The sequence below is a fragment of the Patella vulgata genome, chromosome 1 (assembly GCF_932274485.2).
Source record: "Patella vulgata chromosome 1, xgPatVulg1.2, whole genome shotgun sequence".
Lineage (NCBI taxonomy): Eukaryota > Metazoa > Mollusca > Gastropoda > Patellidae > Patella > Patella vulgata.
Genome location: NC_065879.2, coordinates 3287659 through 3357989, shown reverse-complemented (window position 1 = coordinate 3357989; position 70331 = coordinate 3287659). Strand labels below are relative to the sequence as shown.

Here is a 70331-nt window from a genome sequence, read left to right as displayed (position 1 = left end):
CAACTGAAATATTTTTCAATCCTATGCAAAAACTGTTGATGTTTATAGATGATAATATTGTATAAAATCCAAGTAGGTAAATAGATTTTAATATATTATATTGTATATTATGTTTTGTAAAAACCAAAGTTTATTATTGTATATGTTACCTAAGAGTAAGGCCAGAATAATATTGAATGGGTATCATCATGTAGTTGGATAACTAGGATTAGACCAATGTCTAAAAAAATTCCACTACACCATTAATTTCACTGATAATTTTGCACTCGGTAAACCTCAGTAGATTCCGGTACCCTACATATAGCCTCGGCTGTATGACAGTAAGTGATATGTACCTGCACCTATACAATTGCGATGCGGTACCGGTTTACTTATTAGGAAATCTTGCTGCTTTTAGAAAGAAGTTCTTACAATTGCGTTGTTCGAAGAGAGTGTAGAATTTTCAGTGCAAACTTGTACCTTGTCTAAAGAAAATCAGATAAACTTGAAAGAAAAACAGCTTCAGACTTTGAAATCCTTGTATGATAAAACATTCTTCACAGGCATCGTCATGGGCAAAGCCATTGGTATTCCGGAAACTTGAAAGTAGTTCCAATGACGAACCTCGTCATACAACCGAGGTTAGATGTAGGGTACTGGAATCTGCTGAGGTTTGCTGAGTGATAATTGTGGTCTTACTCGATTTGTTTACGTTATTTTTTGTCTGTATGTGACAAGAGCAAAAATGAAGAAAAAGATCAAAATAATAGAATAATGAACAAAAAAATCTCAAATCTTGAATACAAACTAAAATATTACCTTTCTATAATTTCCTGCTGTTGCGCCAACAAATAACCAAATTAAACTGTAATGTGGCTAGGATTTTCTAACAGTAAATTGATTCAAATGATAACTTAGACCAGTGGTTCTCGACCTTTTTTTTGCCAATGGCACAACTTGGAACACATGTAAAAAATAGCAGCACACCTTGCTAAATATATATGAGAAATATTTGAATTTTGCAAAATAAAAACATGCATAGATGGCATACAACCGTAGACACAGACTAGTCATAGATACATAGAATGACTCAAACTAAATAAAGAAAAACACAGCTATGAACTTATCAGTAGACACCAGTGAATACTCATTTGGGATCACATCGTTTTTCGCATTTTCTTACGGTGCCGTTCAAAATTTTGCGACACACTTAGGAAGATCTCGCTGCACACCTGGTTGAGAATCACTGACTTAGACTGAAATTCAGGTGCACACATGTATTTATTTGGTCATTGTATGAAGTGGCATCTTCAATCGATGGCAAGAAATAGCCTAAAAAAGTTTCGAAGATTAGAAATACGAATTGAACCTGATTAAAATACAGATGTCACGTCATCCATTGATGTTGGCATACCATTATTTCAAATAATGGTACGGGAAATGTGCCAAGCGTACATTATTTATACTAGTTGCAATATTGGACCCTCGTGACATATTCCATTGGAATGCACGTGCTGGATAGTGCCTGTATTTTAAGTTGTTTAATCGTCTTGTGCAAGACATTGTGTAATATATAGATATAGCACTTGTACAATATCAATATATTACTTTTATGTCTCGCACTTGACCATTAAAGGTTACCGGAAAAGGTTCAAAATTTTAAAAAATAATACAAGTAATTATGTCAACATATCACGAACACGAACCTGAATGTCAATATCGCCATTCTCCGCGGGTAGTCATAATTTTCCGTAAATAAACAATCTGTGACATCATTTTAGTCCTTCGGCTCATATTCTAGTCTATATTTCTATCTGCAGAAGGACTATAATGACGTCACGGATTGCTTATTGACGGAAAGTTCTGACAACCCACGGAGAATGGCGGAAATTACTAATGTTGAAATTTACCTGTTGCAGGTAATATTGACATTTGAGTTCGGGTTATACTTATGGAAAGGATATGTTGACATAATTACTTGCATTATTTAAAAAAAAATTGATGCTTTTCCGGTGACCTTTAAACCCGATTTAAAGTCTAGTATTAGCTAGGGTAATAATGAACAAAACACTATATCATACTTCAGCTCAGCATTATATTTTAAGTTATTTGACTTGCTTTTAGTTTCTTGATATTTTAATTTATATATACATACATACTATTATACGGCAAAGTGCAATCTCTCTTTTTAGTCGATCTTTCATGTAAATATTGTAATATATTATAAAATTATTGCCGATGTATTATGTCACAGTTCTAATATATGTTAGACATCTTATTATTTCAAATTTATGTTGTTAAAATTAATTTTAAATGTTTTTTTGTCTTACAGATAAATATTTCATTATATACGATAAGAAATGTTTTTTAAAATAAGCATGAAAATGATATCTTTGGACTATACTCAATCTGATTCAAATACAGATCTATATTTCGTTTCATTTTTTATACTTTCGATGGCCTCTACTACATGAACATCTGACCAGTTGTTTTTGGAGGTCGTGTCAGAGGTCATACTTGCGGCCTGTGATGCCATGAATTCAAACATTTGATTAACCAATCAGCGTTGCTGTTTCTAGTGGGTTACCCACAGTTGCGTGCACCTCATGCCAAAAACTCATCATAACAGTCTGTTGCATTGGCTAATCTCTAATATCATCCAGAACGCATGTTATATAACAACTCTTCCAGATCCTAGTGTAGTAAAGACAAGTAAAACGAAATTTTGAACTATAACAAATGAAATGAAATAGGATCTGTGTTTTAATCAGATTGGACTATACTCGACTTGTTATTCGTGGTAATTGTTTGCTGCAATTAAAATGCAAGTGTCCAAAGTTATTTAAAATCAATGAGATTTTTTGCTTTCATATTGTGTCTTCCTGCTACTGCTTACAATTCAGGTGTTATGTTTCTCTCGATTCCCCAGTTGTACGTTACAAGGAGTAGTGTCGCCTGTCCAATCAGGTCCAATAATGCACCATAAATAAATCACACTTTATAATACACAGTGAATACTCTAACCTTATGGGTTTTCTCCGGGTTTTCCGGTTTCCTCCTCTAACTGCTAAAGACCCCTACGCACCATTGAATTATTGAAATAAAATTGAACCATATGTTATTCCCGAAATGACCCACTGCTAAAGACCCCTACACGCAAGTGAATTATTGAAATAAAATTGAACCATATGTTAGTCCCAAAATCACCTAGTTTGTGTCCAGTGGAGGTTAAACCTCTCCCTCTCTCTCTCTCTCCCTGTCTCTCTCTCCCTGTCTCTCTCTCCCTCTCTCTGTCTCTCTCTCTCTCTCTTGTTCTTTATTAGTTGTTTCAGGTAGTACAGTCCTTCACCTTTAAGGTGCACTTTCGCTCCTGCTCCTTAAGATGCACCATAGTATGGAAGTTGTGCAAGCTGTTGCACTAAAGAACATAAGTCTCATAATATATTAAAAGATTCATGATGATTGATTATTGCTTTATCTGGTTAGTGTCAATAAAAATTACTTTATATCTGTAAGGCTAGTTACTGGTATTAAACAATACCAATCTCTAATACGTTTATAATTCACAAGAAAAAAAGCAAAAATAGGTTGTCTATAAATATATTTTTAAAAATAATGTACACTGTTAAAATTAATAATTCACTACAATGTCATTAGTGAAATATACAAAACCAGATTGTTCATAAATATTTAAAAAAAAATAATGTACTGTTCTGTTTTATTTAAATTATGCAAATCAATCAATTCCAAACATTTGAGAGCTCATTTCCTATACATTTTATTAATTAACTACAAGGCCATTAGTGAAAAAAAAGAAGCAAAACCAGGTTGTCCATAAATATTTTAAAAAATTATGTACAGTACTGTTCTCTTTATCATTGACTACAAGGCAATAGTTGGGGGTTAGATGAATCATAAGGTCTGTCATTGAGTCAACTGGCGTGGTTTCGATTCCTTGGTTGTACATGACAAGGAGTAGGGTTGCCTGTTGAACCTCATGGGTTTTCTCCGGGTGCTATGGTTTCCTCCCACTGCTAAAGACCCCTACGCCCAAGACAATTATTGAAATATAAAATTGAACCATGCGTTAGTCCCAAAATGACCTAGTCTCTCTCTATTAAGATTGATCAATGCTAGTTATATCAAGTTTACATTAATTTATATTTATTTCACACCACAATGTACAGTTGTTTGAATTCATAAAAATTTCAATTCGATTTTACTTATAAATCAGATTGTAAAATACATTTTTGATTTTATAGTATTTTTGGATCATCTAGGTTAAGGTGATTTTAAACATAGTATTTAAACGAATTCTCACCCAAATATTTAAAGTAACATCATATATATTTATAGAGGAAAATATATAATAAAACTAATTTAATATTAATTTACTTGTTTGTTTTTTTTAACTGCCAATCTACAGTTCAGAAATGGCATCTGTCATAAAATTTGACCTGTGGGGGGGGGGGGGGATGGCCGAATGGTTAGCATGTGCGCATTGTATCATAAGGTCTGTCATTGAGTGTGGTTTTGATTCCACGGTTGTATGTGACAAGGAGTAGGGTTTTCTCCGGGTCCTCCGGTTTCCTCCCACTGCTAAAAGACCCCTATGCGCAAGCGAAGTATTGAAATAAAATTGAACCATTAGTCCCGAAATGACCTAGTTTGTGTGGAGTGGATGTTAAACCCCATTTCTCTCTCTCTCTCTGTTTCTGTAAGACTTACCTATATGAAATGGTAATCCAGTGAATAATATATGAGCTTTAAAGAGCTTGTCAAAATAAAAAAAAAAGCCAAGGAATGAAATTGTAGATTATGTTTAATAAAAACGTTGACACTGAGCCAGCTTATTAATATTGGAATGTTGAACAAAAAAGTAAATTTGTATCCCTGTTGAAATGTGGTTGTATTATGTTGTTACCTCTGTCCATCCTTACATCGTCCACAAATTCTTGTGAACACTCTACAGACTACATTTAATTATTTATCATGTTTACAATAGTCATACGAAGAAGTCTATTGAATTACTGTGATTGCTGATAATAACTTCGGGAGTTATTGCCCTTGGTCAATTTAATCATCCGGCAGCCTATATTTCAGAACTGTCTGACATGGTTACTGATATCATTAGCCTAATGGCAACCTATGAATGATTGGTAAAGAAGGTCGTATTCTTAAATCACAGATCCCAACAAGATGCAAATGAAAATAAAATGTAATGGGGTTTAACGTTCTACTGTTTTGCTCCGAACTGGCTCATGAAGACGGGCACACGCCATAGCCTACTGTGTACTATGAGGGAAATTTTGTCCGGACAGCGGCACTACGGCCTACTCTTATATCAAATTCCAACTGTCAAGGGATCTTTTACGTGCACACCAATTTGTACACAGGACCTCGTTTTTTTTCGTCCCATCCAAACAACTAGACAGCTGTCCTTGTCAGGCCCTCCGTCCTGCATCACTGAAAATCTGCCAACAAGATGCATTTAGTGACATCACACAGGTTACTCCTTTTTAACACTACAGTTTAAAATCAAAATAACTTTTGAAAATGTTATTGTACTTCTAAAATAAAGGTAGTGAGCAGGGTGGTTAACAAATAATTTTTCATCCTACAATGAGGTGCGGTGCTTTTGCTTTTTTTAAAGGGGGAAAAATCGAGAGAAAATATGTTTTAAAAATATATAACGTTTTATAGTCTGTGAAATCTTTAACATATGGCCTCGTAATTGGCCTTTATTGGGAGATCTGACCTTTAAAATATATTTAATTAGACCCCAATATACCCAGTGACATTTGATTGTGAACGTCTTCTGCTACTTCCTGTGTGCCAGTGTAGCATGCGCAGTTTGGTCTTGAAAGGCTTGACAAATCAGGTTCTTGCTCGACTTAACTTGACGTTGAGAAGACAGGAGATATTCTAAGAGTAAAAGACGAATAAAACAGGATAGACAGAGCGCCAAAATGACGCAGGGACGAGTACAATCAACGATGCACACTGCACCGCTAGTTACGTGCATGAAAACCTTATTAATGGTTTTTAATTTCATATTTTGGGTAAGTTGATTTGACAATATGTTATCGCTTCGTACGCCGTTTCCACGGCAAACCTCTCCAATGTATGATGCCACGGGCCATTTCAATAGACAACTTTATTGATCGAAAAGCTTTAATTTATAATGCTGTCATGCTTTTCAAACAATCCCGTTATACTTCCATTGTCATGCAATAGATGTTCGTGTTATTTTCAACAAATTTTGAAAATACATAGATATATTTATTGTACAAAGTTTGCTGTTTTACAATGTTTAACTTCTCTTCAGAATGTAACAGCCTCTATCATAGTGACAAAAAAAACCCAAACATAGAATTCTGATATTGGTCCAAAAATTATTGCGTCTTAGAATAATTGCCACATTTGAATGACAGAATTTATTGTGCGATATCTTTAAAAAAAAAAAAGGTTATTTGAAGGTTAATGTATATTATTTTTCTCCAATCGGACAGATTATGAATGAAAATTATTAAAAAGATATATGAGCTATGTAGTCTAGCTAATATTTGTATTTTATAAGGTGGTCTGAGTCATATACTTTATAATTTGGAGATTTAAATTTAATCCAAAACTCAGCACTAGAAAATTCTAAAACTGTTATAAACCATAAAACTTTGTGTTATCTCCCCGATTCCAGCTTTAAATCTATTTTTCATAAATAAAAAACTCTTGAGTGAAAGAAAACCATCCGTTGATAGACAAATTTCACAAATTTTGTGGTAATATTTTATTATGAAATTGATTTTAAACAATCAATTTGGTGGTAAAGGTTTTAGAATAGATTTGTGCTCAGTTTGGGAGTAAATGACCCAGACTGAGGAAAGGGTTAAGAATAATAAGGTTTCGTGCTAAGTTTTGATGTAAATTAAACATACATTATGCAAGAGCTACTGAAATTATTAATTAGACATTAAACATACATTACCATATGCAAGAGCTAAATCTCCCTATTGCAGGTCTTTCTTTAGGCTTAAAATGTTATCTAATTTATTAATTAGACATTAATTAACTTATCCAGACCACAACCATCTCTTGATGTCATCACTAGCCTGCGATATTTACTGGATAAGGATACGATCTGCTGCTCTATGCTCAGTCATGATTAAATCATGAAATGGATAATCGAGACTATGTATTTTGTCGTATCGACTTAAAGGAGCTAAATCGCTAACATTTGGGACCTACAAATTGACAAAAGTGGGTCGCAACGCATATAATACTGTAATATGAATGTATATAAACTAATTTACATTCAATGGTTTCCGTTTTTACTACAATTTCAAATCAATTATGTTCGGCGAAATAAGCCAGCAGTCTCAAGCGAGTGCAAATTTCTAGCGTCTGGTTATTCCAGTCTTACATACGCCGTTTGATTTGGTGCAATGTGTCTAGCCTCGTCCCTCGAGTCTCTTGATACAACTGGGGCTGAAACGCATTATGGTACACGATTCGTGTACCAATGGTAAAATGTTTATTTTGTCTTAAATATTGGATATCAAAAGCCCATCTTTTTCCGGTAAGATCACAACATGAATGTTGATTTAATTTGACAAATAAATCGTGTTTTCAATGTTGAAAATTTTGGATGATATTGAGTTAGAGACTTAGCTACTTTAAGTAATGATAATCAAGGCTAAGCCCTAAATTCAATCACTAAATTCTCGGTTCAGAATGGATCAATTTGACTTAAATTTTCAGCAAATTCCCTTTACATTATCTAGTTTTTAACTATTATTATTATAGTGAGAACTGCCAGCTCTTTATCTAATCTCCCATAATGTATCTTTAATATTAAGATCTCTTATTCTGTAAAATAAATTCACACATAGTAAGACTTTGTTTATAGTACAGTTAGAACATTGTGTATTATAAAGTATACATTGTATATCACTGTAAGTTACATGTATTAAGGAATACACTTTAACTATAGTCTGGTGTCTATTGGAATTTATAATTAACAACTGGAAACATTGTGTATTCTAAGATGTGGTTTATATGTGTATTCACAGTCAGTTTATATACAAGATATTGGTATGTGTATTCACTATGAGAGAGAGAGAGAGAGAGAGAGAGTTTATATACAAGATATTGGTAAGATATTGGTATGTGTATTCACTGTGAGAGAGAGAGAGAGAGAGAGTTTATATACAAGATACTGGTATGTGTATTCACTGTGAGAGAGAGAGAAATGGGGTTTAATGTCCATGCCACACAAACTAGGTCATTTCGGCACTGACATATGCTTCCATTTTATTTCAATAATTCGCTTGCGTGTAGGGTTCTTTAACAGTGGAATGAAACTGGAGAACCCGGAGAAAACCCACGAGGTTTGAGTATTCACTGTGTATTATGAAGTGTGATTTATTTATGGTACATTATTGGACCTGGTGTAATATACTAGGGATCTGTATAAGGTGTCTGCAGCTGCTACCTTCTCATAGTTATAAGCTAATCGGGGGATCACGTGGCTAAGTGGGTAAGACGCTGGCTCGCTAGCCTGGAGGTCGGGTGTTCGATCCCTGCATTGGCCAAGAAAGTTCATCCAGATTTTCCGGCGTGGTTTCCCCTTGTCAGTGATGCAGGACGGGGGGCCTGACAAGGACAGCTATCTAGTCATTCGGATGGGACGAAAAAAACGAGGTCCCGTGTACACATTGGCGTGCACGTAAAAGATCCCTTGGCAGTTGGAATTCGATATAAGAGTAGGTCTGTCATTGAGTCAACTGGCGTGGTTTCGATTCCCTAGTTGTACGCGACAAGGAGTAGGGTCACCTGTCCAACCTTGTGAGTTTTCTCCGGGTCCTCCGCTTTCCTCGCACTCCTAAGGACCCCTACGTGCAAGCGAATTTGTGAAATAAGGTTGAACCTTATTTTAGTCCCAAAATGACTTAGTTCGTGTCGAGTGGACGTTTTAAACTCTCTCTCTCTCTCTCTCTCTCTCTCTCTGTCTCTCTCTTATAGTGATATTGATTAGAATACTATCTGTTAGATAATGTATGTATTGAACTATGTATGTGTTAGTCCCGAAATGACCTAGTTCGTGTCGCGTGAAGGTTAAACATCTCTCTCTCTCTCTGTCTCTCATAGTGGTGATATCGATTAGAATACTATCTGTTAGATAATATCAATTGTTTTGTAAATATGAGAAATAGAACAGATATAAAGTGGTATATAACAGGTGTATGTGATATATTGATTAATATATCAACAGTTACAACTATAATATACTGTGACTTATCACTGCTTCTACACATTATAATAACATATAACAGGTCCCGGATCCATTCACTTGACTTGATATTTGTTTATTTGGTGCAATGTTTATTGTTCTGTCTTGTCCGAAGGTTTATCTTGTAGATTTTTGATGTGCGTGTGGGGGGGTTGGATGGCCAAATAGTTAGCACGTGCACGCTGTATCATAAACCCCGTCATTGAGTCAACTGGCGTGGTTTCGAATCCCCGGTTGTACGTGACAAGGAGTACGGTTGCCTGTCCAACCTCGTGGGTTTTCTCCGGGTCCTCGGGTTTCCTCCCACTGCTAAAGACCCCTACGCGCAAGCGATTTATTGAAATAAAATAGTCCCGAAATGACCTAGTTTGTGTCAAGTGGATATTAAAACCCATTTCTCTGTCTCTCTCTCTCTCTCTCTCTCTCTCTCTCTCTCTCTCTCTCTGTTTTGCGTGTAGTGCGGTCCTCCTGCACTTACTGATACAGTACAACAACTGGTTAGAAATAATCTCTTGGAGGCATTTAGTAACTGGATAGAGCAATACATAAAAACACATACTTATGGAAAAACAGCTACTTATTTATTTGGGTAAGGTTTTGAAGAGTATTCTCCCTCATTAGCTTGGTAACGTTGAGAGAATACTCTTCGAAACCTCGCCCAAATAAATAAGTAGGTTTTTTTTCTATAAGTAAGTGATTTTGTGTATAACTTGTTAGCAATGTGGCAATATTAAAGAGGATATTGTGATATGTTATTCATGAATTTATTAAAAAAAAAATTGATTTGGTTTATTCTGAGTGAACTTATGAAAGGCTATGTGTATCAGGTTTCAGACATCGGATGCAATTTGAATCTTAATCCTAAAAAGATTTCTTTTTTACAGAAGAATAAAAAAGATTCGTAACTCTATTGTCAGACCTTTTATCGCCAGTCACCATGAATGATGTCATGCATTTTTTTAAACTTTCAGCTGGGTCAGCCTTATTAGCGTTTAATGAAAATCTTAGCGAGCATTGTCTAACCCACTCAATATCTAAGCCATATAGTGTTGATTATGGTCTTATGTAAATAATTTATATACCATTTGGAGCCAGAAAACTACCGTTAGACTTAGTTCTTGCATAAAGTTAGTGTGTGCGCACTGTATCATAAGGTCCGTCATTGAGTCAACTGCCGTGATATCAGTTCCCCTGTTGTACATGACAAGGAGTGGGGGTCACATGACCAAACTCATGGGTCTTCTCTGGGTCCTCCGGTTTCCTCCCAATGCGAAAGTGAATTTTTGTGTCAAGTGAATGTTAAACCCCATCTCTCTCTCTCTGTCTCTCTCTCTCTGTCCTGATGAGCTCTTGTTGATTGAATTTATATCTATACCTACCTAGATACTAACCAATTATTTGGAATGGATTATCACATCTTTTGATCATAATAATTGTGTGTCCTCCAATCTATTGTGTAAGTGTGAAAATTTACCTATTGCCCAAGAGAACTATGGATATCTCTCAGTGTATTGAATTAAGTATTGAATAACCCTGATTTTGTGAAGATAAAATACTTCAAGGTTTTGGTCTTCTCCTGACTTAAGTATTGGACCATTCCGGATCTTTTGATAGGTATTTAACATAGGGCTACCACAGAGAGTTAGAAACATTAGGCAAATTGTGACCCTTTTAGTGGGGGTAATTTAGCCAGTAGAATTTAATGTTTTCACTCCCTCTGTAAATTGTTGGAAGGAAGTTGGAAGAACGCTCCAGGATTCAATGGCATTAATTAAAGCAATGATAATGAAGTGAAAATGAAGTGAAAATGAAATGAAATGAAATGAAATGAAATGGGGTTTAACGTCCTACTGTCCTGCATATGCCATGCAGTGTGCTATGAGGGAAATTTGACCCGAACAGCACACAGCGGTGATATGGACTACTCTTATATCAAATTCCAACTACCATTAAGGGATCTTTTACGTGCACCTTGGTGTTTCGTCCCATCCGAAAGACTAGACAGCTGTCCTTGTCAGACCCTCCGACCTGCACCACTGACAAAGGGGAAACCACGTCAGAAAATCCCGATGAACTTTCTCGCCAATGCAGGGATCGAACACGCGACCTCCAGGCTAGCGAGCCAGCATTTTTTTAAAAATATGATCGCTTGAATTTCATTGGACACAGAGATCATACATCTGTGAGGCAAGTCTACTAATTATTATAATAAATTAATTCATTTGATAGTGCAAAGTATTTCACAATTTATAAACACACAGTTTAAAGAGTGTGATCTAGCCGTTCTTAACCGTCAATGGGTTGCTTAATAAAATTATGTTTATGTCTATTTGTCATCAGATATGTTAAACCCCTTTTCATTTCTTTTCCTATTGATCAATAATAAGTTGATGTGGTGATTTTCCTTTATTTTGTATCATAAGCCATATGAGTCATCAGGGTCGTAACCAGTGAAGGAGAACTAGACTCAATAGAATAAGTATTATCTGTTGTCTATATGTATTTATTACCCAGGAGAAATTCTATTGTAATGTCATTTGTATACCTGTAAAATCATATAGGTATTCAGTTGTTTTTATAGTATATGTAATCTATCATTGTAATTTGTACTGATATGCTGTGAACTTGGCAATATGATGAATGAGTTTCACAGTAAAGAATTGTCTTCAACAAGAAAAATATTATTTCATTAATTAATCATTTATATTTTTTATTCAGTGTAATGTATTACAAATTTTCTAGTTTAAACAAACATTATGCAAGAGCTAAATCTGACTATTGCAGGTCTTTCTTTAGGCCTAAAATGTTATCTAAATTATTAATTAGACATTAATTAACTGATCCAGGCCTTAATCAACTCTCGATGGCATCAGATTTCTCCGATATTAATTAGATTAGAATGGTTCAGCGATACTTTGATTTAATCAAATATAGAGGACCGAGACTTAGCTTCGATCAACCAGTACGGTGGTTGAAATTATTGCACAGGTCTTGTCAAACCTTCAAAGGCTAATATCTTCGCTTGCAATAGAGTAATTTGAATGAAATTTTCAAATTATTCATTTTACATTATCTATTTTCAAACTATTACAACAAGAATGACTTGCTCTTTATCTAAATCTTACATAATGTATCTTTAATCATTTATATTTGTTATTTAGTGTAATGTATTACAAACTTTCTAGTTTAAAGAGGCATGATATATTTAAATAAATCTTAATTCATTTGAAAAGGATTTCATATTCAAATTATCCTGAGACTTCTTAAGTTATGATTCCCCAATCCCCAACTATACAACCTCGTGGGATTTCTCCGGGTCCTCTGGTTTCATCCCACTGCTAAAGACACCTACGCGCAAGCGAATTATTGAAATAAAAAAGTTGGACCAGGTATCAATTTTCAATAAATTCTGAAAATGAAAACAGGCATATGCCATACAGTGCGCTATGAGGGAACTTTTGCCTGGACAGTGGCGCGGCAACTTACTCTTATATCAAATTCCAACTGCCAAGGGATCTTTTGCGTGTAGGCCAATGTGTACACAGGACCTCGGTTTTAGTTTCATCCCACTGTTCTGCACCACTGACAAGGGGGAACACACAGGAAAATTCAAATGAACTTTCTTGTCCAATACCTCCAGGCTAGCGAGCCTATGTCTTACTAACTGAGCCACCAGGTAACTGGTATTGTTTTATCATTAATTACAGGTAACTGGTATTGTATTATTATTAATTACAGGTAACTGGTATTGTTTTATCATTAATTACAGGTAACTGGTATTGTATTATTATTAATTACAGGTAACTGGTATCGTATTATTAGCTGTTGGTATTAAAACTAAGATAGATTGGTATAAATATCTAGAATTATCCAGTGTATACCATCCTGAAACACCCTATGTACTTATTGGTGTCGGAGCTGTTATTGTTCTGATTGGATCACTGGGATGCTGCTGTACGGTCAAAGGTCATTCATTTCTACTTTTCATGGTAAGTCTGATGTGTTTCATAGAGCAATGTCGAATATATGAAATATGCTGTTTTGAATGGCCAAGATGCTAATACATATAAGAGGGGCCAGCAAGATGCTCATTAATAAGAGGGCCCAGCAAGATGCTAATACATATAAGAGGGGCCAGCAAGATGCTAATTAATAAGAGGGCCAGCAAGATGCTAATTAATAAGAGGGCCAGCAAGATGCTAATTAATAAGAGGGGCCAGCAAGATGGTCGAGAGCGAGACATTAAGTAATATATTGAAACAACGTGAGAGACATCAGTCCCAAGCTGTTGTTTCAATATATTATGCAATGTCTTAAGCTTGAGACCATTAAACAACTTAAAATACAGACACTCACACTTGCTTTGGAATGAAATTACGTCATGCAGGTCCAGAATTTCAACTAGTATAATAAATATACGCTTGGCACATTGCCGTACCATTATTTGAAATAATGGTACACCAACATCAAAGAATGACGTCACATCTGTGTTTTAAAATGATTTAATGAACCAGGCTAACGGAGACAGATATACACCATGCATTGTGCCATTATGAGAACACCAGACACCAGAGTATACACAGGATTTTGTTGGTTTTTTTGTCCATCCGGACAACTAGATGCTCTACTTGCATCACTTACATGGGGAAACCAAACTGGAGAAGCCTGAGGAACTTTCTGGGCCAATGTCAGGATCGAACCCAGGCCCGAGTTCACAAAGCATTCTCATATTTAAGTTAAGAATTTACTCAACTTTCAGTCACTGTTTATGAGAAATATCTTTGATTCAGAAACACAAAACTTTGCACATAGTTTCTTATTGATGTATTTGATAAATGTACATTAAAACAACAAAAGTTTGATAAAGGGCTATATTTTAGTTAAAATAAGACAAACAATTTTTAGTAACTTCTTAAATCTGAGATAGCTTTGTTAATTTGGGTCCTGTACCTTTAAGTTTGTGAGTCAGCCCTATACTCATTGAGTCACTGTGGCTCCCTAAGTTTGTGAGTCAGCCCTATACTCATTGAGTCACTGTGGCTCCATAATTGAAATCTAATGTATAGAAATAAAGAGACAGATGTTTATATGTTTGTAGAACAATATTCGCTTCATTCCATTTTTATTAGATAAAAGTAATATAATTTTATCCGCATGTATAATTAATTATCATTCATGTGGAAATCGCATGTTATGAATGCTTTGGAGGAGTATCATCGTTGTTGGTTGTTGTTTTACAGTACTGTGGTTTCCTGGCATTGATATTTATTGTGGAACTTAGTGCTGGTATTGCTCTCCTTATTTACAGAACTAAGGTATATTATGTTGTAGTTATATATCCATTTGTTAAAACATATTATATACAACACTATATACTGGGTAGTTTCACAATTATAACATTATACTGGGAATATTTACAATTAGAACTTTACACAGGGTAGATTTACAAATTATAACATATAGGGTAGATTTACAATTAGAACATTTGGCAGGGTAGTTTTACAATTAGAACTTTACACAGGGTAGATTTACAAATTATAACATATAGGGTAGATTTACAATTAGAACATTTGGCAGGGTAGTTTTACAATTAGAACTTTACACAGGGTAGATTTACAAATTATAACATATAGGGTAGATTTACAATTAGAACATTTGGCAGGGTAGTTTTACAATTAGAACTTTACACGGGGTACTTTCATAATTGGAACATTACACAGGGTAGTTTTATTACAATTAGAACAATGCACAGGGTAGTTTCATAATGAGAACATTACACAGGGTAGTTTTACAAAAAACATAATTAATATTGAAAAAGCTTTAAAGAAAAATGTCTCTGGACCAAGTATTGATGAAAATATGACCAGAAGTTAGAATTCTGTAGAAATTTAAACTTGAATACTACTGTCTTAGTTTGTTTCTTCTAAGGCAGAGCATAACTTAGGGTAAACTCAAAATGATCAGGTATTAAACCAACAATTTTATTTATTAAAGCTTGAGGAAGGATTTAGAGAAGGTCTAAACAATGCTATCAATATCTATGGTGATAAAGGCAAGGAAGAATATACAAACTCCTTTGATGACATGCAGAAAACGGTATGTTTATTTCTTCAAATTCAAACCATCTATTTGACTTGTGCAGGTTTCATGCTGTGGATACATGTAATCCATTCCAATAGCTCTACCAGCAACAATCTGGAAAATTTCCTCATTATAGGGCCTATATGAGTTCTTGCTGATAGAGCAAGACTGCCCAAGGTGAAAAACTGGATGTGTCTGTAATTGACATGTTTTGTAATTGAATTTGTTGGAAGTTAAGAGCTAAATATTTTGTGAGAATAATTGGGTATTTGCAATCTGATTAAAATACAGATCTATATTTCATTTCGTTTTTTTTATACTTTTGATGGCCTACGCTACATAAAGATCTGACCGGTTTTACGAGTGGCTTTTGACCCTATGATGTCAGACATTGATTAATCAATCAGTGTTGGTGTTTCTAGCGAGTATACCCACAGTTCTGTTCATCGCATGCCAAGAACTCGCCGTAACAATCTGTTTCATTGGCAAATTCCTTACATCATCCAGAACACCGGTTATATAACAACTCTTCCAGATCCTAGTGTAGTAAAGACAAGTAAAACAAAATTTTGAACTATAAAAAACGAAACGAAATAGGATCTGTATTTTAATCAGATTGGGTGTATTTGTGAAACCACATGAGGGTTTCCTAAACTGTTGTTTTGTTCTGAATATCTGTATTTTAATGGTTTTGTTCTAAATATGTGTATTTTAATGGTAAAATTATATTTTATTTCTTTAATACAGCTTCATTGCTGTGGTATTAATAGCTATACAGACTGGTATAATACTAAATGGGAGAAGACCCAGTCTGTTCCGAATAGTGTCCCCAAATCATGTTGTAAAGTTGTTGATGACAATTGTAAACACACCAATCTACCTGCCAACGCAACTAATCTAGATATCGACACACAGGTATGAACATTATAATATTTCTATCTTCACAACTAATGGGGTTTCACATAGTACTTTTTCTGTATAAACCAGGGGGGGTGGATGGTTGAATGGTTAGCATGTGAACGCTGTATCATAAGGTCTGTCATTGAGTCAACTTTCGTGGTTTCGATTCCCCGGTTGTACGTGACAAGGAGTAGGGTCGCCTGTCCAACCTCGTGGGATTTCTCCGGGTCCTCCAGTGTCCTCCCACTGCTAAAGACCCCTACGAGCAAGCGAATTATTGAAATAAAATATAACCATATATTAGCCCCGAAATGACCTAGTTTGTGTCGAGTGGAAATTAAACCCCATTTCTCTCTCTCTCTCTCTCTGTGGACTACTCTTATATCAAATTCCAACTGCCAAGTGATCTTTTTCGTGCATGCAACAGGACCTTGGTTTTTCGTCCCATCCGAACAGCTAGACAGCTGTCTGGTCTGAAAACAAGTACTAGCACCACATCTGACTTGTTTAAGGTATGGAATCCTGATTATCTTTTTTTTCATTTATATCCGTTAATTCAATCAATAATATAAAAATGGCAAACTTTAACTGTGCTGTTCATTTATTCCTCAAAATCTTATTTACTGGGGATCTGGACAAACCATAATCAAATAGACAATGATCTTGAGACGGTACTGAATTTAATGTCTTGAATGATTAATTTAATAAGTGATTCCTTCAGTGGTTCTGTGATTAGTATATGATAGCTATATTAGATTACAGATGGCTGAATCTATTTGTTAAGGCCAGCTCAATTTTTTTCAAGGTCACTGAGATGTAAATAAGGTTAGGGCACGTGATTGTTGGCGAGATTGTAGGTTAGGGTTAGGGTAAGCATTGGGACTAGATCCAGTGTTAGGGTTTTGGTTGGGATTAGCTCTAGCCCTATTTACGTCTTGTGACCCTTGACGAAAAATTGAGCTGGCCTTATCATTTAGCACTAACCATTACATACATTTCAAGGAAAATCTTATTATATTATGAACACTGTTGCTATAGAGATAACATGGCGGAGGATTTTGGGTGTGGACTAACTGGTTATCTTTGCAGGCATTGGTCAAAATGAAATGGGGTTTAATGTCCTACTGTTTTGCTCCGAACTGGGCTAATGAAGATGGGCATACGCCATAGTGTGCCATGATGGAAATTTTGCCCGGGCAGTGGCACTATGGCCTACTCTTATATCAAATTCCAACTGCCAAGGGATCTTTTATGTGCATGCCACATTAGTTAAATTCAAATCTTGTAGTACTGAAACAAAAGGTGACATAAATTTAATAGGCCCAGGGGTGTAATCTTGGAACTTTAATTCCCAGTTTTAATGACTTGTTCAAAATGATATGACATGATATGTTTTATTACAGGGTTGTCACAAGTTGGTAGTTGATTTTATTAATGGTAATCTAGGACCTATTGGTGGTGTTGCCCTTGGAATATCATTCTTCCAGGTAAAACCTTTAATTCTTTCTTCAAGCAGGTGATCGACAGATATCGCGTCTACCTCTGCTTTTAATTAAAGTAGAAGAATTGTTATTAATTCACAAACAACTCGTGTATAATTATAGCATTGAGTAAAATAAACCATAACATCTATGGATTACTGTATCCGATAATAGCCCCCATCCCCCCTCCCACATGTCTAAGAGGAGTTGGTTGGCCGAATGGTGAGCACGTGCGCGTTGTATAATAAGGTCTGTCATCTGTCATGAGTCAACTGGCGTAACAAGGAGTAGGGTCACCTGTCCAACGTCGTGGGTTTTCTCTGGGTCCTCCGGTTTCCTCCCACTGCTAAAGACCCCTACAGGCAAGCGAAATAAAATTGGACCATATGTTAGTCCCAAAATTACCTAGTTTGTGTCGCATGGTCGTTAATCCCTCGCTCTCTCTCTTTAATCACAAGTAGTAGTTACTTGAAATGGCTTTTGGTCACAGTAAGCTACATTATTGAAAGAGGAACAACTCTGACCCTATTCATAGATGTTATAGTAGATCTTTTGTTATTTATAATGGTGTAAATAATTGTATTTCTATCATGGATGAAAAAGAAGAGCACTCAAAGTTTTTTTTATTTCCGGCCTGTTGCTTACTATTATGAAATTTAAAATGTCTGTCATCTGTGGTGTTATAATGTTTAAATTTTTGATGTAATTAATCTATCTACTTATAGATTTTGGGTGCCATCTTGGCTTGCTTCTTGGCTAAATCTATCAACAAGGCTAAGTATGAACAAGTTGCCTAGAGACTATAATACCTATCAACATCCTTCAAAAAAAACGATAAAGGTCACAAAAGGTCAAATATCAAAACCATACAATATTGCATTTCCTAAATATTTTTGTCTTTTTTAATCATGTCTACAAAAAAACCTTTATGAATTGAATCGAAGTTTTGTCCATTTTGGATTTAAAAATTAATTGAATAAATGTCTCAATGATTTAATATTTAAATTCACTGATTTATTTTTGAGTGGTTAAAATATAGTTCCACAAGAAGAATTAATTTGAATTTTAATTCTAATTTTGGATTTAAAAATTATTAAAATGAATATCTCAATGATTTAATATTTAAATTCACAGATATATTTTTGAGTGATTAAAAGAGAAAGTCCCTTGAGGAATTCTGGTTCTAACAATTTATGCTCAATGTACATGTATATATTGATATACCACATTATACCAATATTACGCTCTCTAGATCTCAATTTACGTATTACTATAACCGTGACATATTAAATAGAAAATGTTTTCTTGTCGTCTGGACATCATGTATTTTGTCAACTTATTTGGACAATTTTTTATTCATGTCAAAATTTATTATTGGAAATCTTTAATGTTTTCTCAATTTGTTTAAATTTATTACCTGCTCGTGTTAGTTGTTTCAATGTTAGTAATCAAAAATTTACGGAACACAATTCTATGGAACATAATTATTGTTCATTTCTGATACCATTTGCTTGATAAAGATTAAAGAATCCTAGATGAAATATTCCTCATTTATAAACATTAAAGGAGCTAAATCGATAATATTTGGGACCTAGAAATTGACACAAATGGGTTGCAAGTTGCAACGCATATAATAATGTAATATGAATGTATATAAACTGATTTACATTCAATCGTTTCGGTTTTTACTATAATTTCAAATCAGTAATGTTCAACAATATACGCCTGAAGTCTCAATCGAATGGCAATCTCTAGCGTCTGTTTATTCCAGTCTGTACTGATTGTATTTAAATAAGAATATGTGCCACAGTTTGACATGACTTGTAGAATATGTCTAGTCTTATTCTTCGAGTCCTTTGTTCCAAATGGCACTGAAATGCATTATGGTACACGATTCGTGTACCAATAGGTCAAATGTTTATTTTATCTTAAATATTGGATATCAGAAGCCTGTCTTTTCCTGGTAAGATCACAACATCAATGTTTATTTAAATTGACAAATAATTTGTGTTTTCAATGTGATAGTGAGTTAAAGACTTAGTAACTTTAATTGTATTCCATAGAATTGTATTAGGTGTATTACCTGATATTACCTGGTGAATTGACTACCATGAGTAGAATTCGTACCTATATTTATTATTATATAAGATATAAATGGGTTTTTTTCTTATTTGAACGTAATTTAAGAATTTATTATTGATCTGTTTAAGAATATGTATATTTTGCCACAGGTTGACATTCCCACCCCCTCACCTATGATGTATATTATTAATGTAAAGAATTTTGTTTCATTGTTATATATACCTATTGACTATATATATACAAAATGATTAAGACACTTCAAAAAGACTAATAATAATGTAGTTATTGATTCATATATTTTCAATAACATACATTACATACAAGAATGTTGAAATAGGACATATTACATACAAACATGTTGAGATAGGACAGATTACATACAAACATGTTGAAATAGGACAGATTACAAACAAGCATGTTGAAATAGGACAGATTACAGACAAACATGTTAAAATAGGACAGTTTAAATACAATCATGATGAAATAGAACAAATTACACACAAACATGTTGAAATAGGACAGATTAAATACAATCATGTTGAAATAGGACAGATTACATAATAGGATCACAGATTTGGAATAGGGTAAGTGGAATTAAATCCTCAAATATTTCAAGCATGCAACATAAATTTTGAAAATTTAAATATTCTTTCAGTGAGTGTCTTAGTCATTTTAATGCAATAATCACAAAACTTGTTTTTGCTTTTGTGTGTCTAAAAGTTGTGAAATGAACACCTATTTACAAGTTGTTTTAAAACTGCCTATTGTTTTGGTGAATTGTTTATAATTATTCTGATTGTCTTTCACTCCTTGCAATCTTATTGATATTATATATGCATAGTTTAGTCAAACACAGTGGTTCTCAACCTATTTGTGCCAACGGCACGGCACACCTTGGAACACATGAAAAAATAACGGCACACCTGGCTAAATATATATGACAAATATTTGAATTTTGCAAAATAAACACATAATAAGTCAGACAGCATACACCTGTAGACAAAGACTAGTCATAGACACATAGAATAACTCAAACTAAAAGAAATACACAGCTATGAACTTATCAGTAGACACCAGTGAATACTCAACTGGAGTCAAGTGGGTTTTCGCATTTTCTTACTGTCTCGTTCAAAATTTCATGGCACACTTGGGAAGGTCTCTCAGCACACTGGTTAGGATCACATGGTTTTTTGCGTTTTCTGAGTGTGCCGTTCAGAATTTCGTGGCACACTGAGGAAGATGTTGCGGCACACTGGTTGAGAATCGTTGGTCAAGCATATGGTGTGGCATATTAAAGTAACTGTTTATTGATATATATATATATATATATCCTATTATTGTAAATAAAGGTGTACATGATATATAAAAGTTGAAAAGAAGTTTACGCTTATATGTCGACTACAAATTTAAATTATTAAGGTATTAAATGATGTGACTGAAAGTACATTTTTGCTGTTAAAGATTATAAAATCGTAAATTTCTTCTAATTGTATTGAACTCATCTTAGGTTGATCTGAAATGGTATTTTATTGTGAAGCTATAAAGTAGTACGTTGATATCTAATTTTAATAAAAATTTCAGAACGTAGTTATATACAGGGCTTTCTTTTCAGTTGGATTTTCCAATCTTGACTGACTGACACTAAAATTGACCACCTGGAGAAATACCTGTCATAGAATTGAAATTTTAACTTTAAAACACAATCGATACAATTAAATGTATAACTCTTGTGTTTAGAAACACATGAAAATATATTTATAGTTTGGGTTAATGCTAAAATTAAAATGGTCACATTCTATTTTTCTAATTGGAAGTAATATGTCAGAAATTGACAGACTGGCAAACTACATGTATTGAATTGAAAGCCTCGATATGACCTCTTTAAAGTTGAATAAAAGATATAATTATATGATATGTTGCTATGTAAGTACCTGTCATGGGTCTGCTGATGAACATTTTATGTTATAGATCTTATTAATCCAGTTCAACACTATATTTAGCTAATTGTGATTGTAACTAGAACTGCGATGCAGTTATGACGGGTGTCACGGGTGTGAAACCTTAATAATAATTTGAACTAATTAACTCGTGTTGTTTAATCAAACAGGGTAGATTATTAAATGACTGCTCCCGGGTCCTTAACTGTAGATTGAATTAAAAAGAAGGGTTAAAAGATAAGGGTTTGATTGAATATTTTAATGTGTTCATCTATGTAATATTTGATGTTATTAATGGAGTAGATTAGATTTTACTTATCATAATATTATTACTTAAATATATAATATACTATTCACTCTTGCTCCAACCTCGTCTGTTTTCTCCGGGTCCTCCGTTATCCTCCAACTGCTAAAGACCCCTACAAGCCAGCAAATTATTGAAATAAAGTTGAACCATATGTTAGTGCCGAAATGACCTAGTTTGTGTCAAGTCGACGTTAAACCCCATTTCTCTCGCTCTCTCTATTCACTCTTGCATTACAAAATGTTTTATGCTTAACTCGAACTTTCAATAGAAAATGAACCTCAGATTGAATCCATATCAGAAAGATTGTAGCAATAGATAAATTTGGATTCAGTTGTCGTTTTACTTCAATAGTAAACTAATCAAGATATGTGAACTCAAGGAAGGTGACCCTTGAGTGAACTTGATGTGAAATAATCTTTACACCAACTGTATGTCTTACACCATTGTGATTGTGTATAAATTAACTTATCTATATAAAACACACAGCAGACCATGTCTAGATGTCTAGTCATAACCTTGAGCTTTTGTTGTCTGTGACTTTCTCATACAAATTTAAGCTGTTTAAAGGGACGCTCAGTGAAGAAAAGTATTAAATAAAAGTGAATATCTCAGCTGTTTAAAGAGACACTACATGTAAGTGAAGAAAAATATAGAATGTTCCCAAAAATACTAGTTGCGTATTAAAACAAGATAGCTAATGTATATTAGGCCCATCTGTCATAATATTTTATTAGCATGAAGGAAAGGAAGTAGAGAAATTTTTTATCTCTGAAATTTAAACAAGGCCTAATAAAACTAAAATATATTATAACCTTTATTCTTTAATTATTATATTTCTTCCTTTTCATTGTTAAATGGAGCACATTAGTTTAATATAAAAAAAAAACACCTTTGCACTTTAAACAAGAAATTTGCCATTTTGTATATTTGTTGAATGGTCTCTTTACATATTAATGTATCTATAACATTATTCTCTTGCCTATTATATTTAATATAGTTTAAGCTATTTATTGGTGATAAAATCATTTAATCTTTTATTTCACTGTTATTACATACTATTTACATTTTTCTTTTTAGCTGAATAAATATTTATGCTTTATTTGATGTTTTTTTTTGTTGTAATTAAAGATACATTATGGGAGATTATATAAAGAGCTGGCAGTTCTCAAGATAATAGTTAAAAACTAGATAATGTAAAGGGAATTTGCTGAAAATTTCAGTCAAATTGATCCACTCTGAACCAAGAATTTAGCGATTGAATTTTAGGCCTAGCCTCAATCATCATTACTTAAGCCGGTACGATAGAATACATAGTCTCGATTATCCATTTTTTGATTTAATCATCCATGAGCGTTGAGCAGCAGATCGGATTATAATCCAGTAAATATCGCAGGGTAGCGATGACATTGAGAGTTGATCATGTTCTGGATAAGTTAATTAATGTCTAATTAATAATTTAGATAACATTTCAGACCTAAAGAAAGACCTGCAATTGGCAGATTTAGCTCTTGCATAATGTATGTTTGGTATTTTGGTATTTAAATATTTAGACGTGCTGTGAAAAAGATCATCTTAGAGTGATAGAAATAGGAATCATAGTTTTAAAATTGATGTGAATGGGGTTTAAGTCCACTGTTGTCCACGAGGACTTCATGATACAACCAAATAAATTCAAAGGAAATATTGTAGCAGAGAGGGAAAGAGAAATGGGGTTTAACGTCCCCTCAACACAAACTAGGTCATTTCGGGACTAACATATGGGTTAATTTTATTTCAATAATTCGCTTGCGCATAGGGGTCTTTAGCAGTGGGAGGAAACCGGAGTACCCGGAGAAAACCAACAAGGTTGGACAGACGACCCTACTCCTTGTCCCGTAGAACCGGGGATTCGAAACCATGCCAGTTGACTCAATGACAGGCTTTATGATCCAGCGCGCACGTGCTAACCATTTTGCCATCCACCCCCCCATAGGGTAGCAGAGAGAATCTTCGGTAATTACTAAAGACTGGAACTATCCTGAAACTATTTATTACTGGAAAACATTAAAAATCATATACGGAGAACAGCACGTCCAACAAGCAGAGTAACTGTCCTGGAAACGAGATGAAACCTAGAATCTCATGAATGAATGTACAATTTGGTGGGGACATCTCACTGTGCCCCCTGCTATTGTTCTCATGGGGGGATTAATCAAGCAAGGGGATTATCGAATACAATGGTGTTAAAAGTATAGTCTGTTTTTTTAAACTACTAGGTTTAAACTAATTAACAACTTTATTCACAATAAATTTCATAAAAGTAACAACAAATACATGTATCAAACATAAATCATAACCCCACTAAATGTGATATGGCGTCAGTATATTCAATTGCACTTTTTACTACATTTAACAGTTTGATTTTTAGATCATTAATAGATTCTTCTACTCTTTTATATTTTCGTCTTTTAGGGGGCAATCGTCCCCCGTTATCCAATTGAACTATTGTATTTTCAGTAAAAGTCTGCAGGTGCTATTGGGTTTCGTATAATTAACTAAATTTTGACCTCCTTGGGAATTAGGAATAAACCCTATGCGAACTTGAGCCATTTTAAAAGATATAATGTAATTGGGGGTGACAACTATCCTTAAAAAATGATAGTGAGTTTCTAATCATATATTTGATTGATTTATGAGTACTGTCTGAATGAAAGGTAGGTGAATAATATTTAAGATACTCGTTAACCGATGACACGTGAACTTAACTTATATATTTTAATCATTAAAATAATTAAATTTTAACTAGGTGAACAGTACTAATAAGAATACAGTCTATAATCCTTTGTTTACTTAAATTTTCACACCACTACCCTATAACACCAGTTGATTGGGGGGCACAGTGAGATTAAATCAATTCGGTATTTATAATAAAATGGTATCTTAAGAATTAACAATGTACACCAAGGTTACTAATAACAATTAAAGAGGAAAGATTAAAATATAAAGGACATGACAATAAAATAAAACACTAAGATTGTAATTAAACTCATTAATGCGTCAGCTGTCAACTGTATGTCATTAGATTAGTAACTTAACGTCTAATTAAAATGAGGGATTAACAGAAATATAAGAATAATAGAAATATTTAATTGAATAGATGAATAATGAACGAATAAATTATTGCAAGAATGAAATAGAACAGTTTATTAATTTATCACCATTATGATATGAAGCAGTGCCAATATCACAGTAGGTGTCAACTGTTTGATTCCGTACACAGTTTGATTCGGTCCATTGTGTATGGAACACAAGGGATAAAAGCATGAGTCATCTACATGTATTAGGTTACTGTTTTCATATGAAGAGTCCAGGGGAAGAACGATCTAAGTCACATTTTTGTCTTTTCGCATAAAAGGCAAAACAGACTTTTAGACGAGAACGCTTGACGCGAACAGAACAACCGAGTGGGTTTAATAACAACTTCAAAATGATGTTTAATACGAATCATAATTACCAGTACAACAACTGACTTCCACTTTTCAGCCAAATTAAGGTCAAATAAAGGGTATGATGGACGTATTTGTCCGGGAGACCATTTCAGAAGGGCCTTGGTTCGATGTGACTCTGATCGTTTTTACCTGAAATTGATTGTTCCACAGAAAGCTTATATACGATTTGCTACCAGAAGGCACCATTAACTGGGGTTTGTTGTAAAGTTGATTTAGATCGTTCTTCCCCGGGGCTTTTCATATGGAATTTGGTGGGCTAGATGGCCGAATGGTTAGCATGTGCAAGCTGTATCATAAGGTCTGCCATTGAGTCAACTGGGATGGTTTTGATTCAACGGTTGTACGTGACAAGGAATATGGTCGCCTGTCCAACCTCATGGGTCTTCTCCAGTTTCCTCCCAGTACTAAAGACTCCTATACACAAGCAAATTATTGAAATAAAATTGAACCATATGTTAGCCCCGAAATGACCAAGTTTGTGTCGAGTGGAAGTTAAACCCTATTTCTCTCTCATATGGAATTCATTTATACATCAAATCATTGTTCTGACCACATCGGATGATGTACTATAACAAGTTATCAGAGTTAATATTGCATTAACATTTTGAATATCGATGAATATTATTTGCATAAAAAACATGTAAATTGTAAATAATTATGACATAATATCAGAAAGAAATGAAAACTACATAAACGGTTGATAATATATACATTAAGAAAGGTTTTAAGACAGGAGAAAATTATTAAGTTTTATGTACAAAATCAAAACAACAATTACACAATAAGAATTCATGAAGCATGTCACATGGACTATATATTAATATGAAAATGAAACAATCAAGTGGGGGATGCAGGATAATTGGTTTGGTGGGGATGGAGTGTCCTTCTTGGATAAAACAACAAAATAATAAGGGAATTTTTTATACTGTCATTTAGGGTCCCCACCTCTCCCTCTCCACCTAGATTTGCCACTGAAACGAAATGAAATGAAAGGAAATTGGGTTTAACGTCCTGTTGTTCTGCACCTAAACTGGGCTAAAGAAGATGGGCATTCGCCATACAGTGTGCTATGAGGGAAATTTTGCCCAGGCAGCGGCACTATCACCTACTCTCATATCCAATTCTAAATGCCAAGGGATCATTTACGTGCACACCAATGTATACACGGGACCACAGTTTTTCGTCTCATCCAAACGACTAGACAGCTGTCCTTGTCGACCATCCGTCCTGCACCACTGACAAGTGGAAACCACGTCGGAACATCCTGACGACTGAAACAATCTATTAATTCAGTAATGACTTTTATAAATACAGAACTACAACGGTAATAGTCAGAGCAGAACAATAAGAAGTTAAACCCCATTCCATTTCATTTCACAACCCCAATAGTGAATGGGGAATATTCAAGCTTTAAGTAAATTTGTCTAATATAGTCAATATTAGAGAGAGAACCTCATCAATGTCAGTCTATACATTAAGTAAAAAGAACAATAGAAACAACTAGTCATGTTATTAACGGTACATATTGATACATTACATACTATCTATACTGATATTGTCATCAATGATTAATAATTCATTGGTCTTCTGTAGACATGATTCAATACAGATTATAAAATACATCAGGGATGTTGATCAATCCTACCATAAACATCAACAATGTTAATCTTAATGTCATCTTTATCAATTCCAATAGATTCATCCTTATTTCCATTTTTCAGAAAAATGTGCTCAAATTGATTTTTTAATTTTAATTAAACATACATTATACAAGAGCTAAATCTGTCTATTGCAGGTCTTTCTAATTATTAATTAGACATTAATTAACTTATCCAGACCATAATCAACTCTCGATGTCATCGCTAGCCTGCGATATTAACTGGATTTGAATCAGATCTGCTGATCAATGCTCATTGATGATTAAATCATCAAAATGGTTCATCAAGACTATGTTTTCATGTATTCTATCGTACCGGCTTTAGTAATGATGATCGAGGCTAGGCCTAAAATTCAGTCGCTAAATTCTTGGTTCAGTATGGATCAATTTGACTGAAATTTTCAGTTTTTAACTATTATAGTGAGAACTACCAGCTCTTTATCTAATCTCCCATAATTATCAAAAAGGTGTACGTACATGTAGAAGTTTGTTATATATTACAAGGATAAAAACCGTTCGCAAATCTCAACTTTATGTTTTTAAACACAGTGGATAATTATTCATCTGTTTTGTTTGAGATATGAGTATTTAATTGTTATAATTCACTGTGTTTGAATCCTGATAGCTTTAATAACTTACAATACACACATTATACCCTCCACATAATCAATAATCGCATTGTTGTAATTCTTTTTGATATGTTTCATAGAAGATAACACAGAAATCTATGTGTGTGTGTTGGTTGCATACCATGGGAATTAAAGGGAATATAATTTTATTCAGCCCACTGTCTGGGCTAAGTTGGGCTTTTGGATTTGTAGAAATTGGATATCCAAATGACTATATTTGACCTTGATATTCAAATGTTATGATTAGACTTTTTTGGGGGGTGTGCGAATCAGAAATAAATCTTCAAGGAACATCTATACAGTCCCTCACCCTCTTTGGTTTGTATATTCACATTGGTACAGACTACCAAAATGTGGTAAGAATACCGGTAGGTACCAGTATTGTGAAGTCAATCAAATAAATAGACCTGTTAATGTTGCTACCTGGGCAAAATTCTCCTAACTTGCATTGCACATGTAACCACACAGAAATAAAATAACAATACGTTTGTCTCAGAATAACCAAAGTATTTTGTTGATATGACATTAAACCATATTCTTAAATGTCAAAGATACATTATGTAAGATTAGATAAAGAACTGGCAGTTCTCACTATAATAGTTAAAAACTAGATAATGTAAAGGGAATATGCTGAAAATGTCAGTTAAATTGCTTCACTCTGAACCGAGATATAATCGTTTGAATTTTCGGCCTAGCCTCAATCACCAGTACTAAAGTCGGTATGATAAAAAACATAGTCTTGATTATCCATTTTTGGATTTAATCATCAATGAGCGTTGAGCATCAGATCGGATTCAAATCCAGAGAAAATCTGACACAGAGTATGGCATCGAGAGTTAATTAAGGTCTTTTCATGTTAATAAATGTTTAATTAATAGTTTATATAACATTTCAGGCCCAAAGAAAGACATGCAATAGGCAGATTTAGCTCTTGTATTAATGCATGTTTAAGAAAAGTTATCTCCCCTTAGTCTTCAGGAGCCATTTCTTATTTTTTACATATGACAATATAACTACTGTTATCTTATTGATGTTAATGACAGGTCATCTTGTATAAAAGAGGCATATTCAGACTTTATGAATGCGGGGGCTTTACTCCAAATGTAACACATGATGGATACAAGATAATTTAATTGAACCGATCTATAATCATTGATTATTGATATTCATGGAAATTCTTTATCTGTAGCAATAAATTCCCAAGTAATAATTCTTCTTGTATCATTGCCATGATAGCAATAAGGTAAAAAGTAGTTAAAAAAGAAATATGTTTAATGTGTTCTGTGGCCTTTCATTGTCCATTTTTTTTGTAAGACGCTGAGGTTGCATTTTTCGGACAAACCATTTTTTTTAAAGGCTTAATTAATATCCTAAATTGTACTCAAGAGAGAGAGAGAGAGAGAGAGAGATGTGGTTTAATCTCCACTCGGGACTAACATGGTTCAATTTTATTTCAATAATTTGGTTGCATGTAGGGGTCTATAGCAGTGGTAAGAAACCAGAGGACCCAGTAAAAACGCACAAGGTTCCACAGACGACCCTACTCCTTCTCATGTACAACTGGGGAATCAAAACCTCGCCAAATTGAAAACTCGCGCTAGTTGACTCAGTGACAGACCTTATGATTCAGTGCGCACACGTTAACCATTTGGCCATCCTACCCCCTCCCCCTAATTATGATAAGGAAACCAAAATATCTCGGCTTGGATTCAACTAAATTAAATATAGGTTTTATCCAACACTTACAGGTGGAACTGGCTTGTTTATATGGTCTGATTAGGATGTGAAATGTTGCAAAGTGTGACCCATCACATCGAAATGGGTAATAAACAGCAATTTGGCCATACTGAGTTATGGACATAATCACATTCCTTGAGTTCCAAGCTTCCATTCTGGTACCATTCCCAGCTCCATATCGTGTTCGTTGGCCAAGATGTCGCTAAATACGACCAGGCCTAATTAAGAGAATTCCAATATCAGATTTTGAGAAAAATCAAGGATAAAAATGAGTTATTGAGAAATAAAATTTCCTACAAATTAAGGATTTCTATTCACAAGCAGATCTGTATCAAACAGATATCTTAAGATTTTTATAATGAGTGCTAGCACAATTCAGCGATTTATTGTGGTTTCGATGTGGTCATTATAAATACTATATAAAATTAAAACATGTTTGATTGATGATATTTTTTTTAGACATTCTACACTCACAATATTGTATTTACACGGATTAAAAATCCTCAAATGTCTATCATCAGCTTTAAGTACTGTGCGTTACTGATAATTAACAAGATAATCAATGTTTAGTAAAATGTCATGAATATAAAATTGAACTGATACCAGAAGCAGCAGGCCATATTGTTGTCTGCATGTGTCCTGTCTGGTTTGTCATGTTATGACTCACTTCACTGAATTCAGACATGCCTGATTAACCAGCCAGACGTAACACGTCTGATGAATAATTAGAATTTATCTTATCATTATATTATTAGAACAATGGAAGAGTATTTACTCTAAATATTAGGATGAGATGATATGAAATGGTGCTCTGCTTTTCTGCTGTTGAGAGAGAGAGAGAGAGAGAGAGAGAAAGGTTTATAAGGTCCCACTGTTCTGCCTCGGATTGGGCTAATGAAGACCGAGAGAGAGAGAGAGAGAGAGAGAGAGAAATGGGGTTTAACGTCCACTCGACATAAACTAGGTCATTTCAGGACTAACATATGGTTCTAATTTTATTTCAATAATTCGCTTGTGCGTAGGGGTCTTTAGCAGTGGGAGGAAACCGGAGGACCCGGAGAAAACCCACGAGGTTGGATAGGCGACCCTACTCCTTGTCACGTACAACCAGGGATTCGAAACCACGCCAGTCGACTCAATGACAGACTTTATGATACAGCGCGCGCACGCTAACCATTCAGCCATCCAACCCCCCACCGAGAGAGAGAGAGATCGAAGAGTGAAGAGAGAGATAGATAGAGAGAGAGAGATGTGGAATTGAAATTTCATCGATCTATAGCCCGCTATGCAATATAACTTATAAGGCCGCGGCCATATGTGATGTACCCGCGGCCATGGGGGGATTTGGTTGTCCACGAAAATTTATTGATAGACCTGTTTTAAATCCAAGCTGGGACATAATCTGAGAGAAACAGAGAGAAATGTGGCTTAACGTCCACTCGACACAAACTAGGTCATTTCGGGACTAACATACGGTTCAATTATATTTCAATAATTCACTTGCGCGTAGGGGTCTTTAGCAGTGGAAGCAAACCGGAGGACCCAGAGAAAACCCACAAGGTTGGACAAGCGACCTTACTTCTTGTCACATACAAATGGAGAATTGAAACCAATATACCACTTCACTTGTCTCAATGACAGATCTTGAGATTTCACATGTTCTAAATAAAATAGAATGTCAGGATAGAAGTTCCTGCAAGGAAAATGATAAGAGAATAGGAAATGCTATACGGGAATACATAGATTTAAGAGATTGTTCACCATCTGAATATATAAACTTAAATTAAATAATTAATCAACTCTGTATTAATTGGGAACTTGTATATACATGTATTTATTTATCCTACTGAGTGTACAAATAAAATTTATTATGATTATACCACTAGACCCTCCCCACACTGGGCTAATAAAGATAGGCAGTGTTCTATGAGGGGAAATTTTGCCCTGCCAGCAGCACTCCGATCTACTTTCCAATTCCAACGGGGAGTCACAGTGGCTAGGTGGTTAAGACGCTGGCTCGCTAGCCTGGAGGTTGGGTGTTCTATCCCTGCATTGGCCGAGAACATTCATCGGGATTTTCCGACGTAGTTTCCCCTTGTCATTGGCGCAGGACTGTGGGCCTGACAAGGACAGCTGTCTAGTCCTTCGGATGACATGAAAAAACGAGGCCCCGTGTATACATTGGAATGCACGTAAAAGATCCCTTGGCTGTTGGAATTCGATATAAGAATAGGCGATAGTGCCTGGGCAAAATTTCCCTCATAGCACACTGTATGGCATATGCTTGTCTTCATTAGCACAGTATAGGAGCAGAACAGTAGGACGTTAAACCCTATTTCATTTCATTTCATTTCAATTCCAACAATAAAATTTTTGGATGATTTGATAAATGGAATTTTAATGTCAACTGACAAATAGAATACCCTCCCCCCCCCCCAAATGACCAAACTTATAATTAGCTGTGTATGATATGATTTTTATTTTTATTTGGTTATGAAATTTTGAAGATTAGATAAATGAAATGTAAATGTTACTATAAATAGAACAATCCAGATGATTTAACCGTTTATGATATGAGTTTTATTTTTATTTACCTATAATATTGGCAAGATTAGATAAATAAAATTTAAATGTTAACTGACAAAAAGAAGGAAAAAAAATTGAATGATAATTTTTATTTACCTATAATATTGGCAAGATTTATAGATAAATGAGATTTAAATGTGAACTGACAAAAAGAAGGAAAAAAAAATTAAACTAATGATTAGCCATGCATGATATAATTTTTATTTTGAAAACACAAGATGATGGAAGAGTAGTAGTTTAGTTGTACTTAAAGAGAGAGGATTCACTCGACACAAACTAGGTCATTTCGGGACTAACACATGGTTCAATTTTTTTATTTCTCTAATTTAGGGGTCTTTAGCAGTGGGAGGAAACCGGAGAGGGAGAGAGAAATGGAGTTTAACAGCCACTGGACACAAACTAGGTCATTTCGGGACTAACACGTGGTTCAATTTTATTTCAATAATTCACTTGCATGCTGGGGTCTTTATCAGTGGGAGGAAACCGGAGAACCCGGAGAAGACCCACAAGGTTGGTAGATGTACTTAAAGTGGCCATATTGTTATGTATGTGCATGAAGTTAAAACATACTTATTATATAAACAATATTATGATCTTCTACAGGCTCACTGAATCTTTAACCTCGTGGGTTTTCTCCGGGTCCTCCCACTGATAAAGACCCCTACGTGCATGCGAAATACTGCAATAAAGTTGAACCATGTGTTAGTCCCGAAATGACCTAATTTGTGTCAGTGGTACGATTAAAACTGGTAACTGAATTATGGTCGCTTTAAACTTGTTTTTTCCCTGAATATTATCAACAGGAAAAAAGATGAATACAAAAGAAAATGATCTAAATATGATCAAAGTTGTGGAATTCTATGATAAAATCACTTCAAGAGGGTTGTATCTTTTCTTCAGTACAGCTATAGTTACTCTTAATATCGGACGGGGAGAGATCGGCCGAATAGTTAGCGTGTGTGCGTTGTATCATAAGGTCTGTAATTGAGTCAACAGCCGTGGTTTCGATTCCCCAGTTGTACGTGACAAGGAGTAGGGTTGTCTGTTCAAGCTCGTGGGTTTTCTCCGGTTTCCTCCCACTGCTAAAGACCCCTACACACAAGCGAATTATTTAAATAAAATTGAACCATATATTAGTCCTGAAATGACCTAGTTTGTGTCCAGTGGCTGTTAAACCCCATTTCTCTCTCCCTCTCCGGTTTCCTCCCACTGCTAAAGACCCCTACATTATAGAAATAAAAAAATTGAACCATGTGTTAGTCCCGAAATGACCTAGTTTGTGTCGAGTGAATCCTCTCTCTTTAAGTACAACTAAACTACTACTCTTCCATCATCTTGTGTTTTCAAAATAAAAATTATATCATGCATGGCTAATCATTAGTTTAATTTTTTTTCCTTCTTTCTCTCTCTCTCTCTCTTATTTGGATGACTCTTGTTAATTCAAGTCAAAGGCCATTTTATCCTTTAAAGTGGAAGAACCATAAATATTTATATTTCCCTTGTTCATTATTTGTTGTTGAAGCTGTCCATATATTTACTTAGTTTTTATATACTCGCGAGATATATAGTCATCTTCTCATTATAGTCACCATGTCAAGTAGGACACAACTCGTTTATACATCAAAGCTCATCAGTTATTTTAATAGTTCATCAGCCTACGACATGAGTTAGTCTAGACAAGTTTTCTCACAGTGTGTTGCAACAAGAATAAAAATAGAAAGGAAATGAATGGATTTCACTTTCAATGTCTTGACATCACAGAAGGCTTTTATTTTCAATTTAAGACTTATATGGTATTTGTTATATTTTTACGTCATGTGCAATTCTGCTCATCTTTGGTTAAGGGATCTCCTATATACAATCAGGCAGTAGGCACAGGGGTTGGGCTGGCCTAAATAAGCATCTCCAAATAATCTGACATTTTGGGGGGCTTCACCCCACCAGAATTACTTTGGGTGCTTAAACATTCTCATCTACCTTTCTCATGACCCACAGATGAGACGAAAAACTGAAGACCGGTTCATACATTGGCGGGCAAAATTTCCCTCATAGCACACTGTATGGCGTGTGCCCGTCTTCATTAGCCCAGCATAGGAGCAGAACAGTAGGACGTTAAACCCCATTTCATTTAATTTCATTTTGGTTTAACGTCCACTCAACACAGACTAGGTCATTTCGGGACTAACATTGTTTTTATTCTATTTTAATAACTTGCTTGCGCGTAGGGGTCTTTAGCAGTGGGAGGAAACCGGAAGTGACTATAACACTATTTCGTAGTAACTATAACACTATTTATCAGTGACTATAACACTATTTATCAGTGTTACTATTTATCAGTGACTATAACACTATTTATCAGTGACTATAACACTATTTATCAGTGACTATAACACTATTTATCAGTGACTATAACACTATTTATCAGTGACTATAACACTATTTATTAGAAGAATTGTACACATTTATATACACTAAATACTATAATCATATACAATCTATTATACATTAATATAAACATACAAATTATTACTAATTATCTTATATTATTGACGTAAGACCAAATAAAAAAATAGAAGGGAAATAGTACACAATTTGTATTAAAAAAGTTGATTACATGACAGAAAGAAGTCGAGTGGGGGTGGGGCAGAATTAAAATGGGGTTAATAATGGGAGTTAGGGGGGAGGGGACAGTGAGTAACAATTAACAAATTAATAATGTACAAGTCAGTTTTGAGTCATGTATTCACATTTTAAAATTTGAGATGCTCGAACGAAAATGTAAGATGAATTGTGAATCGTCGTAAGCTTGCTTAACACCTTAAAGTAAGAGACAATTTACACCGGTGTCAAACTTAACGCGGCTAAGCTTGTTGGAAAATTCAAAGACAATCTAAGAGAATGTAAATCTACATAAATGATCATAAAAAAACTACAGAAAAACATCGATATTTACATGTCTCTATTTCTAAGAGTATCCAAAGAATGGTTATTTTTGGCACAATGCTGCAAGAATGTTAGAAATGTGTCCATTATCACCTTCTATGTACATGCACACAAGCAAATTTTAAAATAAAAAGAGTTGAATAAAGTACAATGGAATATATGTATGACATTGAGAAATAAATTGTTATTTATTTCATATAAAATTAATAACCATGTGTATGACATCTACAGTAATATGTACTGCTAAACAAATACTGTAACCTGGGTATCATTTAATCTTGTGTATCTAGCACTAATTTCTTTCATATTCGTTCAATATCCAGTCTTTGTTTAAAAATTTGTTAAAATCATTTAAAATCACCCCAAATCATCTAATTTGTACTTGTGTCCAGTTCAAAGCTAACCATTTAATTTTGATAATGAGTGTCCAATTTACAAGTATTTAATTTCTTGACCACTGTTAAAAAATAAACAACCCAATTGATTATTGATGTATAATGATTAATTTTTTAACAGTGGTTGAGAAATTAAACACTTGTAAATTGGACACTCATTATCAAAATTAATCCGTCAGCTTTAAACTGGACAGCTGTTCTTGTCAGGCCCTCTGTCCTGCATCACTGACAAGGGGGAAACCACGCCGGAAAATATGGATGAACTTTCTCGGCCAATGCAATGATCGAACACCCGACCTTCAGCAGGGGCGGATCCAGAGGGGGGGTTTGGGGGGTCCATACCCCACCCTGCTCAGCTACATAAAAAAAATTGAATGCCTTGCATCAATGAAATTAAATCACAATGTGTTCCTATATCATTATAAAAATGATTTCTCTCTTTAAAAAGCCTAATTTGTATGTATGCCTATGTAATTTAGAGACGATAATGACAGATTTCCTTAACAGGAACCTGGCAAACCCCCTCCTGCAAAAATTCCTGGATCCGCCCCTGCTTCAGGCTAGCGAGCCAGCGTCTTACTTACTTAGCCACCGTGACCTCCAGAATAATTATACCCGGGTTACAGTGAAATTAGATTAGTACGTATAATAACCAGGTATCAAAAAAAACGAAACGAAATATAGATCTGTATTTTAATCAGATTGAAATAATTTCAAACGCTGCAGTAAGATGGGTAGGTTTAAGACTTTTATTAAACAGGGGCCTGTTACACGAAATTTTAACTAAGATAAAATCAAAATTTTAGTAATTTGATTGGAAAATATTAGATTGATTTTAGTGCTTAGTCAAACAAAATTGAAGTATCTACTAAAATTGAATTTTATCTTTAGTTAAGATTTCAAGAAACAGGGCCCATATTCCTTGTCTTTCTGTTGACTGGGATTTTACCCGCCAACATTCATTCAAGTGTTTCAAAATTTTTGCCATCATAAAACTAATTTAAGCATGTTTAAAGTTATTTCTATGAAATAAAGAAATTCTTAACAATGTTAAAATTATGTCTATGAAATAAGAAAGTTCAAGACAGACAGCATCTTTTGCTCCCATGTATATTTCTGATTCAATAAATTCGTTAACACAAGGTACAAGTTTACCGTGATACAAAGTGACGTTTCAACGAGAATACTCTCATAAAGAGCTTGGTATTAAACTCGGTAATTGTGTATCCATAAAATTGTACCGTGTGTTAATATGTTCAATTACCGAATTTAATACTAAGTGATGTTTCAATGGCGATACTCTCATAAAGAGCTTAGTATTAAACTCGGTAATTGTTCAATTATTAGTATTAAAGGCTCAATACCACTCTTGTTGTAACTGAATAATATGTCCCAATCTTTATTCTGGTCAACAAATTGTACTATTTTACAATATTCCAATTAATTGATGATACAAATTTCATCTTAACACATCTAATTTAAAAAATTGGAAAAATTCAACTAAATGATTTGGAAAGCCTGACGTAAAGCTTTTCAAATGTGACTTGGATTTAAAAATATTTTTGAACCCTTTGGACAAGTAAAATAGGATTTAATGGATAATTTACACAACAGGTAGGACACTAACACATCTAGTACTTAGAATAAGGCTATTTTTTATTTTCTGGAGCTGTCAAGACACCAAGAGTGTTATTGTCCCTTTAAACTCAGTAATTGTGTATCTATAAAATTGTACCTTGTGTTAATATGTTCAATTACTAAATATCAATTAAGGAAGAATTAAGTATGTTGACAATAAAAATGCTTGATACTGGCTATCTACTTCCCACAGTGTAATAGCTGCATATTAACAGCAACAACATGTGCATCCATTTTAATTTAGTCTGTTAATAATATCGTATAAATAAATATAAACATTTCCTATATATAAGGGTAAGTTTCCTAATTTTTAATTACATATTTTACACAAATCTTAATATCGTCGAGCATTAAACAAAGAGCACTGACCAAAATACAGCATGAAGTCGCACTAAGTTTTTAACTTAGAAGAAAGAAAACAATTTTTTAAATGGCAACTGAAAGTAGGCTATAAATTCAAGATATATGTATATTAAAAACACTTATATGGATATACTACTTCTGAATTTATTAACATGCTATGTTTCGATTATTATTTGCTTGATAACAATATCTGTGTATGTATCGAAACGTAGCATGTTAAAGATACATTATGTAAGATTTAGATAAAGAGCTACACATTCTTGCTATAATAGTTCGAAAATAGATAATGTAAAATGAATAATTTGACAATTTCATTCAAATTACTCTATTGCGAGCGAAGACATTAGCCTTTGAAGGTTTGACAAGACGTGTGCAATAATTTCAACCACCGTACTGGTTGTTCGAAGCTAAGTCTCACTCCTCCATTTGTAGCTTAAATCAAAATATGGCTGAACTGTTCTAATCTATTTAATATCGGAGAAATCCAATGACATCGAGAGTTGATTATGGCCTGGATAAGTTAATTAATGTCTAACTAATAATTTAGAAAACATTTCAGGCCTAAAGAAAGACTTGCAATAGGCAGATTTAGCTCTGGCATAAGAGAGAGAAATGGGGTTTAACGTCCACTCGACACAAACTAGGTCATTTCGGGACTAACATATGTTTTTATTTTAATAATCGCTTGCGCACAGGGGTCTTTAGCAGTGGGAGGAAACCGGAAGACCTGGAGAAAACCCACGAGGTTGGACAGGCGACCCTACTCCTTGTCACGTACAACCGGGGATTCGAAACCCTGCCAGTTGACTCAATGACAAACCGTATGATACAATGCGCGCGTGCTAACCATTCGGCCATCCAACCCCCCAGCTCTGGCATAATATATGTTTAATAAATTCAGAAGTAGTATATCGACAGAAGTGTTTTTAATTTGTAAAATCTACTTCTATAATGATTATATATGTGTATTTTTTGGCATCTGAATATATTATGATAAAAATAATGAAAGTACTGAGGAGTATTGTTTAATATATACAAATCATTGGTTTATTATATATGTACAGTATTTGATTAATAATAATTAAATCACATGTATCTTTAATTACATACAAATCACTTGACTCCCAGGGTCATCAAATTTATTTATACAAAAAGAAAATTACCTTTTATAAGAACTTCTTATATTTATTTCCCTAAAATATAATATCTACCAATTAAAATTGCAGTAAAAATTCAATGAGTACAAAAATGTGTCACCCAAGAGTCAATTCCAAACATCAGATATTTTAAAATCTGCTGTAATATTTCCCTTGTTTGCATTCAGACTAAAACATATTTCAGCTCGACTGATCTAAATGATTCTACATGTAAATGTAATTCAAGATTATACATTTTTTGAATTTGGACCCAAACATCAGTTTAATAATTGGAATATGGACATCGAATTAGAAATACCAGTGACATCCACTGTGGTTTTTATTAAAGAGATCAATAGTGAGTATATGTGATATTTTCTAGTTCTTGTCTACCCACCCATGTATAGTTGCCTTTAAATCTCAGTTCTTCATTCTCGTCTACAGAGAGGTCAATCTGTCTACAGATAAGTTAACCTCTCTACAGAGCTGTCAATTGGTCTACACGGAGAGGTCAATCTGCCTATAGACATAGGTCAATGTGTCTACACCTGTCTGTAGAGAACAAGGTAAAGGTCAATCTGTCTACAGATAAGTTAACCTCTCTACAGAGCTGTCAATTGGTCTACACGGAGAGGTCAATCTGCCTATAGACATAGGTCAATGTGTCTACACCTGTCTGTAGAGAACAAGGTAAATCAGTCTATAATGAAAGAGGTCAACCTCTCTACATACTTGTAGAGGTCAATTTGTCTATAGAGAGGTCAATATATGCAGGCATCTACACATGGGTAAGAAAGCCAATAAATGTTACACAAGCTGGGAATTAAGACACCTGTCACAGACATTATCAGACACAATCCCTCTGGTGCCAATGATTTTGTCTGGCGCTGATTTGTTATTTATCCATGTGTAGATGATATCTGTCTATATTACATGTCTGGCACCAAGTTCAGAATGTCAGGAACAAGTAAAATGATTATTTCCAGGCCAGTGGATGTACATCCGAGAATGCTTGATGACATGGAAACACCAGAAAGGAACAAAAGTTCAAATGTAATTAGAAATGTAATCATTTAGATTTTTATCAGGTTTATCTGATGTGACAGCTGTAAGTTAACACTACATATAGGTACCAGTATGTCTATAGATAACACCTACTTTATACAAGATTGACAGTTTCATGTATGTTATAAATATCCTTATATACTATCTATTCTATTTATAGTAACTTGACATAATTATTAAATAAATTAATTTCTAATGACTGACGGTGACCGATTTCATTGTAGGTTACATTAATGTAGGACTGTTGTAATCTGATTAAAATACAGATCTATTTCAGTTCGTTTTTTTTTATACTTTTGATGGCCTACACTACATGAAGATCTGACCAGTTGTAGTGGAAGGTTGTGTCAGGGGTCATACAAGTGTTTTTTGACCCTATGACGTCAGACATTGATTAATCAATCAGTGTTGACATTTCTAGTGGTTTACCGGGTAACTTTACCCACAGTTTCGTCGGGCATCTCACGCCAAGAACTTGCCGTAACAAGACTGTTTCATTGGCTAATCCCTCACATCAACCAGAACGCCGGTAATATAACAACTCTTCCAGATCCTAGTTTAGTAAAGACAAGTAAAACGAAATTTTGAACTATAAAAAACAAAATGAAATAGGATCTGTGTTTTAATCAGATTATTTGCTATCTATACTATTTATAGTAACTTGACATAATTATTAAATAAATCAACTTATAATGACCGAAAGAGACTGATTTCATTTAAAGTATATGTAATTTACATTAGTAAGTTAGATTTCTGTCATGTCATATAAATCTTAAACTAATTTAAAACATTTACAAAATTCATTCGCTCATTTCATTACTAATTCACAAATAAATAACATTTTTCATTTCATTTTAAAACAAGTTAAATTGGATTTTAATTTAATAATGCGACTATAGAAAAATGTTGAAGGTGTAAATTACGTTTTAAACATCAATATTATTAAAGTGAAACAGCAGTTATTTGCGCATTTTTTTTTGCGAACCCGAAATTGTTTCATTTAAAATTGATCTTTAAGAATCGTTAAACAGGATTAAATTACATTAGATTATTATGTCATTCATTTGCCTTAATTGTTTTCTCACTTAATGATAGTAGACAAACATCATTATGAATGAAAGTGGGAAAACTATGATTACAAAATTAATCATCTGAGATATTTAATGTCCATTCATAAAATCCCATTCCAAAACAATTCCTCATTCTTGAACCAATCAAATGCCACCTCACAAAAAAGCCATATCTAAACCCATCTCTGATTGGTCGACAACGAACTTTAAACAAGTTGTCATAATGCTGGAAATTCAGTGAAATTGCTGATAATGTAGTTCTTGACTTCTACTGTTTGGAAAATTTATACTGAAATAACAAAAAAATAAAGAAATTATAAAAAAAACTTGAATATTTTCATTTTTTGAATTAAGGAAAAGAAATTAATTAGAATTTTTGTATTACAGAGAGATATTGTATTACAAATTCATGTAATAAAAACTAAAGAGCAAAACTAACCAGCAGTTGCCAGACAAAATACGCCCACATTTTCATTGCAAAATGTGGGCGTATAAAAACTCATCAACAAATTATTTCAAACAGTTTAAAAATGAAATGAGCATGAATTGCTCTCTTTTTAACTATTTCTTTTTTTACCGTCCAGGATGTTGCATTAGTATGTTAAAGATGTTGCATTAGTATGTTAAAATGTTCATATTTTTACTGTCTAGGATGTTGCATTAGTATGTTAAAATGTTCATATTTTACTCTCTAGGATGTTGCATTAGTATGTTAAAATGTTCATATTTTTACTCTCTAGGATGTTGCATTAGTATGTTAAAATGTTCATATTTTTACCGTCTAGGATGTTGCATTAGTATGTTAAAATGTTCATATTTTTACCGTCTAGGATGTTGAATTAGTATGTTAAAATGTTCATATTTTTACCGTCTAGGATGTTGAATTAGTATGTTAAAATGTTCATATTTTTACCGTCTAGGATGTTGAATTAGTATGTTAAAATGTTCATATTTTTGGAATTTATTTGAGAAAGTGTTTGCCTGGTATTACCCTGTTATATTTACTGTAAGAAAAACTATATACATGTAACATAAATTATGCATCTCTATTTTTGCTATGCAAAACATTTATTTTTATTTTCTAATATTATACAATGCCATAGCGATCGGTCATTTCAGGACTAACATATGGTACAATTTCAATAATTCGCTTGCACATAGGGGGCTTAGCAGTGGGAGGAAACTGGAGGACCCTGAGAAAACCCAGTTGAGCCTACTCCTAGTCACATACAACCAGGGAATCGAAACCATACCAGTTGACTCAATGACAGAACTTATGATATAGCACCATCCAACCACCCCTCTAATGCCATAGCAGCTATAGAAACAGTGACTAGTGACCTCCTAAGAAAGACATATAGTTATTATATATTATACCATGGTTAGTGGTTATATATGAGTTGATATTTTACCGGTCTACCAGGGTTTATTGTATATATTGTATGACTATAGGTTGTGGATATTTAACTGTGGTATTAACAGTCTGTCAGGCACATTACAAATTGTGGTTACTAAGGAGTGAGAGAGAAATGGGGTTTAATGTCCACTTGACACAAACTAGGTCATTTCGGGACTAACACATGGTTCAATTTTATTTCAATAGGGGTCTTTAACATTGGGAGAAAACCGGAGAACCCGCAGAAAACCTACAAGGTTGGACAGCCGACCCTACACCTTGTCACATACATGTACAACCATGCCAGTTGACTCAATGACAGACTTTATAATACAGCCCTCATTCGGCCATCCCCCCCCCCCCCCTTACTGAGACCTAAATACATACAGAAAGATTATTTCTGAGTCAAATGATCTGTCAATGGTTGGCCTATGTTTGATTAACAATCAGCTGATCTCCTATTAAAGGTATACATATCACATAGTTTAATGCATATCATACTGATCAAGTCAATGATAAGCTAATGGAAATTGAAGCTGGCCGACATCACTCCATCATCTAGATTTATCTACATGTAGCTGACTGAATATCAATCAGCAGCAAATTAAGTAAGAGTTTATAAACTGGTACATAGCGAATTATTACTATGCAAATATATAGTGCTCGATCAGTAGTCCACCCGCTCGGGGGGGGAGGGGGGTGTTGGATGACCCAATGGATAGCACGTGCGCTCTGCGCTGTATTATACGGTCTGTCATTGAGTTAACTGGCGAGGTTTCGATTCCCCGGTTGTACATGACAAGGAGAAGGGTCGTCTCTCTAACCTCATGGGTTTTCTCCGGGTCCTCCGGTTTCCTCCCACTGCTAAAGACCCCTACGCGCAAGCGAATTATTGAAATAAAATTGAACCATGTGTTAGTCCCAAAATGACCTAGTTTGTGTCGAGTGGACGTTAAACTCCATTTCTCTCTCTCTCCACCCGCTTGGGACTAGATCTACATGTATTGCTTAAAGATATATTCTGTAAGATTTAGATAAAGAGCTGACCATTCTTACTATAATAGTTAAAAAATAGATATTAATGTATTATGAAAATATTGAATATTTCATTTAAATTACTTTATTCTGAGTCAAGTTATCACTGTTTGTAGTTTTGACAAGATGTATGCATTGTGGTAACCAGGACACTGGTATATTCGAGACTTAGCCTCGATTTCCCATTTTAAAATTAAAATTTTAAATGGCAAACTGTTCTAATCTAGTTAAAAACTTGAGTATCTGAAGCCATTGAGAGTTGATTATGGTCTTGATAGGTTAATTAATGTCTAATTAATAATTTAGATAACATTTTAGGCCCAAAAGAAAGACCTGCAATAGGCAGATTTAGCTCTTGCATAATATATCTTTAACGCCACCTTCAGATTTCGTCAAGTTCACCGAGATGTAAATAAGATTAGGGAACATGATTGTTGACGAGATTGTGGGTTAGGGTTTGGGTAAGGATTAGTGCTAGGTCAAGAGTTAGGGTTGGAGTTAGGGGTAGCCCTGTTTACATCTCATGACCTTTGACCAAATCTGAAGGTGACCTTACAAAATAAATCTAATACATGTAGTTCAGGAGTATTTAAGACTAATAAAACGTTTTGACACATAGAAAATTATCTTTGCGATTGACTGGAATACATCTTTCATAAATAATTAACAATAAGTCCTCAACATTAACTGTATCACTTGTGTCATTTAGGGATTTGGTGTGGTGGTTAGAACGGCCCGTTAATTATTTATTTATATTTATTTACGTTATTGAATTGATCTTTCCTCGTCATGAAACAAGAACCATATCATATTCTTGAAATATCACAACGATATATGAAGCAAATTTATATCAGCTTTTAGCTTGTTTTTGTATCATATTCATATCATATTCATAACTTGTAATGTAATATATGATATTTTATGAATAAATATTGTTCAAACCAAACAAAGATTTTCAAGTGAGTTGACTCGTGAATCATAATTAAATATATCATACCTGACAAATAAATTCTTGACTAATGACTTAATTTAATAATTAATCAAACAAGAAACAATGATATCAAACAATGTATTATCGTATTTTACAACTCAATCGATAAATATGTCATTTTACATGTACATGTATCAATGTTAAAGGGGATACGTTCCTTTTATCTTTTAGTAGATTACTTGATGTTTTTATTAAGTTATTGATGGAATCTCAACCCTTTATATTGATGTGTCGGCCTACAAAGCTTATTAGATATTTTTGATATTCAATATTCATCAATTTACTTCAAAGTGAACTGGCACATGGGTAGATCTAGCCCAGAGATCACAAAGCATTTTTCGACTTAAAGGGACTATCCCGATTTGAACAGAGTCTCAAAAATAAAAGTTCGAGTATGTTTGAAATTTAAGCGCCAAAATATAGAGGAATGGTGTATTTACCTTTTCTCAAAAATTCAGCTCACAATATTTAGTCGTTTGGACGTGAACGTCATAAATGCTTATCCGGACACGTAACCATTTTAAGATTTCTGGTCATTTTTTCGTTGGGTGACCTGATAATCGATTCTCATTCCTTTAGAGGTCTATACAATGAATGACCCATGTGCTGTACTTGATAACGAAAGGTAAATTTCACCTAAACGTCTGGTTTATCCGTAAGCTGTATAATACAGCCTGGGACACCTGCCTCCATTTCCAGATGAGGACTGACAGGTTTAAGTTGTTTGCAAACGTATCACGTATATTGAGTTAGTTGCTCGGCCCTCTGGTAGATGATTTTAAGGGATTTTAACACAAAATTAAGCAGTTTTATTCTCCAACATATTATCGGGATTGGCCCTTTAAGTAAAGAATATCCTCCGACTCCCAAGATCAAAAGTTCCATTGGATGACCGAGAGATTCTAGATTAGATTTTAAAACATTCTCTGGGGTCTCAATCGGCGGCCCCTTTTTAACTGCTGGCGGTGGCATTTAATAGGGCCCCTTTTACACAAAATCAAATCTTACCACTGCACAACACACTACCTCCCACCCCATTAACATCTCTCTCCCCCCCCGATAAGGTTAATATGGCCTTCGACAAGTGATAATAATTGTGTTATCTTTTTCATAAAAGGCAAGACCTATCTCCATAGAGCTCTTTATATAATTTCATGTACATGTAGATATTACATGTATGTTAAAGATACATTATGGAAGATTAGATAAAGAGCTGGCAGTTCTCACTATAATAGTTAACAAATAGATAATGTAAAGAGAATATGCTGAAAATTCCAGTCAAATTGCTACACTCTAAACCGAGAAAACCTTATTTTAAAATCTCTGTAGACTCGATTGTCCATTTTTGTGTTTAATCATCAACAGACATTGAACAGCAATTTCAGATTCAAATCCAATGAAAATCGAACATATAAGATGCCATCGAGAGTTGATTATGGTCTTTTCATGTTAATAAATGTCTAACTAATAGTTTAGATAACATTTCAGGCCTGAAGAAAGACCTGCAAAGGGCAGATTTAGCTCTTGCATAATGTATGTTTAATCTTTTTTGAAATATATATGAAGAATCTGGCTGACATGTCTTGCCTTTAATAGCAGCGGATTTGTTCAGTGAGATAGAATGATTCTTCTTAATACTCTTAGGTTTATTTTCAAACTGATTAAAATACTGATCTCTATTTCATTTGTTTTTTTTATACTTTCGATGGCCTACACTACATGAAGATCTGATAGGTTGTACTCAAAGGTCATGTCAGGGGTCGTACGAGCGGTTTTTGACCTATAACATCAGACACTGATTATTCATCGTTGGCGTTTCTAGTGGTTTACCCACAGTTTCGTGCATGGCACGCCAAGAAGTCGCCGTAACAGACTGTTTCATTGGCTTATCCCTCACTTCAACCAAAATGCTGGTAATATAACAACTTTTCCAGATCTTATAAAGACAAGTAAAACAAAATTTTGAACTATATAAAAAACAAAACGAAATAGGATCTGTGTTTTAATCAGATTGGTTTAAAATTTAAACTGTCTACAGTTAAATACCTGTGTCTCAATTCACAAAATCTCAAGATTCTCAACATCTTATTCTTAACAAAATCAAAAAAAGGTTAAATGCAAGCAAACATAAATGTACATGTATACCCACTTCGTTAAACAAATAAAGAAAACAAATTTAATTAAACCTCCACTGTTTTTTTTTTTACCCAAATCAAAGAGATTGGATCCAATATTTTAAATAAACATCATGTCTTTAATTATATATATTAAACAGGTGTAAAGACGGATCTATAAATTGTTTTTTCTTCTTCGATTGGTATTTAGTAATATTAACACAGGTACACTTTTATGGATACACAATCACTGAGTTTAATGCTAAGCGACGTTTGGATGAGGATACTCTCGTCTTTATTAATCAAATGATGACAATTGTTGTACATAATTCGAGTTCTAATTTGACAAGAGAGAGAGAGAGAGAGAGAGAGGGGTTTAACGTCCACTCGATACAAATTAGGTCATTTCCAGACTAATACATGGTTCATTTTTATTTTAATAATTCACTTGCACGTAGGGGTCTTTAGCAGTTGGTGGAAACCGGGGGACATTCTCACGTACAAGCGGGGAATCGAAACCACGCCAGTTGACTCAATGACAGATCTTATGATATAGCGCGCCTGCACTAACCATTCGGGCATCACCCCCCCCCCCCATTTGACAATAGCGTGTGTTTTAAAATCACATGAGCTGTATAATATTTGTATAGTGATGAAGTAATTTGAGAAACTATGTCAAGAGACGTTTCTTTTTAACCTCTTGTTGACGATCAAATATTAGAATAACTATATAATACAGACGACAAACAGATTAGCGCGGAGAGTTCCATGTTTACCTCGCAGACCAACAGAATATTTAAGCTGTGTTTGTCGACAATTTATAAATTCTCTGGTTTCGTGTCAACAATTAAACAAACATTCCCCGAAATCTCTACTCTTCTCTCATGAGTGACTAGTATGAATGGTGGTAGTGAAGGGTAGTCCGAGTTGAACTAATGTCCACTACTGACCGGTTCAAGCGATCTAAAGTATATACTTATATTCTTGACAAATACATAAATATATACTCCACTCATATTTTCTTATGAGAAGTAATTCTAAAAGTATTGAAAGTAAACATGAAATTAGGCCATTTTCAGCTTAATTCGAAACATGGCTGGACATAAATTTTCAATTATTAGTTTACTAATTGACCATGTTGGTAAAAACATATAATTCAACAACATAATGTTTTCTTCTGGTGTGGCCAAAATTTCTGAGTTTAGGGTAGTTCCTACAATCACGATTCATGATACGATTGAAATCGTGGTTTTAATCGTGGAGTAATCGTGGTGATCCTATCAGGTCTTATATATATATATTGTGGTCAGTCGTAGCAATCTTTTTGATTGTATTGAAACGTATCTGAACGTACCAGATTGTGGACTCAATTGGGACAATCCTGTCGGAACGCATCGCACGGCAGTGGGAACCAGGCATATCAAACAACACTAACCGTCATTCCTCATCAATATACCATACTTGACCATTTTTAAAATTCCGTTTCTTGTAATACAATATATTGAATTAATTCCTATTCCATTGAAACTTTCTTATTATTTGGGGAAAATTCAAAGGAATGAGATGTAAGATGTGTGTGAAATACATGTAGCTTTATTTTATGTCCGCTTCCAATGAGGTGATATCACAGACAAGTGTAAGATGTGTGTGTGTGTGAGTTAGTTGTATTTTATGTCTGCTTCTACCGAGGTGATATTACAGAAAGGTTTTAGATGTGTGTGTGTGTGTGAGTTAGTTGTATTTTACGTCCGCTTCCACCGAGGTGATATCGCAGACAAGTGTAAGATGCTAATTAAATTTCCTTTTATAGTACAAAGACTGCCATTGACTGGACAAGTTCAGAAGTAGTTATCATAGAAAACACCAATCTAATAATATGGCAACCATATCAGATAGTTCTTACATACTTGAAAGTATTTTTATAAAGGGTTACCCAAAGACACTATACCCTAACAAGTTGGCAATAAAGTTGGAAAGAATGGTTGAGAAATGTGTCAACAATTTAAGTATTGTGCTGTGTCAACAGTGATATCTCTGAGGATCATTGTCCATTGTATGTATACCAAGAAAAGTAACACGTTTATCTGTTGGCTATTTTACCATAGCGGTTCAAACTTGAAGCCAAATAAAGGCTAGACTATATACAAGAATGTATGGCAAACTAGTAACTAATAGTAGAGGCGTACTCGGGCTCACGACCAGAGAGGTCAGAAGAATTACTTTGATCTGAAAAAATTGTCCTGCACAAAATATTTTTGAGAAATAGATGTACAAGCATGACATCAATTTTAAAATACTTATAACAGGCACCATCTAATAAATTATACATGCAAATAATTTATGTGTAGGCAGTTGGCCAGTTATTATCTAATAATTGTCATATGCCATACAGTGTGCTATGAGGGAATTTTTGCCCAGTCAGTGGCAATATGGCCTACTCTTATATCAAATTCCAACTGCCAAGGGATCTTTCACGTGCATGCCAATGTATACACGAGACTTTGTTTTTTTGTACCATCCAAATGACTAGACAGCTGCACCACTGACAAGGGGGAAACCACGCTGGAAAATTCTGACAAACTTTCTCGAGAGTGGCAATATGGCCTACTCTTATATTGAATTCCAACTGCCAAGGGATTTTTTACGTGCACCCCAATGTATACATGAGACCTCAGTTTTTCGAGCCATCCAAATGACCAGACACCTGCACCATTGACAAGGGGGAACCACGCCAGAAAATTCCAATGAACTTTCTCGACCAATGCAGGGATCGAACACGCGACCTCCAGACAAGCAAGCAAGTTTGTTGGACTAATAATACAGGTGAGTCAAAACCAAGGTTGATTTTAATACAGTGGGCCAGCAAACGTACCTATTTTAAAATTAAGCATCATTTTGTTATATAACAGAAAGAATTTCTATTAGCTAGAGAACATTCTATACCAAGCTACATGTAATTAAATTACAAATCTCATTAGATTTTATGTTTTTTATGAGACGTTACATAACATATAATATGCAAGACTAATGAATGTAATATTAGAAAAATGAAGTCAAGACACATGTACTGGGGTACTTGCTATATTACAGTATAGAGGAGGCTATTGTGTTATCTATTTAATAGTCCTACCTTTGCGGGGAAATTTCTAGAATACTTTTCAAACGCTTGAGGAATTTCACTTTATAAAATAAATCGAGTTCGTTACTGGTTGCTACAATCTAAAATACTTTCAGCTTGTCCAAATTTAGCAGACGGATCTACACAATCCTTAAAATTCTGAACAAATTGAACGAAATTGATGAAGAATTCGTGTCTCGATGAATGAGTAGTCAATTTTCTACAATAAATTACGTTTAAGTATTTCTAAGTTGAATTTGTAAAATTATTACAATGCACATGGCCTCCTCGGTAAATAATGTGAGTAGAAACAATTATTTATCTTCCGAGGCCTTAAAGAAACAAGCGGAGGTAAATGTTGATTTTAGAATTTAATTCTCGCTAGCTGAACTCGTGACACAAATATTAACAAGCTTATCAAAATCTCCACCATTTTAACCAAATTTACAATAAATCTGCCAAGTCTGATGACGGGGAAAATTGGATAATTCCAAGTTAAAGTATCGGAAACCTATTGTTACAACTAGCTTATAGCTCTTAGCAACTCCTATAACAACCTTCTTCTTCCCCCAAGGACAGCTGTCTAGTCATTCGGATGATATGAAAAACCGAGGTCCCGTGTACACATTGGTGTGCACGTAAAAAATCCCTTGACAGTTGGAATTCGATATAAGAGTAGGTCGTAGTGCCTAATCATTGTCACATAAAATCAGGGAATCGAAACCACGCCAGTTGACTCAATGACAGACCTTTATTATACAACTCGCACCCACTAACCATTCAACCCCCATGTTTAATTAGGATAATCAACACAAATAAATACACAAAATCATTTTTTACATAAATACAAAAGAAACCAATGTAATCAACTACTTGTGAAAAATAATATTTGGCAATTGTAATATAATTGTTAAATTTTTGAGTTCAAGTCCCGTCCAACCATACTGTTCGCACACCCCTCAGGCCAGCACTGGTATATGTCCATACAATGTATGTCAAAATCTAATACAAGGTACAGGTAACAGTATCAAATTGTCCCTTAAATACATACATGTACATTCATGTACGTGTATAGCGTCGTAAGTACCTGGTTATTCAACTGATAACTACATAGGCTAGTAATACATGTATCATTGAAAACAAAGAAACAGTAAAAGGAGAACAAATATATTACATCTTGCATCTTGTTAATGAATTTGTTGTTTTTGTTTTATCTGCTAAATGGCTTCCTGTAGAGTTTATCTATATATTACAACATGTTTGTTAACTTTTTTGTCTGCGATATCACCTCGGTGGAAGCGGACATTAAATAAAGCTATTTCACACACTGTTAACTAATGATTATTTGCTTGATAACGATACCTGTATGTGTATTGAAACGTAGCATGTTAATAAAATTCAGAAGTAGTACCCGGTATATCCATATACATGTAAGTGTGTTAATTTTTGTGAAATTTATTTCTGTATGTCTTATAATGATTATAGAACAAATGTCTCACAATATATCACAGGTCACTGAAGTCACTGACCCCGACCAGAAACACGAACAGGTGTAATTTGTTTTTAAGGAGAGAAAATTACATTTAGTGAAAGGTATTTAAGCATAAGTTGTACAACAGGTCCCTCCAAGGTCTACCTACATAGCAAATTTCATGTTTTCACACCAAAATAAACACTGTGACTCATATGTGTCTATGTTACATTGTGAATTTTGTTTTGAAAATAATACAAAGTTCAGAGTTGAAACTATTTCTAAAAACTTGTTACTAATACTTTCAAGATTTCATACCCTTGTTTCCTGTCAAATTTAACACGATGTCACCTGGATGAGATGGGGAATTAATTAGAAGTCATGACTAAGATTAACGTCACTGATCGTCATTCGAGGGATTTTTATTCCCTTGTCAACTACAAAATTGGAACTAAAAAAGGAATATCAGTCGAAAAATGGTTCAATTTAATTCAGTTTTTACAAAGATCCCACTGAATCCAAACTTTTGATATTTTTATATGTTTAATTATTAATTTAAGTAGCTAAGTTTCTAACTCAATATCATCCAATGACTTTGACATTGAAAACACGAATTATTTGTCAATTTAAATCGAAATGAAAATGAAATGAAATGGGGTTTAACTTTCTACTGTTCTGCTCCTAACCTGGGCTAATGAAGACGGGCATATGCCATACAGTGTGCTATGAAGGAAATTTTGCCTGGGCAGCGGTGCTACGGCCTACTCTAATATCGAATTCCAACTGCCAAGGGATCTTTTACGTGCACGCCAATGTGTACACGGGACCTCGGTTTTTCGTCCCATCCGAACGACTAGACAGCTGTCCTTGTCAGGCCCTCCATCCTGCATCACTGACAACTTGACAAGGGGAAACCACGCCGGAAAATCAATTTAAATCAACAATGATGTTGTGATCTTACCGGGAAAAGATGGGCTTCTGATATCCAATAATATTTAAGACAAAATTAGAGTAAAAACAGAAATGATTGAATGTAAATCAGTTTATATACATTCATATTACATTATTATTATTATATGCGTTGCGACCCATTGGTGTTAATTTCTAGGTTGCAAATATTTAAAGTGACAAGGAGTAGGGTCGTGGACGGAAAACTCCAGGAATGAACGAACATACATGTACTTATCATGGGTATGTTAGTACATGTACATGTATATATTTTAGCTCTCACTAACAAAGTTTCTATAAACATTTATATTTTCATAAATGCCATTTTAAGTTGAACTTTAGTGAAAGCCTCAAATATAAACTACTTAAAAGCCCAATGCAGACGGACTAACATTGGTTGGCATCTAACAAAACAAATGTTTATACCTTTTTTAAATTTCCCGCAAACCAAGAATTTTAAACGCAAACGACCAACATCTGTTCAAAAGGGATTGACTTTAGTGTCATCTGATTGACCCAAACGTACATCACATGGTCACAAAATGGCGATGTCAGCCATTTCTGTACCATGTGATCGTTAGCAAAATACTTTTGTGGGAAATGAAATGGGTATAACATCCTACTTTTATGCTCCAACTGGGCTGATGAAGACAGTACTTTTGTGGGTATACATTGACACAAACTAGGTCATTTCGGGACTAACATAAGGTTCAATGGCAGACATTATGATACAAAGCGCACATGCAAACCATTCGGCCATCCAATCCCCCTAGGGATCGGTGAAACTTATACTGGAATACAGATGTACAACCAGGGAATCGAAACCACGCCAGTTGACTCAATGACAGACATTATGATAACCATTTGGCCATCCAACCCCCCGGCATCTTTAAGAGAAAGAGCTGTAAAATGAGATTGTGACAGTATATTACTTTGAACCCGAATACCCACACAAAGCTATATATACCTACAAACATGTACATGTACCTACATGTATTCTATTATGTACATGTATGTTAAATTGGTGGACTGTAACCTTGACCCCTTTAAATAATATCAGACAAATTTTATCACAAAAAAATATATTGAAATGAAAACTTGACTAAAAAAACAAGCAAAAAAGTTGAATTTGGTGTATTTTGAAATTTTCTGTCAATGGGAAATGTGATGAAAACAATGTCACAAGAAGATAAAGAGAATGGTTTATTGTTAACTGCATGTAGGTCTACATGTTACATGTATGTGATGTATCTACAACATGTAAGTACAGGTGAACATTATTCTACCTACATTTACCTGTACGTTAATACTAATCTAACTTGTTTTACCTGTATCAGACAAAGAACTATGTGTACAATGCGAGAGAGACAGAGAAATGGAGTTTAATGTCTACTTGACAAAAACTAGGTCATTTTGGGACTAACATATGGTTCAATTTTATTTCAATAATTCACTTGCGGGTAGGGGTCTTTACTTTTTAGCAATGGGAGAAAAGCGGAGGACCCAGAGAAAACCCACGTACATCACATGGTCACAAAATGGCGATGTCAGCCATTTCTGTACCATGTGATCGTTAGCAAAATACTTTTGTGGGAAATGAAATGGGTATAACATCCTACTTTTATGCTCCAACTGGGATGATGAAGACAGTACTTTTGTGGGTATACATTGACACAAACTAGGTCATTTCGGGACTAACATATGGTGAACAATGCTCTCACCAATCTATGGAAATATATGAGAAATGAAATGGGGTTTATCTTCCTAGTTTTCTTCACCTACATGTACCACCAGGCCAATAAAAACAGGCATACGCCATACTTCGTGCTATTTGAGAAATTTATCCTGAAAAGTTTTTGGTGCAAGGTGCACGGACCTGTGGGTAACCCACTAGAAACATCTACGCTGATTGGTTATCAAATGTCATAGAGTCAAAAGCCGTTCGTATGACCCCTGATGCGACCTTCCTGTACAACCTATCAGATGTTTATGTAGTGTAGGCCATCGAAAGTATAAAAAAAATAAATCGAAATATGTATTTTAATCAGACTGACTTCTTCGCTCTATCTACATGTATAATCAACCAACCATGAAACCTGTATCTCAATCTTCCTAACCTACATGATTACTGGACTATAAAAATGAATTAGCTACCTTGTAGGATATAAAGCTTTGACCAATGTAATCTCCATTTTCCTTTAGCAGACGGTCAATAATTAACTTATTCGTAGATACCTTAAACTAACCAAGACATCGAACTACTTATACATTGTATACATGTACCACACTTGTAGATTTTTCAGTGATTTGTCCTAAAATAGGCCTCTTCTCGGCAACGATTATTCAGGCCTAAATTATTATAATGGGAAAAAATATCGACTGTCTTATGTATTTACCAAATAAAGGACAAAAGATAACGCCTTCAAAACAGAGAGAGATAGAGAGAAATAGGGTTTAACGTCCACTCACACAAACAAGGTCATTTCCAGACTAACAAATTTTTAAATTTTTATTTCAATAATTCGCTTGCACGTAGGGGTCTTTGGCAGTGGGAGGAAACCGGAGGACCCGGAGAAAACACATAAGGTTGGACCAGCGACCCTTCTCCTTGTCACGTACAACCAGGGAATCAAAACCACGCCAGTTGATAGACCTTATGATACAACGTGCACGTGCTAACCATTCAGCCAGCAAACCCACCACCTTCAAAACAATAAAATCATCAAAACTTTTACTTTATAAAAAAAGTGTTTGACATCATGGTTTTCAAATACATACATATATAGATAACAATTACTATCGTTGATTCCAATATGACATTTCAACAAGATTATTCACAAGTTGTTATCAAGCATGATGGTTACATGTATTTCTTGTAAATTACAGTATGTATAATGTAATTCTTTTATCAAATAATATCTTAATGTCAAGACCGATTCAAATGAAAACTAGAGCTGCGAAGGAGTACTGACGTGTTTGGGTACGTCACGTCACGTCTTGTCACGTCAACAATATCAAGTTACATCATGCATTATAGAGTAGTAAGATCCAATACCTATTGAAGAGGAAAAACCTGTCATTTTGAACACTTAATAAAACTGGACATTATACATTGTGGGTATTGCTTTATAACGTAATGCACTGTAGATATCTTTAATAACTTTACGGTAATATGCTAAGCTGCACGTGTGATGTTGCACTGTGGGACAGCTATGGCGGAATACTAGGGTAGACAGCATTCGTTGTCTGTCGCCGTTTGTCAGCCTTTATCTTATATATCACGTGTGTCATGAGCTGTTGATAACTGATAATCTTTTTGTCAGATGTTTCATATTATTATAATTTACTTCCTCATTTGATGACCATGTTGCTGATGTTGTTTGTTCAGCCAAAACCCTACAGCATGTACTTCAAGACCGATCCAATATGACGGCCAAATGGTTGAAAATGTTATTGAACAAGGTCTTTGAAAATGAAAGATAATATCTGGGCCTAACACCACCATATGTCATGTTTGGTTTATTCTTAAAATGTAGAGAACTATTCATGTTTAGGAAAAATCAGAATCCCTCTGTAATTTCCAGAAGCTGTCACAAAATTTTTGAATATGCCATTTTGAAGGCATCGATGTGTTCCTTATTCCTACCAAGTTTCAACTTGATACCTCAAATAGTGATGGAGATACGCAATCTTACTTGTCGAAAATATATTGAAGAAAACTTTCACAAATCTTTGATGCTAAATCTAATCGAGCGAACTTCTGAATTTTGAAAAATCGTCAATCAGAGCCCACATGGAATTCGTCCAAAGAATCCAAAAATGAAAACCCGAAGACGATCCGTTGAGAAATATTCAAGATATGGGCAAAATGAGATCATTTTTTGTCCCATCCGTAAAATACTTCATGTTTGTCAAAAATAACCCAATTCATATTTAATAAATAGATCTACGGAGGCCAACCACTTCTACGTTGGCAGAATGTTTGCACCATGTACAGCTTTAGCTGCGAACTCTGACTACCCCCCCCCCCCACAAATAAAAATACTAAAAACACTAACGAAAATAAAACATGTTTTGACTGAAGGTCCTAAACATGTAATTAAGGATTTTTAATAAAGATTATCTTATCTGCAAAAATAAAAATAATAAAAACATGTTTCGAATGAAGGTCCGAAACGCGTAATTAAGGATTTGTATTAAAGCTTATACTGTGACAGTGACATTAAGGCAAACTATGGCTGAGTGATATTAGTAATTTATATAGCTTCATGTCAACTCCACAGTGACATGGTTTGTCTCTTTAATCTCCTCTTCTCTATTCTGTTTATTGACTAAACAGGTTGACTGTGTGACATGATACATGACTTACTGTCTATTTAAAGTGACAAGCTAAAAGATCCAGTCTCATTTGAACAATATATAATTAATTAACTAATTTTCTTGAAATAATGAGAAATTGGTAAATAAATTTAAAGGTGAATGTCCCATCAAATATTGAATCTATGTGGTGTGGTTATTGGATGTCATGAAGGATAAGGAGTGTAACATCATTGTATTCTGTCATGTTATAAAGTTTATGTTCAAAATGGTGACATGAACTGTCTAATGGTAATTGTAAACTCCCTATTATGTCATTTCTCTTGTAAACAATATAGTTAACAAGGTTACCTGCAATCTGTTTCACAGAGTATTGGAAAATCTTCTAATATCTCTGTAAAAGATGACTGCCTTCAACACATGACGTCATATCACGCAGCGTCAATCGAATTGGCTCAATGGCGTGTGCATTGTTTACATAAGACGTTACTGATTCGAGCAGAATGGTGCCTTTTACTCATTTTAATACCCATTTACACTAAATAAGAAATAATTTCTACCTACAAATACTTCAAACGTCTTTATTTATTTTTCTAATACATAAAAAAAATGTTTTAGAATTTAATTTGTTGGAAGAAAAAAGTTAATATTTTTGGCTCATTAAGTCGCATCGATGTCATCCTTATCAGTGATTGTCGCGGCCAAGCGAATATTCACTGCTGATCAGTGTGCGTTACCTGTAATGCTACTGTATTAAACCTGAACTCCTAATGTATAAAATTAGGAAAACAGAATATAGATTAACTCTAGCTACTATTCATCTTTTAATGGCTCAATACCACTCTTGTTGTAACTGAATAATATGTCCCAATCTTTATTCTCGTCAACAAATTGTACTATTTTACAATATTCCAATTAATTGATGATACAAATTTCATCTTAACACACCTAATTTAAAAAATTGGAAAAATTCAACTAAATGATTTGAAAAGCCTGACGTAAAGCCTTTCAAATGTGACTTGGATTTAAAAATATTTTTGAACCCTCTGGACAAGTAAAATAGGATTTAATGGATAATTTACACAACAGGTAGGACACTAACACATCTAGTACTTAGAATAAGGCTGTTTCTTATTTTCTGGAGCTGTCAAGCCAGCAAGAGTGTTATTGTCCCTTTAATCAAACCTACCTGTACCTGTCCTAATCTTTTCGTAAGTACCTGTACAGTGTACATGTATACATATATATACATGTACATGTGCATGTAAGGCAACAGTTGTGTGATTTAATATACAGAACATGTTTATGTAACATGTATGTGCAGTGCATTATCCTCTAAATTTAAACATACATTACGTAAGAGCTAAAACTGTCTATTGCAGGTCTTTCTTTAGGTATGACATGTTATATAAACTATTAATTAGACATTAATGAACTTATCCAGACCATAATCAACACTCAATGCCATCTTATGTGTCCGAGGCTACATGATTTTAAAATGAGTTTTTTTCAGCTTAGAGTGAAGCAATTACACTGAAATTTTTAGCATAATCCTTTTTCATTATCTAGTTTTTATTTACATGTATTATAGTGAAAACTACCAGCTCTTTATCTAATCTCCCATAATGTATCTTTTTAGCTTGTTTTCTATACATCTCTTGTAAAATGTGAGCGTATAGTGAGAACAGTAGTCTACATGTACAGGAATATCAGTCCAAAAAATAGTTCTATTCCATTCAATAATTACATAGACATTATGCAAATCCAAAAAAATGTCAACATTCAATATGATTTTCACTGAAATCTTTAGATGGACATCTTTTTTTTTTAAAGGAGCTAAATCGCTAATATTTGGGACCTAGAAATTGACACAAATGGTACGCAACACATATAATAATGTAATTATGAATGTATATAAACTGATTTACATTCAATCGTTTTTGTTTTTTACTCTAATTTCTAATAAGTAACAATATGCCAGAAGTCTCAATCGAATGGCAATCTCTTGCGTCTAGTTATTCCAGTCTACACCGATAGTATTTATTTCGCATGCTTTCCAGATAAGAAAATGGCGTCACCGTTTGAATATTTTGTCTTAAATATTGGATAAAAAGTTCATCTTTTCCCGGTAAGGTAACAAGATAATTTGTGTTTTCAATGTCGAAGACCTTGGATGATATTGAGTTAGAGACTGAGCTACATGTATTATAAGTGCAATGCTGAATTTACACCCATGAGTGTAAATTATTCAAGTGTAATGTGCCTGGTTACACAGCAACTTATTTGAGTATAAGCTTAAAGTCGCCCTAGTTGACAGTACATGTACTTAAATCCTGACTTCCATGTACATGTGTGTACTTACTACAGGCAATCCTACTTTTTTACAAACTATATTTCCTATTTGGGATTAACTGTACATAATAATAATAACTGTTCTCCCACATTAGATGATGTTATTATATGATATGATAGAGTCGTAATTGAATGTAAGATAGGTGTCATATATTATACCTGTGTCATTGTTATCATTGAGTGAAGGGCTTGATTTAATGTTTAGACTACTGGAGGTGTGCCATATACTCACTGTATATACATGAAACTATGTACCCTGTAGGCTTTATAAACTGTAAGTCGCATAAATGTTACATATATAGATAAAATATATTTATATGAAAATAATAAGCTGATTTATAAACAGATAACAGTATTTTATTTTTACACCCCCATATCTTGTTTTAATATTTCAAAATCATGTTATAACTCGTATGAATTTATCATTTATCATATAAATTATTGACATTTTACAAATAAAAACAGAATGTTGACACATTGTAAGAGAGAGAGAAATGGGGTTTAACGTCCACTTGACACAAACTAGGTCATTTCGGGACTAACATACATGTATGGTTCAATTTTATTTCAATAATTCGCTTGTGTGTAGGGGTCTTTAGCAGTAGGAGGAAACCGTAGGACCTGGTGAAACCAACGATGTTGATCAGGCGACCCTACTCCTTGTCATGTACATGTACAACCGGGGAATCGAAACCACACCAGTTGACTCAATCAATGACAGACCTTATGATACATTCGGCCATTAATATTTGTTTATTTTTTGCATGTGTGCTATGCTATTGCACATTTTAACCATTTGCCCCCTTCCCCCACCCTTCACCCCAAATGCAATTAAGAGTGAATGTATAAGCTTGCTGTCTTTACAATCAAACACATGTACATTAAAGGTAGTAGAATAGGTAGGATGGGGGAGATGGGGAACACGGGCACCTAGAAAAAGAAGGAGTAGGAGTGCACATATGTACATATGTACATGTACATGTACATGAATGTACATGTACATGTACATGAAGGCCTACAATGTAATGACTACTGTATTAAAAGTACATGTAACTGTGGCTTACAATTACAAGATCTGGTTGACGGTTTTAAACTTTAGAAATGGACTAGTGGACTTATTTCATAGTTTTTTTTGAATTTGTCTGTCACCTCATGTATCCAATCAGGTAAACAATCAACAGAAAATATCTAAATAAACTTAATACTCGACTCCATGATGGGATTAATCTAGATTTTATCAGATTAAGATAAGATTTGACATACTTATATTATTATCAAACCTAAGCTTAAAGAATTAATTCCACTTAAAGTCATTAAAGTACAACAATGTAATCAACTATGTTATATTTAAGTTAAAATTAAAGATACATTATGGGAAATTAAATAACAAGCTGGCAGTTCTCACTATAATAGTTAAAAACTAGATGATGTAATGGGAATATGCTGAAAATTTCAGTCAAATTGATCCACTCTGAACCTAGAATTTAGCGATTAAAATTTAGGCCTAGCCTCAATCATCATTACTAAAGTCGGTACAATAAAAAAATAGTCTCGATTATCCATTTTTCGATTGAATAATGAATGAGCGTTGAGCAGCAGATCAGATTTTAATCAAGTAAATATCGCAGGCTAGCGTTGACATCGAGAGTTGATTATGTTCTGGATAGGTAATTAATAATTAAGATAACATTTTAGGCCTAAAGAAAGACCTGCAATAGTCAGATTTAGCTCTTGCATAATGTATGTTTAAATTAAAATTAAAAATACAGAAGCATCAGGCCTACTTATTATCAATTATCTACGGTATTGAGTGATAATGTCTTCCTGTAATATAATATAATAATGTATATTTTTACCCAATGTTGGTGAGTAATGCCAAACTATTAATAGTGCTACTGGTAAAAATACTTTTATTATATACAGTCATTATTGAATTTGTCCACCAATGTTCTTTTACACCATACATGTACCTTCCTGTGGTACCAGGTTATTCACTATACATTTAACATGTACAGTACATACATGTATACCTTATACAGGCCTAACTGGGTGGTGGCTACCTTCCTGCGGCACCAGGTTGTGTGCTATACAGTACCGGTATACAAGTTAAACTGGGTGGTGGCTACCTTCCTGCGGCACCAGGTTGTGCGCTATACAGTACCGGTATACAAGTTTAACTGGGTCGTGGGTGGCTAGATACAAGTCCATCTAAAAATGTCTGTGTCCATGTAATATATATATATATATAATAAAAAATGTGCTATGAATGTATACTGCTAATATTTGGGACCTGGAAATTGACACAAATGGGTTGCAACGCATACATGTACAATAATGTAATATAAATGTATATTATATAAATTGATTTACATTCAGTCACTTCTGTTTTTACTGTAATTTCTAATCAGTTATGTTTGGTGAAATAACTCACAAGTCTCAATCAACGGCAATCTCTAGCGCCTGGTTATTCCAGTCTACACCAATAGTATTTATTGCGCGTGGTTTCCAGATAAAAATATGTCGTCACCGTTTCACATGACTTGTGGAATACATGTATGTCTATCCTCGTTCTTCGAGTCCCTTGTTACAAATGGCACTTAAACGCTTGACTTTACACGATTCATACAAATGGTAAAATGTTCATTTTGTCTTAAAAATATTTGATATCAGAAGCCCATCTTTTACCAGTAAGATCACAACATCAATGTTGATTTAAATTAACAAATAATTTGTGTTTTCAATGTCAAAAACTTTAGATGATATTGTGTTAGAGACTTACATCATATGTAGGCTAATGTAAGTACATACAGTACATGTAAGTATAGTATTACACTGCTAATTTACAGAACAGTTTTACCTCAATTTCATTTATTCAAAGCCACTTAAGACCAGCTCATAAATTACAAATAATACTCGCAACTGTTAACAATAATTTACAGTAACAAAAATTATTTTATGTCAAGTTATGGATGCTTAGATATTTTCATAACTTAAACAAAATAAATGAGTCTATCTATTTTTAAAAAGAACTTAAATGTACATGTTCAACAATAGGAATATTTCATTGTACATGTACATTGCCATTGTGTTCATACAATGCATCTTGAATTTTTATAATTTATACAAAGACCGTAGTATGATAGATAATGTTAATAAAATATCATTATAGTCTGTGACAATAAGTTATCACAATTCAAAAGACTTTTCTTTATAGTCCTTGACCCTCTTCACTAATTATTATGCGTAAATGAAAGAAAGTTCATGACTAACTGTACAAATATGTCAACATGCTACAATCAATTCGTTGAGACTTATTTAAATACCTACCATTTAAAGAATTTGACAGCAGCCGCCCTTTTCCTTCATGGGACTAGTGTTCATTTCTCGAACTATTTCAATAAATACTTCATTAACATTCTGGGTACTTTTAGCAGAGGTTTCTAAGAAGGGGCATCCCCAAAATTGAGCTAAAGCTGAGCCTTCACTGGATGGTACCTCACGCTGTTGGTCTAAATCGGCTTTATTTCCAACTAAAATCATTGGGATCTTCTCTATTCCTTTAACACGAATAATTTGTTCTCGCATAGTTTTTATATCTTGAAATGTCTGTAGACTTGTTATACTAAACACAATGACAAAACCTTGTCCATTTTTAATATACAAGTCTCGCATAGAAGCAAATTGTTCTGTGCCAGCAGTATCCAGAATTTCTAACACTGAAGGTGCGGAATCAACTTCTATCTCTTTGCGATAGAAGTCCTCAATCGTTGGATCATATTTTTCCATGAAAGTTCCAGAAACAAATTTGACAGTGAGGGCACTTTTCCCAACCCCTCCACTTCCCAACACCACTACTTTGTATTCCTTCATCTTGTTAATATTTTGGATTGATCACTGAATATTTCCAAAATTTCAACTTTATAAAAATGAATCAGTACACTATAATAATTAAGCTATTAACAACTCTATTATAAGCTTACCTTCAATTACTACATGAGAAAGTATTTATGGAATTAAAATATAACGATCACGGTTGTATTGAGTAATTACTCCAGTTATCCATGAATGGTAGCACGATTTTCTAACAAGAGCTGAAATAATACACACATGAAATAATCGGCTTCAACCTCCTTGACAATGGGCTCAACAATTAATCCAGCAGTGTTCAGTTATGAATTAAAGAGTCCAATAATAAGTTAATCCTTTTAACATTTGGGTTTAGCATACAACAGCCCACAACCAAAACTTCTTACAACATACACTTGAAAGTAGATTAATAATTAGTAAGTTTGTCAACAGTTTGTAGGCTTCGCAATGCACCACTCCTTCTTTACACGGCTTTCTTAGCTAAGTAGATCCTTGTTGACTGATACTGATACAATCACCACTGAAAAAAAAAATAACAGTTGGTCACAAATTTAATTCAGCAGAACTAACGTTACAATAGAAATAAAACATTTAAATTTGATTAAATTACATCATATATTTTAAAATATTATGAAAAAAGGTCAACTGTATTATGAATACACACATGTTAAAAAAAAAACAATGAGAAAATCAGTGAAGAATGAAGTGTCAGTCACTGTTGTCAGTGATGATATTCATTCATTGTTCTAAAAAATTCACCCCATGAGTTCTGATAAATCCAGTAAATATCTAATATGAAAGCAGACTTTACGTGTAAAGAGACAATATTTACTAAAGAGCCAAGCCACAGTGGACCGTGTCCATAGTGAGCCGATTGAACAACAAACCAAATTAACACTAGCAAGTGGGAGGCCAAATCCATGTTAAACCCGACCGGGCAAAGTTGACGAATTCGACTGTACTCACATTGAAATATCACGGACGATCGCTATCCCATTCTCTTATTTCGAAACTACTCTATTCCAAAGATCAGTAGTTTAAGTAGCCCTCCGAATTTCAATGTCTGGAAAATCTTCAAACTAGAGAAAAACTATAATATATGAACCACGAGTAGTATATCAAAGTACTGTTCCTTCGCCATTTTGGGTGGGCCAACCTTCACATTAGCCTTTTCTCGCCTCACTCGATAGAGAGTTAGCGTGTATTACTGGCATTAGGTCCAGATTTATTTGACAGTTGTAGGCTACATAGTAAACAAAACTTGAGACGTTTGCCAAAATAGAAAGCGGTCTTCAAAAACAAATGCGCTCAAATATGGTTTAATTCTGAACATGGCAACAAAATGTAATAAAATAGTTCATCTGTCAGTTACTAGCCCACGCTAATCACATGACAGCAAGATAAATTTTAAGATATAAATTTGCCATTGGCTACATCGAAATTGAAATAGATGCAGAAAAAATAACATTTGCCAATTTTGACGTTAATAAAGATGAACAAAAAAACCCCACAAAAAATGGAATAAAATTAAAATACGCCCGTGGGCGACTTGATTTAAAATGTAATGCGCGCTTTTCCGAATTCAAAACTTACACTTGTAGGAATTAATCGATCTATTTATTAGACCAATGATCAAGGTCGAAGGCGCGATTTTAAGGCACGCTGTCACATATAAACTACAATTGATTAATCCATGTTCTGCCGACCGGAGTGGGCATCAAAATTATTTTATGCTAGAAAAAAATGAAATATATAGAGATTAAGACCACAGACATCACCTAGGCCACTTTTATTTAAATAATCCCAAACCGGTTTGGCCCCGTTGGTCCCAAATTTCTATCCTATATGAACAGGATGTAAACAGGGCTAGCGCTAATCCCAATCCTAACCATAACCCTGGACCTACCCCCAATGCCCACCCTAACCTACAATCTCATCAACAATCACGTGCTCTTATAAACTTATTTACATCTCAGCAACCTTGACAAAACTGAGCTGATCTTAACAAATAGATTTAGCCTATAAGATAAGAACATCATTTGGGCCTAGAAAATAAAGTGTTAAATTGGATTAAATCTGACTATGCGATGTGCTTACGGTTACCTGGCCCCACAAAATATAAATATTGTTTTGTGGGGGGTTTGTAGCTTAATTTTTTAAGTAAGGTTACAGAAAATAATTCCGAAATTTCAGTGTCGGAATTTGCCTTATAGCTAGAGAAAATCTCACCAAGGCCGTGTTGGGCCTGAAATGAAAACAAAGTTTAGTGTTGGCGATTTTGGATAAAAACAGAGAGAAATGGGGGTTAACGTACACTCGACACAACTAGTCCATTTCGGGACTAACATATGGTTCAATTTTATTTCAATTATTCACTTGCGCGTAGGGGTCTTTAGCAGTGGGAGGAAAAATGAGGACCCGGAGAAAAACTACGAGGTTGGGCAGGCGACCCTATACTGTTTGTCACGTACAACCGGGGAATCGAAACCACGCTAGTTGACTCAATGACAGACCTTATCATACAGCGCGCACGCGCTTATTCGGCGCTAAAAACAACCAGGGTCGATCGGATAACCACGGCAACGATTAAATTTTCATTTCAAAATTTTACGCAGCAGCAGTTAGTTTACTAATTTTAGTCGTATTTTTGGCTTTTAAAACTGTCGACAGTGAACACAAAATCAGACATGCCCCCAACATTGGATCTATTTGTGGAAACAGAATTTTTAAATATAGAAGATACCTCATCCACAAAGTAAATCAACACACCAGACTTAATTAAAATCCTCATATTTTGTTTTTATACAAAGTAAATCAATCTATAGTTATTTTAGTTGATCATACTTAGAGACTGTATTTATTCAACTTTATAACATATTGATTTATATTTCCATATCTTTATTAGAAAAATACCTCGTCTCTTAGATAATATTAATATAATGTTTTGTAAATAACAGGAATGTGTTAGATAGCCTATATTAGATATTGTTTGTTGAGCATTACCAAACACTACGTGCCCGGGTGACATTTTATACTACTGTTTGCTGTAACGTTATATAGGCTACATAACTTACAAATAGTGTCGGATAGAGAGAGAGAGAGAGAGAGAGAGAGAGGGGGGGGGGGGGGTAACGTCCACTCGACACACAAACTAGGTAATTTCGGAACTAAAACATGGTTCAATTTTATTTCAATAATTCGCTTGTGCGTATAATAGGAGTCTAGCAGTGGGAGGAAACCGGAGGACCCGGAGAAAACCAACGAGGCTGGATAGGCGACCTTACTCCTTGTCACGTTCAAACGGGGAATCGAAACAACGCCTTATGATACAGCGCGCATGTGCTAATTACCATTCGCCCCCCCCCACCCGGCAGCCAATATATTAATGTAGAGGGGTGTAGGGGACCGCCCTGGCGGTTGTAATCGCCCATAAACGTTTCAATATTTCTTCACGAAATACGGGATTTGGAGTATGTCCTGTATAAAGAACACAACCTACAGAAATAATTGCAATCTGATTAAAGCACATACCGACAATGGATGTTCCTATGTCTTGTCTAAATTTTGAAGAAAATTCTAATTCCTTTTATGCATTCATTTGGCAAACATGAAAACAGTTTCTTCTTTCATTCACAAAAATGGCAGAAAACAACAAGCTCTTTTGACCAGGAACAGTTTAATATACAAACTTCATGACATAATTTAAGAACCAGAAAACGGGTAAACGCCCCAACCTCAACCTCCCCGCCCCACACAAAAAATAAAATAAAATAAAAAAACACGTATGAAGCAACCGGTTAACGTCACACTCGAAAGAAGATGTTTGTTTTACCATCTTCACCTTTTCTAGACAATGACTGACGTAATTATATAATCGCAAGATAAGATAATATGTTTATTGCACCAAAACGTCCATTATGGACAGCATGCAAACATATACACTTAGACATAGTCATATACATTTATTATGTTATGCAGGTTGAATACACCGTTTATTAAAGGGAGGTAACCTCTATTAATAATTCATGTAATGGACGCAGACCACCAATATTATTAATTCTCCCATTGACTCTTCGCCCGGCTCCAACTTTTCCAATAATATTAGTTGGGCTTTAAACGTCCCCTGCTACTCTATTTATTAAAGGGAGGTAACCACTATTAATAATTCATGTAATGGACGCAGACCACCAATATTATTAATTCTCCCATTGACTTTTCGCCCGGCTCCAACTTTTCCCAAAATGTTAGTTGGACTAAAAGTTTTCCGCCACACTGTTTATCAAAGGGAGGTAACCTCTATTAATGATTCAAGTAATGGACGCAGACCACTAATATTATTAATTCTCCCATTGACTCCTCGCCCAACTTTTCCCAAATTCCTAGTTGGACTAAACGTTCTCCGCCACAAACACAGCAACATCTGTCAATATCTTGATTTTATACGCTCACATTTAATATATTAAAGATACATTATGAGGGGAAAATGCTGCCCGAGCCTCTCTGCATATTCTCTGGATGTTCTCAGTTTTAGAATATACACTGTACCATTTAAACATACATTATGGGAGTTTAGAATATACACTGTACCATTTAAAGATACATTATGGGAGATTAGAATATACACTGTACCATTTAAAGATACATTATGGGAGTTTAGAATATACACTGTACCATTTAAAGATACATTATGGGAGTTTAGAATATACACTGTACCATTTAAAGATACATTATGGGAGTTTAGAATATACACTGTACCATTTAAAGATACATTATGGGAGTTTAGAATATACACTGTACCATTTAAAGATACATTATGGGAGTTTAGAATATACACTGTACCATTTAAAGATACATTATGGGAGTTTAGAATATACACTGTACCATTTAAAGATACATTATGGGAGTTTAGAATATACACTGTACCATTTAAAGATACATTATGGGAGTTTAGATACAGAGCTGACAGTTCTCACTATAATAGTTAAAAACTAGATAATGTAAAGAGAATATGCTGAAAATTTCAGTCAAATTGATCAATTATGAGCGGAGATTTTAGCGATTGAATTTTCGGCCTAGCCTCGATCATCATTACTAAAGTCGGTACGATAAAAACATAGCCTCGATTATTCATTTCATGATTAAATTATGAATGGAAGTCGAACAGCAAATTGGAACCTAATCCAATAAACATCGCAGACTAGCGATGACATCTAGAGTTGATTATAGTCTGAATAATTAATAATTTAGATAACATTTCAGGCCTAAAGAAAGACCTGTAATAGGCAGATTTAGCTCTTGCATAATGTATGTTTAAATAAAGGCTGTAATCACTTCGGATGAATCCTTCAACATCCTGAGAATGCATTCAAAATTGGAAAGTTTATTCAGCTAACAAAAGCTACCCGAGGCGTATCATATGTGGGCAAAAACACATCTTTGGGAATTCATTATTAGAAACTAAATATTGATTTTCACGCCATTCGAAATCACTACATCTTGGATCTTAAAAATTACACAAACTATAGCTTAAAAATCAGAAAAAGGTAAATTCTCAGACAATGGCCCTGTCATTATTAACAAAACAGGAGAATTATCAATGAATTTTTTTGTATAGAATTATTTATATCACGTACGATTAGTATGAAGTTATATTTTATGAAATAACTAAACATGCATTATACAAGAGCTAAATCTGCCTATTGCAGGTCTTTCTTTAGGCCTGAATTGTTATATAAACTATTAATTAGACATTTAGTAACAAAACAAGATCATAATCAACTCTCGATGCCATCTTATCTGTCCGATTTTCATTTGATTTGAATCCGATCTGCTGTTCAACGTCCGCTGATGATTAAACGCACAAATGGATAATCGAGACTTTGTTAAGGGCTTCTCGGCTTAGAGTGAAGCAGTTTGACTAAAATTTTCAGCATATTCCCTTTACATCATCTAGTTTTTAACTATTATAGTGAGAACTACCAGCTCTATATCTAATCTTCCATAATATATCTTAAGAAAGAATGCGTGTAAAATTGTATCATTAGCCTACTTGTTCTTTGCCAGTGTCACGATCTCATTGTTGGATTGTAGAAAATATAGACACAACATTTTATCCACATATCTATGGAAGGGTATCGCTGCCAATATTAAATGCTCTGCTAAAATGTCTTTTCCATTGATTATGTGTAAAAGGTACAATGTAGTGTGCTGGATTATAGTGTGCCAGGCTGATCTCGGCCTCGTTTCCGTATATGTTAATAAGTCACGTGGTATCCTACATTTGCATATCAAAGTTAGTGCTCTGCGTAAGATGCTATGTTGAAAGCGGGAAGGACAAATGAGATGCGACAGAGAGCAAACGTAAAATGTAAAAAGTGGAATTTAAAATGTTGACCCCCCCCCCCCCCTTCCAGAATTTTCAAATAAAACATTTATCATTTGATATTTGACACATTGCATTTGACGTTTTACATTTAACTTTTGACTTTATCATTACCGGTATTAGGACTTTGTACATTTTAGCGGAGCATCTAATATTGGCAGCTATACCCTTCCATATCAAGGATTGAAGATCAATGTATAAAAATTGAAACATAAAACATTCTGTTTAATATCCAATTTAACATGCCAATTAATATTTTCCTTTAAAAATTACCATGTAGTAATCATCCATCTTTCCTTTTCAATTATTTACAATAATCAATTTAAACAACACATTAGTTTTTCTTTTGATATTTATGGAATTCATGGATTAGAAAACGATAAAAATATTGTAAAAGATGTCTATCAATCAATTATTTAATTCATTGATTAAAGGGCAGTATGGCAGATTAGATAAAGGACTGGCAGTTCTCACTATAGTTAAAAACTACATAATGTAAAGGGAATATGCTGTAAATTTCAGTCAAATTGATCTTCTCTGAACCGGGATATTAGAGATTGAATTTTAGGCCTAGCTTCGATCATCATTACTAAAGTCGGTACGATAAAAAACGCCCGTCTGTTCTGCCCCGAATGGGCTAATGAAGACGGTCATAAGTCACGCAGTGTGCTATGCGGGAAATTTTGCCCGTACGGCGGCGCTATATACGGTCTAATCTTATATCGAATTCCAAATGCCAGGGGATCTTTTACATGTAAGCCAATGTACACACGGGACCTCGGGGTTTCGTCTTATCCGAACGACTAGACAGTCGTCCTTCTCAGGCCCCCTGTTCTGCACCACTGACAAGGGGAAACCACGTCGGAACATCCCGATGAACTTTCTCGGCCATTGCAGGGATCGAACACGTGACCTCCAGGCTAGCGGGCCATCGTCCTACCCACTTAGCCACCGTGGCACCTTATTATCGACAAATACACGGTCTACCTTTGGGTAACCCACTGTCGCCACAACTTTGAGAAGTATTTATGACCACTTGTAAAAGATGTACTACAGACATCCCCAATCAAACCACTTTGCTGTTTCAGGAAAGTTGATATACATTCATGTTCCTGAAGCAACGACTGTGAGTTTTACAACATCTGGCCTTCTATTGAAGATGATGTACATTTGTGATCCCCAACCGAAACGACACCCCAGGAGATAAACTTTGTCAAAATTATAGGTCAATCCACCAATAAATGGTGGAGATTTGTCCTGTTTTAGAGGAACCTTTATTACGCAATTTGTACACATTGAAAATGACCTGATCCGTTACGGATGTCCCGAAATTAAGTAAATCATGCTGGGGTCCTGTTCAGAATTTAAGTTTTCTGTTGTTTTGCAAATACTTGAAACACGTATTGATAAGTTTACTAAATGTTTAAATGAAATGAAATGAAATGGGGTTGAACGTCCTACTGTTCTGCTCCTAAACTGGGCTAAAATGTTTAAATAGGGCGAAATATTTAACCTAAAAGAATAGACGGTGGTATGTATTTCAATATCAATTATTTTGGGTAGTTATTTGGGCAGTA

At 34.4% G+C, this 70331-nt stretch overlaps 2 protein-coding genes across 2 annotated transcripts; one reads left to right on the top strand and one right to left on the bottom strand.

The window, feature by feature from the left end:
* Positions 1-5833: 5833 nt before the first annotated feature.
* On the top strand, positions 5834-23155 carry LOC126827813 (tetraspanin-7). The gene is made up of 7 exons (XM_050557378.1): positions 5834-6041; positions 13069-13257; positions 14509-14583; positions 15263-15364; positions 16097-16264; positions 17653-17736; positions 18456-23155. The coding sequence occupies exons 1-7, from the start codon at positions 5949-5951 to the stop codon at positions 18525-18527; spliced, it is 783 nt and encodes a 260-aa protein (XP_050413335.1). The 5' UTR covers positions 5834-5948; the 3' UTR covers positions 18528-23155.
* Positions 23156-34570: 11415 nt separating this feature from the next.
* LOC126827822 (ras-related protein Rap-2c) lies at positions 34571-63576 on the bottom strand. The gene is made up of 3 exons (XM_056100170.1): positions 63339-63576; positions 61833-62892; positions 34571-41052 (listed from the first exon to the last, which is right to left on the bottom strand). The coding sequence occupies exon 2, from the start codon at positions 62373-62375 to the stop codon at positions 61836-61838; it is 540 nt and encodes a 179-aa protein (XP_055956145.1). The 5' UTR covers positions 62376-62892; positions 63339-63576; the 3' UTR covers positions 34571-41052; positions 61833-61835.
* Between the last annotated feature and the right edge of the window lie 6755 nt (positions 63577-70331).

Coding starts and splice junctions, on each gene's coding strand:
- LOC126827813 (XM_050557378.1), top strand. CDS start 5,949: ATGACGCAGGGACGAGTACAATCAACGATGCACACTGCACCGCTAGTT. Junction 6,042..13,068: donor TTTTTAATTTCATATTTTGG/GTAAGTTGATTT, acceptor TATTAATTACAG/GTAACTGGTATCGTATTATT. Junction 16,265..17,652: donor ATCTAGATATCGACACACAG/GTATGAACATTA, acceptor GTTTTATTACAG/GGTTGTCACAAGTTGGTAGT.
- LOC126827822 (XM_056100170.1), bottom strand. CDS start 62,375: ATGAAGGAATACAAAGTAGTGGTGTTGGGAAGTGGAGGGGTTGGGAAA.